This window comes from Erythranthe guttata, chromosome 10, assembly GCF_056151865.1.
Source record: "Erythranthe guttata isolate IM_541 chromosome 10, IM_541, whole genome shotgun sequence".
Taxonomy (NCBI): domain Eukaryota; kingdom Viridiplantae; phylum Streptophyta; class Magnoliopsida; order Lamiales; family Phrymaceae; genus Erythranthe; species Erythranthe guttata.
Window position 1 is genome coordinate 13824959 of NC_142542.1, and position 72089 is coordinate 13897047.

Sequence of the window (72089 nt, forward strand, 5' to 3'; positions counted from 1 at the left end):
AGTCGGATTTACTATCCAACTTGTCTCCCACTAATCGGTTCACATAAGCGGGACAACCCCATATCCTAATATTTTTGAAGTTGAGTTTTCGGGAATGCCAAAGTTCATAAGGTGTGGATTTAACTGCTTTGGTGTTAACTCTATTCAGCAAATACGCGGCAGTGCGAAGTGCATGACCCCACAAGTATGCCGGTAAGTTGGTGAACCCCATCATAGATTGAACCATATCTAATAAGGTTCTATTCCGACGTTCGAAAACTCCATTAAGTTGAGGAGTTCCAGGTGGAGTCCATTGAGATTGTATTCCATTCTCTTTTAGATAGTCAATGAACTCGATGCTCAAGTATCCTCCACCACGATCGGATCGTAGTTTCTTAATACTTCGCCCGAGTTGCTTCTCTACTTCGAGTCTAAAATCTTTGAACTTTTCAAATGTTTCGGACTTGTACTTCATCAAGTACACGTACCCATATCTAGAGTAATCGTCGGTAAAGGTAGCGAACTAGTTGTATCCACCCTTTGCACTAACACTTAGTGGACCACATACGTCTGTATGGATCAAATCCAAAAGACCTTCGGCCCGCTCCATTTTCCCTTTGTAGGGTGACTTGGTCATTTTCCCTTTAAGGCAAGATTCACAAGTTTATAGGGATTTCACGTCGTCCAAAGTGAACAATCCTACACTAACAAAATCGTTCATCCTTGTTAAAGAGACATGACTTAATCTAGCGTGCCAAAGTTGTGCGGGGTTTTGCTCTATCTCCTTACGTTTTGCTGATATAACATTAATAGGTATTTCACTTGGATTTAGTGCATACAAGTTGTTTAATAGTCGTCCCTTGCAAATCAAATTTTCATCCTTTTGTATAATGCAAATCGAATTTCCAAAAACAAAAGTAAAACCTTCAATATCTAATACAGGAATAGAAATAAGGTTTCTAATGAGAGAAGGAACAAATAAACAATCGTTCAAAATAATAAAAAAACTAGAATCCAAAACATTTAAGTAAATTGTGCCAATGGCTTCAGCAGCAACTCTTGCTCCATTCCCCATCCTTATGTAGGTCTCACCCATTCTAAGCTTTCTAGTTCTTGTCATTAGCTGCAAATCATTACATAAGTGTGAGCCACAGCCCGTATCCAATACCCAAGAAGAAGAATTGACAGACAAATTTACGTCAATGAAATACGTACCCTTTTCTGAACGTTTTTGCTTTAGGTAAGCCTTGCAGTTGCGGCGCCAATGTCCTTTCTTTCCACAATGATGGCAAGCATCATCAACTTGCTTGCTGACCTTTGCCTTGGGGCCCCCACTACGTTCACCCACTTCGAACTTGCTGTTTGTGAATGGAACTCTTTCTTTTCTCTTCTTTTGGGAAGAACTTTTCTTTCCAGAAGTAGCAGCAATGAGAACAGACTTCTCTTTCTTAATGGTGGACTCGAAACTGACCAACATGTTCATTAACTCATCCAATGGAGGATCTAGTTTGTTCATGTTGAAGTTCACTATGAACGATTCATATGAACTAGGAAGAGACAACAGGATCAAATCCAACGAGAGCTCGGCAGGGAGGGTGACATCGAGATTCACTAGCTTTTCCAGGAGAGTGGTCATTTTGAGACAGTGCTCGTGGACCAAAGTCCCTTCGCGCAGTCTCGCAGTGATCAGCTCCTTTGTAGCAGCGTACCTCGATGCCCTAATATTCTCACTATACATGCTATCGAGATGAGCCTTGATATCGAAAGCATGTAAGTGAGACTCATATTTCCTTGCAAGCGCGGGCTCTATGGCTGCTATCATGTAGCACCTAGCATGAGTGTCATCTTTCTTCCATACTTCATAAGTTTCCTTTTCAGCATCGGTCGCAGTGTCGGGTATAGAGGCAGGAAGTCTCTCATTAAGGACATAGAGACGCCTCTCAATGGTAAGCAAAAGTTTAAGACCACGCAACCAATCTAGGTAATTAGGGCGATTGAGTTTATTGTCGAGGATTGACATTATGAGATTCTTAGACATGATTATCTGAGAGGTTTAAAGAAGAGGATTATTAGAGATTCGTATTAAATGATTGTTACAATTAAATGTTTGGACTTATGTTATTTAATTTCTCTCCCACTAATTTTATCGAGTTCCACTTCCCTCTAGTAGACAAACGAGAAAACTGATTTTTCTTTAATGGGGTTTAGGTCCAATAGACAAATATAACCCGTAGTTAATCTAGCCCGATTATATTTGCCCAAAGGTAGATCACAATCAATCATATCCATTATATGACCCTAAATTAATTTTCCTCACACTTGATAATGACCTAAGTTAATATCGCGAATTCAAAATCGTCTTGTGTCAAGTCTAACCTACCAATCAAAGATGCTCATAGAACTTAATTATGCCAAACTAATGCAGTCCCTAGTTAATCTAGCCGACCACGTTAATCGAGCATAACCCTTTTCTATGGCTACCTTCATCGTTATGTCAATTGAATTACAGCTTACTTTACCATAGCACTCCCCGCTAACACGACTTACTGCACTACAGTATAGGGCTACACATAATTCAATCGTTGGCAGAAGGAAAGAAAAATTCAACAAATTGGTTTTTCTTTATAGCTTGAAATAATTCTTCATTAGATTAAGAATGAGGGATTTTATAAAAAATATTTTATCTCATCAGAAGGTTCGGATTGGTCTATGTGATTCCTACATCTATGTTCTCGAAAGGTATATGGAAGCGCATATTGTCCTAAGAGGAACATACGACCTAACTATATAATTAATTACATTAGTTAATTATCGGGTTTTCAAAATAATTATAGGACCTCAACTAGCATAAATCAATCAAGTAATGTTGAGGTACTATTAATTAAGTTAAAGTATAATCAATATTATATGTGTGTTCTATTAATTAAAATTAATTTAACAATTTAAATTAATTAATTAATCTAACACCTATTTACTAAAATAAATGATTGTTGATTCGATTATCTAATTGGGATTAATTGAAAATATTTTTTTGAAAATTAAAATCAATTTGTTTTAAGTTTAATTTTAGAAATCTGAAATAATTTTTTTTTCTTCAGTGAACTGGTTTGGCCTGACTGGTCAAACCGGTTCGGACCGAAACGGTCCGGTTCTGGCCGATCCAGTTGACCCAAATCAATGGGTCGGTTAATTGGATCGCACACAACTATCGAACCGGCGGGTTCGACCGGTTCGATCCGAAGAAATTAAAAACCGACGTTTCAAAATAAATTCCAGATCCGATTTTCCAATTTTAAACAATTTTAAAGCTGGAAAAATTCTTAACAATATTTCAAAAATATTTTAAACTTTCGAAAACTCCCAATTACATAATACAACAATCGCTACTTTAATAAATCGAACATGCATCAAAATAATAGCATATTAAAATGGCAATTAATTGCGCAACGAGCTCTAATACCACTGTTGGGAATCAAACACGTGTACGCAGCGGAAAAAAAGTTTTTTATGCAATTATAAACAAATTTAAATCACATAATCACATGCCCGATAGTTATAAACAATTAATTGCGTACCTTTGCGCTTCCAGCGAAATTAAAAACAACATACATGCGAATTATTTAATCGATATTAAATCAATTAGCATGCTCGCATTAAATCAATTAACGTGCTCGCAATAAATCATGAATTTCATGTAATAATATAAAACATACAAATTCATAAAGCATACTACGAAAACGATCATGCATAATTTAATCTAATTAAATTAATTTCGAACGAATACCGGATTCGAGAATTTACCTCTTCAAGCGTGAGGTAGGCGCACGAAATGAAGCAAGATTGCCACGGAAACCAATCCGTGCAATCCGGAAGCGGCGACGGCGAGATCAATGGCAGCGCGTGAGGATCACGCGCTGACTTCGGGCGGCGCGTGGGAGCGCGTGCGTCGTTGGCTCGGGGGTTGCTCCTCGATTCTACGATTCTTCGATCTTCCTCCTCTTGGATTTCACCTCGTATACTTCGATCTACTAAAACATGGCACTAGACACGCAATAGTTAGAGTAAACGGAAAGAATAAAAGGAAGAATAGAACTACCACGATTGATCGGCCAAGAGAGGCCGATTCCGGCGGTGGTTCGGCGGCGAGGGCGGCGGCCGTGAGCTGGTATGGCCGAGAGAGATAGAGGGCGAGCGGCTAGGGTTTCGTGAGATGTGTTATCTTATGTGCTAGGCCTATAAATCAAGTATTTATAGTGTCTTGCATAAAAGCCCTAACGGACTTAAGTTGGACCGAGCCCAACTGCTTAAGTTCGTTAGATCTTTACTCGCTCGTTTCTCTCAATTCAATGATCGGAAAATTGTAACGATTATATTTTCGGAATCATTACAATGTCCTCGTCATTATGAGTGCCAATTGTCGATTTCCAACTTTCTAAAAGTGGAAACCCTAATTCAGTGCACCTTCTAAATTTGGAAACTTCCCGATTTAGAAAGTTCACTAAGATGTTCGCCTATTATTTTCCTTTTCTTATTCTCATTCATAATTCCAAGTTACGAATGTTGGACCCAATCATATTGACTTCCAATCATGCAAAGATAAAACATTTTCATCTCTGACCGTTTATTCAAGGATCTCATGTGCACGAGCAGTGTGACCCTCGATGGTTCAGGTGTAAGCTAGCCGTGGGTCCACAACCCTTTGTGGTCAAAACTCGTCCCTTAGAGTTACGATTAAGGTGAAGCTCGTTTCACCTTAATCACCCAACAAATCAAGATTGGCATCTAGCAACTACGCGTCATGATTCCCTAGATACAAATGAAGTGCCTGCAAGAACCTTTTGATATAGTTAGCGTATAGTACAATCCCTTCGATTCCTATGTCCCGATTGAACCAGAGGAATTGGTTCATCGAGACCTCCGTAGTAGTTCAATGACTGTGCGATCGTTCTAAGTGTTGTAATCGTTACGTGCATGACCCTGGATTACACATTGACCCCGGATGACTTCCCTAATATTACACATTGACCCCGGATTTAAACAAATATATCACATTAACCCCCAAAACTTTTTTTTTCAGAAAATAATTTTTTTTTCTGAAATATTTTTTATTCTTCTTGTTGCTGGTGTCTCACTTCCCTAGCCACTTGCCCCAGGTTTATCAGGCCATTTTTTTCGTATCCTTTTGATCTGAAGTTGTCATCTCCGTCTTCCAATCGGTCGATGTGAACTCGCATATCTCTCAATGGCCCCGACCTATGTTATTCTTGAGGAAGTGCTCGTCTTTCTTGCAGTCGCACTAGCTCCCATTTCATATCATCGATTTGCAATGCTTCTTTTCTCTATTTTTGTTCAAAAATCCGGATGATTCCCACTTGTTTTGCAATTTGGCCTGCTAGGTATGTCTCCTCATTCCGCGAGGCTTCCAGACCATCCCTTGCTTCGCGTCTCCTCTGTGCGCTTTCTTGCTCTTCGACTTGGCGAGTCTTGAATAATTCCTCGTTGATTCTTCTGGACTTCTTCTTCTGTAAAGCTGACTTCTTCTTCTCCATACCTAAGGCAATTGACGATCTATTAGTTCCAAGATCCCTTGAGTGGCGCCCGCAGAGAGCTCGGCAAGGGCAGTCTATGCATCCTCACTTGTCGTTGGTTCCAAAATCCGGATGATTTCCACTTGTTTCACAATTTGGCCTGCTAGGTATGCATCCTCATTCCGCGAGGCTTCCAGACCATCTCTAGCTCTGCGTCTCCTCTGTGCACTTTCTTGCTTTTCGACTTGGTGAGTCTTGAATAATTCCTCCTTGATTCTTCTGGCCTCCTCCTTCTATAAAGTCGCCTTCTTCTGCTCCACACCTAAGGCGATTGACCATCTATTAATTACAAGATTCCTTGGGTGGCGCCTACAAAGAGCTTGGCAAGGGCAGTCTATGCATCCTCTCTTGTCGCTGGTTCCAAAATCCGGATGATTTCCACTTGTTTCGCAATTTGTCCTGCTAGGTATGCCTCCTCATTCGGCGAGGCTTCCAGACCATCCCTTACTTCGCGTCTCCTATATGCGCTTTCTTTCTCTTAGACTTGGTGAGTCTTGAATAATATGCGAATCTAATTATTTATATATGGAATAAAATAATAGGGGGTGTTGGGTGTGGAGATAATGATCATGTGGGGGTGTTCATGTGTTGTCCTCGTAGGATATGACATTTTTCGGTGCATTTTCTTTTTCTTTTTTCTTTTTTCTTTTTTTGTTTTTTGTTAGGATGATTTAAGAATGACTAATCAATGGTTTAGGTTAAATCATACAACATTTGTTTATGAAATTTAATGTTTGATTTAAGGTACAAATTGGGACCCATTTTAACTAACAAATGCTCAACTATTATTGGACTTTAATCGATGTATAACAAATTACCGTGGAGTTCTGATCATTAGTGGACCTAGAATTTTTAATCCTCGGATGAATGTAGTAAAAATTTTATGAGAGGGGCTCATAATGCTATTATCATGACTTTTTTTTAACTTTCTTTATATAAAGGGATTATATGACAAACACCCCTCGTTCAATTTTGACTTCTTGATAAATCGATTTTTTTTAATTGATATTTGTTATAAATTCAAATGTGTGGAATTATCCAAAATGCCCCCAATTATCTCCCTGTCACCCATTTCGGTTTAAGGATGTTTTATAAATACTAAAAATTACCATATTATATTATTTTAAAAATCCATTATTTTTTGATAGTTATGAAAATCCCCCTATTTTCTCCCCACACAATCCCCCATTATCTCCATGTCACGCCATTTCGCTTTATTTTTTTTTAAATATTTTTTTTATCAATTTAAAACAAAAAATTGGTTTTTTTTTTAATATCACTTTTTAAAATGGTTCATATTTAAAAATAAAATTGAAATCCACTACATACACACCGAAAACCACTAAATTTATCGAAAACCACTATGAAATTAAAGTAAAAATTACTATAAAATAAGCATAATCCACATTAATATTAACGTAATCCACTCTGTAATTAATGAAAACCACTCTATAATTAACAAAAATCACTATGTAGTTAACAAATTCCATTACAAAAATTCACTAAAAACTTATCAATTAACAAAAATCACTTAATAATTAATGAAAACCACTCTGTAATTAACGAAAACCACTGTATAATTAACGAATTTCATTACGAAAATCCACACCGTAATTAATGAAAACCACTTTGTAATTACAATTTGACTTCTTGATAAATTGGGACTCATCATTAGTTGATTCTCAGGGGTTGCACAAAAACACGAGTTTGTTTGGTCTATAGATACATGTCGAATTCCATTCGTTTGTGAGAAGATTGGTTTATGTACTAATGACGTTTCCCTGAATAGTCCCGCATGGTACTGCCCCACGAATTTTAATCTCTGTTTTTTGACGCCACAACAATGGAGAAACTTGTGCTTTTGAATTGTGTATTTAAATCTCTCTATTTTATTAATTGTGTATTTGAATATCTCTCTATTTTATCAATTGTGTATGTGAATCTCTGTTTTTTTTCTTTTTCAACCCCACAACAATGAAGAAACTTGTGAAATAAGGGCTATTGTGTGTGTGTGTGCGCCTGTGTTGTGTTGTGTGTGTGTGTGTGTGTGCGCGTGTGTGCAAGAGAGATAGAGATACGTATATAATATATGTAAAATATATTATATATCTTTTAATTATAATTTAAATATAGATTATTTCTTAGTTAGGGGTACAATGGTGATAATTAAGTGTTGTTAATTAATAAAAGTTGTTTTGGATTTATCTTAAAAATGTAAAATAAAATTGGACTTATTGTAATGAGACTTGTGTAATGAGGGAGTTTTGTCAAGTTATCCCTTGTATAAAATACTTCATCCATTCCTAATTATCTATGGTTTTTGGTTTTGTACATCTATTAGGAATCTTAAATAAATGTATTTGATCTTAGGAAAAACACATTAAAAAGACTAAAATAACATTCATCATTTAATGATGTAATAAGAGAGAGTTAATACTTATAGTTGAATTAATAAGATTAAAACATAAAAAAAATACATTAATTTAATATTTGAAATATAAAGTGACAGATAATATAAAACAAAGAATTTTTTAAAGGGGTAGTGGCAAATAGACCCATAACAAGGGCACTTAATTAAAAGAGGGACATCCAACTTTTTTGTCTTTCAAATAAATCCAATCCATTCAAACTTATTTGCAAATAAGGAAAATCCTTTCATATATACCAAAATTAGCTCTAATTCATTGTAACGCAATTCAACTCCAACTTCATGATTTACACCCATTTAGCCAAATTTCACCAATTAACTATTTTTAACCATAATTTCAATTTTGACCCCAATTTTAACCCTTATTCTTATCAATTCCACCCATTATGCTCTAACTTCTCTAATATTACACATTGACCCCGGATTTAAACAAATATATCACATTAACCCCCAAAACTTTTTTTTTCAGAAAATATTTTTTTTTTTCTGAAATATTTTTTATTCTTCTTGTTGCTGGTGTCTCACTTCCCTAGCCACTTGCCCCAGGTTTATCAGGCCATTTTTTTCGTATCCTTTTGATCTGAAGTTGTCATCTCCGTCTTCCAATCGGTCGATGTGAACTCGCATATCTCTCAATGGCCCCGACCTATGTTATTCTTGAGGAAGTGCTCGTCTTTCTTGCAGTCGCACTAGCTCCCATTTCATATCATCGATTTGCAATGCTTATTTTCTCTATTTTTGTTCAAAAATCCGGATGATTCCCACTTGTTTTGCAATTTGGCCTGCTAGGTATGTCTCCTCATTCCGCGAGGCTTCTAGACCATCCCTTGCTTCGCGTCTCCTCTGTGCGCTTTCTTGCTCTTCGACTTGGCGAGGCTTGAATAATTCCTCGTTGATTCTTCTGGACTTCTCCTTCTGTAAAGCTGACTTCTTCTGCTTCATACCTAAGGCAATTGACGATCTATTAGTTCCAAGATCCCTTGAGTGGCGCCCGCAGAGAGCTCGGCAAGGGCAGTCTATGCATCCTCACTTGTCGTTGGTTCCAAAATCCGGATGATTTCCACTTGTTTCGCAATTTGGCCTGCTAGGTATGCATCCTCATTCCGCGAGGCTTCCAGACCATCTCTAGCTCTGCGTCTCCTCTGTGCACTTTCTTGCTTTTCGACTTGGTGAGTCTTGAATAATTCCTCCTTGATTCTTCTGGCCTCCTCCTTCTATAAAGCCGCCTTCTTCTGCTCCACACCTAAGGCGATTGACCATCTATTAATTACAAGATTCCTTGGGTGGCGCCTACAAAGAGCTTGGCAAGGGCAGTCTATGCATCCTCTCTTGTCGCTGATTCCAAAATCCGGATGATTTCCACTTGTTTCGCAATTTGTCCTGCTAGGTATGCCTCCTCATTCGGCGAGGCTTCTAGACCATCCCTTACTTCGCGTCTCCTATATGCGCTTTCTTTCTCTTAGACTTGGTGAGTCTTGAATAATTCCTCCTAGATTCTTCTGGACTCCTCATTCTGTTAAGCCGACTTCTTCTGCTCCACATCCAAGGCGATTGACGATCTATTAGTTCCAAGATTCCTTGGATCGCGCCCGCAGAGAGCTCGGCAAGGGAAGTCTATGCATCCTCTCTTGTCGCTGGTTCTTGTCCTCCCCCCTGAGACTGGGGTGTTCCTGGGTGGCATCTCTCCCTCCGCCACGTCCACCACTTCCTTAGGATCTTTAGGAGGTAGTGTCTTGGTCCCCAGTTTTTGCTCCAAATTATTGGTTTTACGTCATTTGTCATGATGTTCCCTCAACGCCTTAACTTTGGTCTTCCCGAAAATTCCCACATACGGCGCCACTTAATGGTGCCGAACTTTGCACCCTAGGCCTGATTAAGGATTGGCGAGTAAGAAACAATTGACGGAATGTAAAAGTAAAAGAAGAGTTCAGGAGAAGACGAATATTCTTTATATAAAAGTTAATCCTAATTGGGGTTGTTACATGTGTTTATATAGGCGACCTAATCTTCACATATCCATGTCTCTAAGGAATACTTATGTTAATTGAACTCCTATTTCCTTCCCTTCCGGCTCATCAAGGGATAGCTCGCTTATTTATACCCAGCTTCTAAGATGCCCTCTTGAGCTCGCTCCAACACGCGAACTCCTTGCATCCTCTTCATGATCTCTTTAGGCCCGCCCATACATAAAAGGACCTTACTAGCCCAACTCATCCTACTCAGGCTAGCCTTATATTTTTTGGGCCATCCCATTCTTGCTAGAATAGCCCCAATTAGTCCTATATAGCATTTGTAGGTTTTTCTGATGTATAATGATACTGATGATTATTTTTGTTGAAAAAATTAATGTAATTATGTGTGAATATATTGTGGTTGTGGACTGAAGTTGTTTTATATTCGTTTATTATACATAATTGGTGATAATACGAATATTACTATTTTTTGGATTGAAAATTAAAAAAAAAACAGTAAAAATTAAACAAGAAACGTGACTAGAGATAACTATTGTCAAAAATAGTCATATTCGACGATAGTTCATTTTCGACAGCAGTCATATTCAACGTAGTAAAACTATTAAAAAAATCAGAGAATTTTTTTTTTAAATATTTTTATAAAAATGTACAAATAAAAAAAATCAAAAATAATAAATGCAGTCCAAATAATATTAATCTTTACTTATGTAAGTGAAGGGTATTATTAAAATAAATAGTGCTAATAAGATATCACAAATAAAGAGGGTTAATTGCAAATACCACCCCTGTGAAATCTCTAATTGTCAAATACCCCCCTATCAAAAAAAAATTCACACATACCCCCTTGTGTAACATATTTTAAAGCACACTGCACCCATTGTCATTTTAATCTTTGACCAAGCGTAAGAAGACGAGAATGCCCCGGGGGCTTTATTGCAATTAGTAAATCTTATTAGTTTTTTAACATGTTTTTAATAGTTTTTCAATAATAATAATAATAATAATAATAATAAATAAATAAAAAAAATAAAAAAATAAAAAAGAAGAAAACATATTCAGTACCCAACAACAACCCACCACCCACGCACATCCCCAACCATCCTACACCACCACCAGGCTCACCAGTCCTCACCACCACCACCACCACCACCACCACCACCACCACATTTTCCACAGATCCGCAACACAAACTCCAAGCAAAAAATTTCAACAATGGACACAATACATCTAAAATTCACATGTTGAATACATTTAATCCACTCATCTTACTGGCTTGATGCAAAAATAAAATTGGACCTAAAATTAGGTTATATTAACATTATTTTCTCTCGATTTCTTCATCTAAATCTACTAAGATCTTCTACAAAAAATGGAGGATTGGACGATCTTCTCACAATTGAGGTCGCCACCATGCCGCGGCGGTTGGTGGTGAGACCGGTGCGACGGCAACGGTCATTCTTGGAGTTGCAGAGGCGAGAAAGCAATTATGTGAGTGGTTTCTACAGATTTTTCGGGCTATGGGTTCTACAGGAAGATTTTTTAAACAGGTTTGACAGGGGTGGGTTTGAGGAAGATGAAGAAAGAAGGAGATACATGTTTTGACAGGGGTGGGTTTGATGGGTTTGAGGAAGAAGGAAGGAGAGGAAAGAAAAAGAAGGGGAAAAAAAAGAAAAAGAAAAAGAAAAAAGAGGCTTGGGGGTGTTTCTGACATTTCCCACGGAAAAAGGGAGAAAAATTCGCATTATCAGCGCGTGAGGGACACGATTTTCTCCGAGGGGTCTCGATGCCTTGACTTTTGTTACACAGGGGGGTATGGGCGAATATTTTTTTGACAGGGGGGTATTTGACAATTAGAGATTTCACAGGGGTGGTATTTGCAATTAACTCCAAATAAAGATCTAAGAGATGAACATATCACCATTTTTTAACTATAAGAAGGGTTTATTGCTAGTTACCCGTTCACTTACATGGGTTAAAATGTGTTGATAAAATACCGCAATAAAATTAAAATTACGATCTAACTATTGGAGGTAGCTCTTAGAGAGATTCGCTTTTTCTTTTTTTTTTAGATGTTCTTCTACAGCGACAGAGTCTTCGAGGTTAAGAGTTTAATTAGTCCGCATTTTGGGACTTTGACCCCTAAATTTGTGGTCCATTTCACTACAAACTTAAGAATATACTATATACTTTTCGTGGGTCTAATTAAAGCTTGATATATGATTTATTGCAATAATAATTACGATCATTCTGATTTCTGAGTTATATAATTTGCTTGGGAAAATTGTCTTAGTGACATCAAGAATTGAAATCTCCTTGGAATTTGGACTGCCCATTTTAAATTGAATTTACTTCATAGTTACGCAATTCTAATATTTAATTACTATATACAAACAAATTGTCCAACTCAAAAAAATTTGGGTTTCCCGGTCACCGGAGTAAAAAAATCCCCTTCGGTACTAGAACCCCATTCGGTCGCGATGACGTGTCACCGGCGAGTGATTTTAGCAACCGAATAAGTTTTAAGATTTGGCCATGGCGGACAGGCGGCTGGGGCGGGGGCGGAACTCACCGCGGCGGCGCTGGTTATGGGAGGAAGGGCGAATCAACGCCGCGAGAGCTCTCGTCACCAAGTCACCCTCCACCGTACCGATTCGAACCAGAGAATTTTTCATGGCGGACCGCCTCATATTCAGCCTGCTCGAGCTCCCACACGACGCCGTTCTCGAAGCGGTGGGTTTGTTGGCTTTGTGTAAGCTGCATCGGAAGGAACCGGGGTGGTTTGTAGGGGAGCACATGCACGTTCGCTTCTGCGGAGCGGCGGCGGGTTTATCCGACCGGGTGGTGAAGGATATGGACCGGTTCGGCGAACCGGGCCGGTCCATGGAAAACCTGAGTGAAGGAGACGAGTAGCTGTAGAGGGTGGGGGAGGCAGCAGGTCTGTGGAGGGAGCCAGCGGCGGAGGAGGAATGGGACGGCGTGGACTGGTGGGTGGTGGAGTAGTGGCGGTTGAAACTAGAGGAAGGGGAGATGGACCGGATGACCGGTCCACTGGATCTACGAGCTGCTAAAGCCGCCATTTTCGCTGATGATTGATTGGTGATATTTTCTTTGTATTGGGAGAAGAGGGGATTTGGGTGTTCAATTTGGCAAACCGATTTCTACTCGACCTATCTATTTATACTGTGTCAAAGTTTTGTTTTTGGGGGGTGGGGGTGGGGGGGTGGGTTAGGGGGTAGGGTAGGGGTGTGATGCTTTGTTTACTTTCTATTTTTTTTTTGTATGGCGGTCTTGGCCTTTCATTAATTGCACTTGTGGCCCCCTCATTCTAGAAAATGCGATTTAAAGACTCGTGATTTGGTGCAAATTGTTTCATATTACAGTTAAATGATAAATCTCTATAAATTAATATAGTTGGGACTGACAAATTTTATTAATTTATCGAATATTAAATTATTGAGCTAATAATTTAGTACGTTCTTACTTAGTCGTGATCGTAAAAGTTATTATTTAAACAATATTTTGTATTTATCGAGTATTAATTTATCGATACTTTACTCTTATTGCTAAGCATCAAGATTAATTAGTCTAGTTGAATTGGCATCAATAGTATGCCAGTCCTAGTTACGCGCTTAAACCTTGGCCTAGCTTTGAAGCGTGATGCAAATCATTGACTTGAAAATTGAAATATCTTTCTTTCTTTCTTTCTTTCTTTTTTTTTTTTTTTTTTTTTATGAGCATTATGAGTTGCTTTACAGAAATTTGGTTACATTTAATATGCTATAGGTTTTAATCTATTATTATGAACTCCAAGAACCTCGATAAAAGAAATTGATGAGGCACGCTGAAATAATTGGTTGTAAGAAAATTTAGTTGAAAAAAAATATAAATGTATCATCCCTAAAATATAGGGCTGAACGTTGGAACGTAATTTTTAGTTTTAGTCGAGAACACTTTCTTTTAAAGTTTCAGTTTCATTTTTTTCTAAATATTTTGGAATTCTTATTGAAAATGTATATCAAAGTCGAAGTTGAGAGGTGAAAATGAAAAATCAGAAAAAATCAGAAGATGATTTTGATCAAATCCACCAATTTTTGTTTGATTGATTTTATTTAAAAATAAATTTCACACCAATAGGCAATAACTCTAATTTGAAGCAATTATTTTATGGAGCTACTTTGATGGCTTTGATTTATACTTCCAAGTTCCAAACTCAAAGAAATAAGGTACTTTTGTCTAATTAAAATGTCAGTGATCAAAATGCAAAACTTATTTTAGTAGGGGCCCCTAAATGAAATTATGACAAAATATGATGTGCAAGTGGTACATTAAACAACTAGAGTAAAACTTTGACCAAGTCTTTGAACTTCGTAACCAAGAAAGAAAATTAAACCATAGTTTACAAATATCAGGGAGCGCAAACCATGGGCTTGCCCGCCCTGCCCATACTATAGCAAAACGACAACGTACTGAGTCGTTTGATTAACTACCTATTCTGTGGGGTGGGGGTGGGGCCCAGAATAGAGTAAGTGGGGATGCATGCCACGTACACGATCTACTTTGGTGACACTCTCCCTTATAGATTCCACGTATTGTGTTTCTACTATTTTAAATTTTTAATACTTATTTAATGTTTAATTAATTAATTAAATTAATTAATATGCGAATCTAATTATTTATTTATGGAATAATAATAATAGGGGGTGTTGGGTGTGGAGATAATGATCACGTGGGGTGTTCATGTGTTGTCCTCGTAGGATATGACATTTTTCGGTGCTTTTTTTTTTCTTTTTTCTTTTTTTTTTTCTTTTTTGTTTTTTTCCTTTTTTTTTTTATGATTATTTAAGAATGACTAATCAATCGTTTAGGTTAAATCATACAACATTTGTTTATGAAATTTAATGTTTGATTTAAGGTACTAATTGGGACCCATTTTAACTAACAAATGCTCAACAATTATTGGACTTCAATCGGTGTATAACAAATTACCGTGGAGTTCTGATTATCAGTGGAGCCAGAATTTTTAATCCTGGAATGAATGTAGTAAAAATTTTATGAGAGGGGCTCATAATGCTATTATCATGACTTTTTTTAACTTTCTTTATAGAAAATACTTCATCCATTCCTGATTATCTATCGTTTTTGGTTTTGTACAGCTATTAGAGCATCTTCCACCCTAATCACCATTTTTTCACCAAATCCTATTTTTTGTGGTGAAAAAATGGGTTTATCTCCCACCATTAGCACACAATTCTATAATTTCACTACTTTTGGTGAAAAAATAGTGCATTTGGTCTCACACCAATTTCAACAAATTTTACACTAAACAATAAAATAATAATATTTCACCATTTTCCTATTTATAGAGAATAGCATTTGGTTTGGTCTCCCATAGTATTACATAAAATATATCAAAAAATTATAATTTAATGTTAATCATAATTTTAATCTATTTCATTTATATATTTTGTCTTATAATTTATTATGTTACGTTGTAATGTTATGTTTTTGTTGGTTTTTGATAATAAACATGTTTATTGTATAAACATATAACTTATTAGAGCCAAATGTATTTATTTAATAATAATAATAATAATAATAATAATAATAATAATAATAATAATAATAATAATAATAATAATAATAATAATAATAATAATAATAATAATAATAATAATAATAATAATAATAATAATAATAATAATAATAATAATTAATGTATTTATCTTTTGAACACTAATTGATTAATTAACACTAATATATTTTCTACAAATATGCTTATAAATTGGTAATCACATGAAATTAGTTAATATAATAATTTTATATACTAATTATAAAATGGTGTTAATTACACCAAATCCTATTTTAATTTCTATATTTGATATAAAAAATAGAATTTGGTGAAAAAAATTGGTAAAGTAGTGATAGGGTGGGAGTTGCAAATTTCTTCACCAAAAAATTTGGTGAAAATATAGGATTTGGTAATATGGTGATATGTGGGTTGACCACAATGGGAGACTAAAACTAAATCATCATAATTTTAGGTGTAATGTTGATTTAGTGATTTAAATTGGGAGGTTAAAAACACCAGAATTAGATAAAAAAAAATAGAAAATAGTGATGGGTGGAAGATGCCCTTAGGAATCTTAAATAAATGTATTTAATTGTAGGAAAAACACATCAGAAAGACTAAAATAACCTTGATCATTTAATGATGTGATAAGAGAGAGTTAATACTTACAGTTGAATTAATAAGATTAAAACAGAAAAAAATACATTAATTTAATATTTCAAGTATAAAGTGACTGATAATATAAAACAAAGTATTTTTTAAAATATGAAGTTATTATATAGCAGAGAAAATAATATTATAATAGGGATTTGAAAAATATTAGGAGACCCATGCCTCCGGCGGCCTTATAATGACTTTGCTAGTCCTGTATATATATAATCAAAGGCCAATTTGGAATATTTTAAATGGGAGGCGATTTATTTCTTACAATTAATAGTAAGCTACAAATTTCGGTGGTTAGGGTACTACGCATCCTTGTTTTGTTTAATAAGGGTTTTCACAAAAGAATTGCTAAAATAGTTAATATTTTTAGATTTTAATTAAAATAGTATATTTTTAATCATATTATTTTATTTTATACTAACAAATAGGAAAAAAAAATTGAACAGATTTACACAACCATGTGGAAACGAACAAACTGAATGTCTATTTTATTATTTGTTTAAATGTTCCAATTTTCAAGGATGATTCAGTAATTTTGTAGGCACCTTTAGCTATTTTTATTGTCATCGTTCAATATTGATATTTTAGCGGGTGCTAAGCGTCATATTATAATATTATAGAGGGACTAAATTGATATTTTGTAAAGATCCGGGGTATGCCCGAGAAATCTGTATACCCGACAATAAGCTTATCTCTTTAATATATATATTATAAATAAAGAAAAAATTAATGTGTATGACAAAATTACCTCAAACTTTTTACACCCGATTTTTAATTGTAACCCCAGTTTAATTAATTTTGACCATAAAAATTTAATTTTGATTATTTCGGGTCTGTTTTTTCCACCGTTGACTTTTTTTTGTGATTTTATTTCTTCTAAACGATGCTAAACGTTGACCGTAATTGTACTGTCATTAACAACAATTATGCTGTCACTGACAGTACATTAACGTAATTATACTGTCGTTGACAGTACATTAACGTAATTGTACTGTTACTGACAGTACATTTATGTAATTGTACTGTCGTTGACAATACAATTAGAGTCAATGACAATATTATTATTTTTTTGGTCTTTTTTTTAATTATTTTAATTTTGTTTGATTTGTTGACAAATCAACGTAATTATATTACCGTAAACACAATAAATTACTGTCAACTACATGAATATTATTATTTTTTTCGAAATTTTTGTTTTGTTTGAGTTGTTGACGGAGTAAGGTAATAATATTACTATCTACTTTTGTAATTTACTGTAAACACAATAATATTACTGTGGTTGACAGTAATATTATTGTTGTTACAGTAATATTACTGTCAACCACATCAATATTAATTTTTTTGGCTTTTTATTATGTTTACATTTGTTGAACGGTCTACATATTAATATTACTCTATTACAAAATAATAATGACTTTTGTTTGTTAATATTAATGTGCTAGAGATTAATATAACAATATTACTGTGTTAAACTGTAGTATAGCTAATATTACTATGTTTAACAGTAATATAGTTAATAATACTGTCAACCACAACAATATTGTTGTTGAAACGGGGGCAAAAAGATGTTAAAGAAAAAAAAATTCAAAAAAAATAAAATAAATCGAAAAAGTCAACGCTGGAAACCGGCGGAAAAATCAGAAGGAAGAAGAAAAAAATTATCGAAAAAGTCAACACCGAAAACCAGCAGAAAAATCAGGAAGAAAGAAGAAAAAAAAAGAATTCAACGGCAGCGATGGAAGAAATTGTCTATACAATTGTGTTTTTGATCAAAATTGAATAATTTGTGAAATTTGGGGTCAAATTGAGTTAGATTAAATTAAATGATGTAATTGTAGCATATTAAAATGTGAGGGGCTATTTTAGTCTTTTACAAACCTCTGGACAATGTGTTGACTTTTTTTATGAAATATATTTTTTGTGTGAACCTCTTCATAAATAAATACTCATTAATGAGCTTATTTGTGATGTAAAGAGAAGCTATTTTTTCGATTCGAAACGATTTTGGAAGCGAAGCCGAGAATCAAACCAAACACGTGCATTCTCACGGGTTGTGGCAGTGTTTGGTATTTCAAGCATAACTCTCTCATAAGACCTCCGATTGAGCTGATTCAAGTTGATTTAGAAAGCCAACTTCAAGGTCTACAACTATTGTCAAATGCAAAATTGTCAAAATCGAGCTAAAAAAGGGTCAACACAGAGCTTTAAGTTCAGACAGTCACCATATCGCGATATGCCATCCTGTATCGCGATATGGGAAGAAACGAAACAGAGAGCTTGTGTTTTGGCCATATCGCGCGATATGCCATCTTGTATCGCAATATGGGGAGAAACGAAACAGAGAGTTTGAATTTTTGCCATATCGCCCGTTACTGATTCCCATATCGCGATATGGCCTCGGGATGTGTAAAAAGTATCTAAAAAGGCAAAGCTTACTATAAATAGAACAAGCCTCACTCTTCAACGGAGATGGAGTGACTCTTCGACTTCTTCTTCGGTTTTCTCTTCGGTTCTCGCCAGTTCTTCGCAGGAAGCTTCGACGAGGGTTTCGACTTGGGTTTTTCATAAGCTTTTTCTTTACGTTTAGTATATAATTTCTCGTGTTCTTTGTTTGGATGCTATGTTTGTAATGAACTAAGAAATTTCTTTTAGGGGAAATGAAACCTTGTATATATTGATTTTGATTTCTAGATCTGTGATCTATTTGTCGTTCTTTGATTCTGTTTATGTTTTCCTGTATTAAATGATTTCGACTGTTTGGCCAACAGTTGAATTGATTATAAATGGAATGAACTCGAGAGAGGATTTCTCGTTTGATTTTAGGAAAACATAGCTCGGGTTGTGGAAATGGAGACGTGATGCACCTCGGGTAGCCCTTAAGAACTTGACCTAAATGCTCTCTTAATATCAGGTTCTGAATGGAGACGTCAGACCTGTGGGTAGACTCTAACTACACTGGAGACGGGGGTTAGGGTATTTTAGTGTTTGGTTTAGCGAATATAAAATTGACATTAGATTCAGATTTGTAGATCTTTATCAATAGTACACTGTTGGATTTTACCCTAGAAGCCATCACATGTCGGAATTCCTTGCTTGTCCTGGCGGACCGTTGTTTTTTATTTATTGTTTCTTTTTAGTCTCATTTCTCCCATCCATTCTTGATCGTCTAGATAAAGTTTATGATAGTATAATTACGGTACTTGGTAAATTTAGGAACTTAATTCCCTGTGGATCGATATCTGGAATTCACTATTTTACAAAACGCGATACTGTACACTTGCGGTTTTTCATACGTAGGTTTTACGCGTAGCACTCTCTCTTAGCAAATCACGACATTTAGACGATGATCCAACACATTTTACACTCTTGTAGTAAAATAAAAAAAAGTAAAGAAATATGATTGTGTTTCCCTACAACCGCTAAGGCGAAACTGATGAGCAAAACAATGAATATAATATGCGGAAGGGCTCTCATTCAAGATAACTGTTTTTTGGCTATTAAATTTACCTCTCATGTTACCAGTTCCATCATAACATTGACCTCCTAATTTCGAGATACTCAGTCCATATCTAAATTTTTGTTTATCAATGGTTGCTTTAAGAGTCAACGCACTAGTATTGGTAACATGTTCCACTCCTCTAAAATGCTCAATCACACCACCACATTTATCGACGTATCTTATCACCAAAGTCATTTGCTCCTTCATTGATATATCACGTGCTTCATCGAACATAAGACTAAACGGCAAATCACCAAGATCACTTATAATTACTCTCATAATTTCCATTGCAAATAACGACGATTCCGATCCCTAGAAATATTTTTCCTTCTTTCAAGGCAATTGCGTCCTTTCCATTTGGAAGCTCCACTAGAATTGGTGATATCTCAGTATCGTACGACAATTCTATGTTTCTCGTCATACGATGAGAATCTCCCGAGTCTATGACTCGTTCATCAAAAGTTCTCTTACCAGAGAGTTACTCCATGCCACTACTATTTGCATAAATCATCTCAAGTAAAATCGTCCGTTGATCTCTAGTGAGCGGTGAATGTGCGGGGATCTGACTAAGAATAAGGTATCCTTGGCTAGACACAGTTTTATGTGAACTTGGCTATTTGGACTCCACCAAATTTCTCATCTCACTCCACTATTGACTTAATGGTGGCAATTTGGATCCGTTTCCATGGATCCAATCGGATTCGGTTTGATTCGCATGAATTCAATTTAAATTAAATCTAATTAGAACGAAACTGGACCGAAACTAGTTGAAAACTTTCATTAACTGAATTCATGTAGATCCACTTTGAATTCACTTTGGATCTAATCAAATGCTAAAAGTCTAAAAAAGTGAAAAAGAAAAAATGGGTCAAAACTAGAGGTGGAAATCGAAATGGAATTTCTGAATACCGCCAATTCCGATTCCAAAAATATCCGAATTTGGAACCGTATTTTCATTCCCATTTTCGAAATTCCGATTTACGATTCTTTCGAATTTATTTGGAACGAAATTGGAATGGTACACGAAAATTCCGATTTCTGATCCGATTTTATTTTTCCGAATATTTTTATGGTTTTTCAAAATAGATAATATAATTTGATGATATATTTTGTAATTCCATGATATAACTTATGTTATATTTTATATGAAAAATATAAATATTGAAGGAACAAGTAATTTAAAACTTAGAAAAATTAATTGGTATCAGAAACTTTATTGCATTTTTTCTTATAAGAAAACCTATGTCTATGTTTCAATTTGTGTTTCCATCATGTATTTTTTTTATTCCGTCTTGTCAAACTCTATTTTGAATTTTCTTGCATTTTCATGCAAAATTTTAAAAAGAGAAAAAGAAACTGTGAATTTTTTTATTATATCCGAATTTAGAAAAAAATATAAATTAATGTAATTTTCAAAATCTCCGAAATTCGAAGACATTCCGAAATTGGAATGCATTTTTGGAGAAAAAAAAAAAGAATTTGAGAAATTCAATTTAATTTTAATTTTGAGTTTGGAGTGTTTTGAGTCCAAACACTCAAAATCAAAATTAAATTGAATTTCTCAAATTCCAGCCCTAATATTTTCCAACCCGTTGAACCTCCGCCACAGCGCGCCGCCGCTCGCCGCACGCCGCCCCACCGCCATCAACTGACGACAGGTGAGTCTTGTAGTCTTCACTAATATTCTGATTTTTCGATTGATCCTGCTATCTTGAGATTTGGTATTCAATTTATCAAAGAATCGATTCATTTGCAATGCCTTTCAGGATTTTTCGGGATTTATGAAAACATTTGCTATTAGATATTACTCTCTTCGTTTTTTTTTTTTTCATTTTTTTTATGTATATTTTAGGAACACAGTTTAACAACTCTTCTTCTTCACCGCTGATGTTTTTTTTTTGGTATGGAATTTTTGTATCTGAAGGGTATAATTGGGAACATGTAAAAATGGTGGAGTGGTATGAGAAATTTGGTGGAGTATAAATAGGCAACCCATTTTTATGATTTCATCATTTATTAGGGTGACCTAGTCCACTTGTTCTTGAATGTACGATAGTAAATATAGGTAGTGTGATTTGCATCTGCAGATTTTTCCTAGTTATTATATATCAAATGGAATTAAAGGGGACGACGCCTCGTGAACACGGATACTACATGCCCGCCGAATGGGTACCCCACTCCCACTGCTGGATGGGCTGGCCTGTGAGTCTCATCTCTTTCGATTCTCGATTCGCCTTTCGTTCCATATGTGTTTCTTTTTTTTTTTAAGACGATTTCATCGTTAGTGAGCTCTACCACTGATTTTGCTTCGAGATTTCAATTTGATCAAACAATCGTGTTTTTAGTCTATGCAACAGTGCATAGGAATTTTAATAAATAAGTCCTGTTCGGTTTTTATTTTAATGCATCGGAATTTTAATATACATCTTTTTAAATCATGTTTGTTGCACAACCAGTGGCGAGTCCAGGAATTTGTTACAGGGTGGGTTTAAATATTCGGATCCGAAATTTTCTTGAGGAATTTTTTGTGACAAAATCAAAAAATAGGAAAAGAAAAAAAGAAATGAATTTTTTTAGAGCTTTTCTTGCATTAATTTGGATTTTGGGTAGGCTAATTAATAAAAATTGGTGTTTTTTTTTTTTTTGCGTAATTTGGATTTTGGGTGGGCTAATGAATACAAATTGGAGTTTTTTTTTGCATTAATTTGGATTTTGGGTGGACTTATTGATAAAATTTGGGTGGGCTAAATAGATATATGTGTATAATTTAAAGGAGAAATTATCAATTGAGGGTGGACTGGCCCCTGAGCACAAATGATGTTCTTGAAAAAAATTTACTTATGTTGATTTTTTAATTGGCTCAGTAAGCTGAAATATGTTCTAAAAATCAACAGAGCCAATTACAAAATCATTTGCATCATTCACATATTTCGTCTTCTAGTTCCTTGTTAGTATTAGCTAGAATTAAAAAAAAAACAAGCTATTAACGATTAGTCATATTCATGCTTCGCCCGATCATAGGAACGGCCAGACAATTGGCGCGATAATGGAGCGCATGGTCAACGTGCGTTTTCGAATATTGCCTCTGCAATTTCAAGATTCGAACCTGTTACCGTGTGCGCCAGTTCTGCGCAGGTTGGAATTCTTGTAGCTGTTTTGAACTAATTAATCTTTTTATACGTTTGTTTCTCGTTTAAATTTAAATAAATATTTCACGTGCAGTGGAATAATGCGCGCAGTCAGTTGCCCGAACATATTAGGGTGGTTGAGATGAGCACGAACGATACATGGTTTCGTGACACCGGTCCAACTGTGAGAGCCTCTTAAATTATTTTATTTTATTTTATTTAACTTTTCCTCCGGAAATATGTTTTCTAGATTACAATTGTTTTCGGCAGTTTGTTATCAGAAAAAGCGTATCGGGTGAAGAGAAATCGCGCAGCATGATTGCTGGAATCGATTGGAACTTCAATAGCTATGGCGGTAAGGCTGCCTACTATTTTCGAAAATATTTCTGCAAAGTCCAATTTTAATTTGTTTCTCTGCAGCAATAAGAACTTCTTTTGGATATTTCTCGTTTATTTAGGATGGAATTTTTGATTTTATCAGGTGTGGAGGAAGGTTGTTACGAAGATTGGAGTCTCGACCTACTTATTGCAAGAAAGGTTGGTCGAGTTCTAACGGGCACGTTGAAAACGAATGTGCAGAAGCTTTATTTGCTCGAACATGAACTTACCACTTTTTTCAATGTTTGCTTCTTAAATCTAGATTCTGGAAATCGAAAAGGTTCCGAGGTTTCCCCATTCCATGATTCTCGAGGGCGGAAGCATTCATGTCGACGGGGAAGGTTAATAAATTTCTTTTCCGGTTGAAATTTCGTATTTATCTGTTTTTGGTGAAATCCACTATTTCATATTTTGTAGAAAGATTTATCTCGTTCCTCGAAAATTCAATTAATTGAGTAAAGTAACAATTAGTTAAATCGGTTTTTTTTCTTCTTCAGGGACTTGCCTTACAACCGAAGAGTGCCTCCTGAATAAAAACCGAAACCCCGGTTTAACGAAAGCACAAATTGAAGATGAACTCAAAGCGTATCTCGGAGTCGAAACGATCATCTGGCTGCCTCGTGGGTTGTTTGGTATTCTTCTTGAATCCTTCTTATATGGTCACACAGTCTCCGTTTAGTTGTGAAAGATTCTTTTATTTTGACCAGATTTCGATACCGTTGACTTTCTGTTGTGTTCTCTTTAAAGACCAACGAAACAGCAATTTATCCGCTGACCGTGTAAATTACAGGTGATGACGACACTAACGGTCACATTGATAACATGTGCTGTTTTGTGAGGCCCGGTGTTGTTTTATTGTCGTGGACCGACGATGAATCGGACCCTCAATACGAGAGATCTATCGAAGCCCTTTCTGTTCTTAACAGTGCGACCGATGCCAAAGGTCGAAAATTACAAGTTATCAAACTCCATGTCCCGGGCCCACTTTATATGACTGACGAGGAAGCTGCTGGATTACAACAGGTTTTCGATTTTTCTTATTTTCATTGCCCCCAATCGGAAAATCCGACACTCCAAAGAATACTGCGCGTTGCTTTTATCAGATAGTTTTATATTTTTATTTTATATTTTTGGGCGTAATTGAAACAACAGGATGGAGATGCTAAGACAAGGATTCCTGGTACGAGGATTGCTGCTTCGTACGTAAACTTCTACCATGCAAACGGAGCAATTATTACACCCCAATTTGGTGACGAGAAGTGGGACGCTGAAGCTGTTCGCGTCTTGGCTTTGGCATTTCCAGATTATGAGGTGAGCAACGTTCTCGTTTATTATTTTGAATTTTTTTTGCCCCAATATATATGAATATTTAATTTATCGGAAAAAAAATATGATTTGGTTGCAGATTGTGAAAGTTGAAGGCGCTCGTGAGGTTGCGCTTGGTGGAGGAAATATACATTGCATCACACAACAACAACCGGCCTGTCCGTAACAACCTTCCGTGTTTTAATGCTTTAGCAGAGTAATTAATATATGAAATACGTCGAAAAGACAAGCTTGTTTTCTTCCCTCAACATTCGAACTATAAACTTGCAACACTGTTTTTTTCTATTTAAATCTATTATCCAGTAAATTTGTAAACATTCCCAACTTTTAAAAATAAGTACTTAAAACCAACTTAACCTACAATCCATAACTTCTATTTTTAAATAAACTTTTGCAAACACCGAAAAATAGAAAGTCAATTAGTGAACGCATAATATTCAGCCCTTGCATTCAAGTGTCCATTTTGACTACATTAGAATGATTCTCAAAGGTCACATTCTGACTCAAGACTGAGTCAATTGGGTCACATTTGATTTGAGTCAAACCGGAGAATGATTCTAGTGGAAAAGTCTCAGCAACTGAACTAACAACTGAAGCTTCATAAATGCCTTTAGCTATGTCGTTTGACCTGTAAGCTTTGTCTGTTCGTAGTCGTCCTAAATAAACTGCATCAAATAAAGTACTGTAGTGATCGAATCATGTTAAAATATATTGGAAAAATGTATTGCTGAAGAAGAATTTGAAAAATAAAGTGATGTTTGTTTATTGTTTAATCAAAACGTTTTCTTTTACTAGCAGTCAAATCATGTTTGGAGGAGGGAGAAATTTTTGAAATCGCTGTGAGAATTTTTTTTGAAAAGCTAAACAAACACAAATTTGTGAGAAAGAATTAAAGTGACATGGAAATGCAACCAAACATCATATTTCGCCAATGCAACATCGTTTAGACTTTCAAAATATTTTAAGAAAGTATAAGAAACCTAACGTCAAATCATTCAAATTAGGATTCTATAAATTGGGGTTTTCCTAACATTACAAATTCTAATAGAATTGGTCTTTTAACTGGTTTTTGACTTTTCTTTTTCAGTTCTTTTTAAATTTAATTAGGTTTTTGAATTGTATTAGAACTTTATTACTTTTCAACATTATAAATATGTTGTATTTGACCAACCATTTTTATTATTTTAGGTTCTGCCGTTCAGGGGTTATATATTTTTCGCCAATAAACTTATTCATTTAATATGTGTTATAAATAGAGGAAAAATTAATCTATATGACAAAATTACTCCCAATTCTTTACACCTAATTTTTAATTGTAAGCCCAATTTAATTAATTTTGACCATAAAATCCAATTTTGACTTTTTTTTAAACTTTTTTTTCAGAAATTTTTTTTTTGCCGCCGAGCTCCGGCGTTGATTTTTTTTAATGGTTTTTTTTTTGTTTTTTTTGTTTTTTACGTCCGCCGCTAAACGTTGACCGCAATTGCGCTGTCATTAACATTAGTTATACTGTCACTGGCAGTAAATTAACGTAATTCTACTGTCACTGACAGTACATTAACGTAATTGTAATGCCGTTGACACTACATTTATGTAATTGTACTGCCGTTGACAGTACAATTAGAGTTAACGACAATATTATTATTTTTTTTTGGTTTTTTTCTTTTAATTTTATTTGATTTGTTGACAAGTCGACGTAATTATATTACTTGACAGTAAAATAACCGTAAACACAATAATATTACCGTCAACCACATCAATATTGTTTTTTTGGATTTTTTGTATTGTTTGAGTTATTGACGGAGTAACGTAATAATATCATTGTCTATTATTGTAATATTACTGTGGTTGACGGTAATATTACTGTTGTTACAGTAATATTATTGTATACACAGTAATATTAATTTTTTTGGCTTTTTATTATGTTTACCTTTGTTGAACGGTCAACATATTAATATTACTCAATTACACAATAATAATGACTTTTGTCGTGTTAATATTACTGTGCTAGAGATTAATATAACAATATTACTGTGTTAAACTGTAGTATAATTAATTTTACTGTGTTTAACAGCAGTATTGTTAATATTACTGTCAACCATAGCAATATTGATGTTTAAACGGGGGCAAAAAGATGTAAAAGAAAAAAAAAATCGAAAAAGTCAACGCCGGAAACCGGTGGCGGAAAAATCAGGAAGAAAAAAAAAGTCAAGGCCGGAGACCAGCGATCATCGGCGGCGGTGACGGACGAAATTGTCCATAAAATTGTGTTGTGGGTCAAATTTGAATAATTTGTTATTCGGATTTTATTATCATTTTATAATTTATTATTCGAATTTAGTATCTAGAGTTAGTGGGCGGTTGTTGTTAGCTTAGTGGGCAGTTATCTTAAGCACATGCTTAATTTATCCACTAACCCATTATCCCACTAACTTTCTATATTCTCTTAATGTGTTATTTTCGTGCAGGACATGATGTTCCTGAACTCTATAAATAGGAGAAGATCCAAGTTTATTTATACCCATTTCTGAAGAGAATCAAGAGCGAAGAGCTCAGAATGTTAGAACAACGTCTACAACACCTTGTATTCCTTATAGATTTCTCATTACAGAATTGAGTCTGTTTTGTATTCAATCTCATTAAATACTAATTTGAATTCCTAGTATATCATTAAGTATTTTTGTACTAGATACTAGGAATTTGGTTTATGTAGAAATCATTTTGTGACTTCTTCTTAGAAGAGAAGAACTTGGCTTCTCATTTGTATTATTTTGAATACTGGTTTTAGCCTGTAACACCATCCACAAGTTGTATTCTTGTGGATAATGATTTAAAACTTGTGATATTTATATTTCACTGCAAAATCTTTACTACTACAAGTTTTTGTTTGTCTTGTAAAGATCTCTGATTTTATACAAGTTGTAACTAAATTACACGAATTCCCAGGCATTGAATTTTTTTCAGGAATAACAGTAGAGAGAAAATGTGTTTTTGAAGAGTGAATATGACGTATCGTGGTGACAATTTTGTACGTCAAGGTGAGGTGGATTCAGGCCCAATTGCCCTATTAAATAAAAAGTTAATAGGCCCAATTGCCCTATTAAACAAGGCCTTGGTACTTGCAGACAAATAGCCCGGGGAGGTTACATCACCCCAAGGTGAGGGTATGGCCAAAAGTGAGAGAGGACTCATTTTGAAAAGAAAAAAAAACAATTTTTTTTAGAAGAAGAAACTAATTCCAGTGTCGTTCCAAAAAATCAGAAAAATCGAAAATCTAAAATTTCTGAAATTGGATCGATAAAAAATATTCTAAAATCGGATTTATTTGAACGGAATCAACAGAGTTCTGAAATTCTAGTTTTCAGGTGTACCTATAATATAAAGTACATAATATTATAAGTGTAATTTTCGGAAAAGTAGTTGTAATTTCGAAAGCTAAAATCGGATTGGAAAATCGAATCTAATACATATTCCAATTATCTTTAAAAAAGGAAAAAAAATTAGACATTAAAACTTTCATAGTCGCAATGAAAACAAAATGTTACAAAATGGGAAAATTTCGAATTAGAATTGGCAGAATTCGAAGTTTTTCTTCCAATTTCTACCTCTAGTTACACCCAATAGATAAAGGAAAAAAAGAAAAAGAATAAAAAGAAGCAAAATCTTAGAGAACAATTCTAATGTGACAAAGAAACAAGGGCAAAATGACAAAAAGGCCCATCACATGGGTTTTAAATGCATTTTGGTCCACAAAAAAAAAAAAAAACAGTCTCTCAATTAAGCTATACCAAAATGACTTCAGTTATACGACATCTTTATCCACTTTCTTGTCCACTCAAAAAATATTGTTCAATTCAAACTCCCAAATCTTAGGTGGTGTTTGCAAATGCTTTTTGAAAGTGATTATGCGGTTTTTTTTGCTCATAATCTGTTTTTAGGTGTTTGCAAAATCAACTTTTGCTTTTGCTTCTCTTAAAATAATCTGCTTTAAGCTATTTTTTTAAAAGCACCCATAACCCTGCTTTTTCAATTTTAGTTCATTTTCCGAAATATTTGCAAACACCCCCAACTTTTAGAAATAAGCACTTAAAACTAACTTAAATCACAATCACTAACTTCTGCTTTTAAATAATCATTTGCAAACACCACCTTACTCCGAATTCCATTTTTCTTCCTCTGAATTCTTTCATTCCAAACAGTCCCTAAGGCAAGTTTCTGTTTCTGTGTCATTCAATCCATCCGGGAACTTAGACCTCTCTCTCTACGACCAAGACCAAGGTTTCTTTACTATAAATTATTTTTATTCATTTTTGTAGCAGCTGCATATGTTGAGTTCTATAATCACTTGTTGTCTTAGTATATATGGTAATTTTATGACAATGTTTAAAGGTTTAAATTAAATGAGTAGAGTTTTTTTTAATGAACTACCAACAGATGCAGGGAAACCAGCTCCACCAATGCCTCCAAAGGAATGCCGTTACGAAGTAGTTATCGACAACGACATCATTGCTCGTCTCGATTTATCCCCTTTTCATTCCGCCACCGGAATTACCGCCTCAAACTCGGGTATGAATTGTTCGCCGAATAAATTGAATTAGATTAAAGGGGCAATTACAGGGTACGTACTTCCCTGAAGCAAGACTAAATAACTTGCGTACAAACTCCTGTTAGTATTGGTAATTACAAATACTCGCGAAAGCTATTTCTTGGTCTTACAGCTACACTATGAGTAACGGAATCTTGAAAATTTCAAATAATATTCATTATGAATTTTCATAGTTACCCCTAGCTGGGTGTAATGTAACATGTAATATTATGTCTTACCTTTGTGCTACACGTAATTTACACAGAGTTTTTTTGTCTAGTAAAATGGTAATTTAGACAATTCATTCATTCTGCTAGGGTTTGTAAAAAGGGTTGTTAGTTTCAGGATTTTTGTAACTACCAATACCACGCAGGAGTTTACAAGTTATTTAGTCCTACCTCAGGGGTGCCCATAATTTACGCTAGATTAAATCACGGTTATAAATATAAATATAGCTATACAATTATTGAATTAACAATACTATTAATGGATTGCAGTGAAGCCAAAGGAGTTATTGGAGCGCACGATCGGATTTACGATAAATTACCGTAGAGAAGACGAGAACGATCCACGAGAACTATCAGAATATCCAGATATAAGGCTGTGGTTTGTTAGAGTGGATGCTATGTACCCATGGCTCCCTGTTGTGTTGGACTGGAGAGTAGGGGAGCTTGCACGTTATCTATACAGAGGCGGAATCAAAATCAAAATATTGGGGGGCTATCTAAAATTTCGAGGTTCAGAGCAGCGCCCCGAAAAAATTTATTAGTTCACAAGATATAGCAAAAATAAGTTTATATTGATAATTTTTTAATTCAAATAGCATATATACTATAGTTTTATCATATTTTAACCATGACAAAAAAATCTTAATGTATTGCACTTAAATATTTTGGAGATTAATGGCATCGTCTCATATTATTTTTAAGAGACACCGATAAAAAAATCCAAAATAAGTAAATATTCATAGAAATTATATAAAATAATACAAATTTAACCATTTTATTAAATATTTTTATATTAGATATGATGTATACAAGTATAATTTATATAAGATTGTGGAGAAGAAACAAAAAACTTAAGGTTAAGACACATATTTACAAAAAAATTAGGGGGTCAAAAGTAATATTCAAAAATTAAAATGCCAAAATACCTAATTTTTTTTTTAATATTGGGGGGGCAACAGCCTCCCCTGCCCCTTAAAAGATCCATCCTTGTATCTATATATATATATATATATATATATATATATATATCTACTTGATTCATAATTTTGTTCAATTAAAAACATATATCTAAAAGAGAAAAATAAAGTGGTTTTCGACATATGAGTATGCGAATGGGGGTTGTTTTCAACCCGGAGGCGCTGGAATTGTTTGTGGTGCAGAAAGTGTTTGTAGTGTACAAATGGTTGAAGGAGAACGATATTCCGATGCCTCGATTGAAGGCTAAAGACATGGCTCGGATGCTTGGATTTGGAATCGGAGACGACCTCCTCGATTTGATAGACAAATAACATAGTAACAAGCTTCTTCACTTGGTAATAATTAATCTATTCTTGAATTTGATTGTCCCTTCCACATAATATTTTGGAATAGAGTAAATTGAAATATCAATTTTGTTTTTTCTAGGATGATAGATGATGATTTATTAGGTCGTAAAAGCCAAATAGGGAGGAAGAGTCGAACCCCCCGTACATGCAAGATTCAGAAATTCGGAAGAGCATGAGCAAGATTTGCCCCTTTCCGTTGCCGCCCACGTACTCATCGGTAGTTTCCGCTGTCAACCGGTCTTGTGGCCACACCCCACCTTTTCCGACGAATATCTTACTGTGTTACCCACCTAGACTCGGCCCCTATTAAGTATTTGTTATTTATTAAACACTAACCACTTTATCCAGCTTATCATGAGATTTAATTTATAACATGGCCCAAATGTTGCTCAATTAATTTATGAAACCATTAAGTAACAACCTGATTCGACAAGATTTAGCAGGACCCAAGAAAGCCCAACAGAGTTGACCCATGTCCAAAAGAGGAAATAAGACCACATGGGATCTGGACTCATTTGCCCATTTCATTGGACTTTAATATACTACCCAAAACATTGAGATATGGTAAGCCCAAAAGTGTATACTTATGGTCCAAAAAATAGAAGACATTGTGAGTAGAGACGAGCTGGAGACCTAAGAGCTCTCTAACGACTTAGGAGACCTAAGAGCTCTATGACAAGGTAGGAGTTCTTCGACGAGCTAGCGACCTAAGAGCTCTCTGTTGAGTTAGGAGTTCTTGTTCTCCGACTAGCTGGAGACCTAAGAGCTCTCCGACGAATTGGAGACCTAAGAGGTCTTTGGCGGCCTAGGAGTTCTCTGACGACGAACTGAAGGTAGTAGACGAGTGACGAACTGAGGGTAACTAACGAGTAGGGAGTAGTTGAAGAGTGACGAGCTGAAAGTAGCTGACGAGTGACTAGCTCAAGGTAGCTAACGAGTAATCAGCTAAGAGTAGCTGACGAGTGACGAGCTGAGCTCACATGTGACGAATTGAGAGTAGCTGACAAGTGACGAGTTGAAGGTAGCTGACGAGTGACAAGTGATGAGCGGAGAGTAGCTGACAAGCCTCGAATGACGAGCTGAGCGTAGCAGATGCCACGTGATGATATAGGCACTAAGGCATAGAAAATATCTTAGTAACTTAAGCATTACGACTTGTGAAGTGTCATGGATTTAACATGACTCAATAAACCGAATTGGATAAAAGCAATGGCATCCGAAAGAATTCTTCTGTAAAAAGAGGCTTAATAACACTCAAGGTAGGATATATCTTTATTTCGTCTTTTGAGGTGTTCTAACTTATGCCTCAGAGTACTAATGCTGAGAGCACCTCTTGTGGCCCGTTTTACAGGTCCACGATGATTGTGCCCAAAATAAAATATGCTCATAGATTCGAGATTTCTTGAAGTGACTTTTGAGCCGCATCACAACTGTTTTATTAAATTAAAAAAAATCCAAAAAATAATATTATCGTTGACTCTAATCATACTGTCAACGAAAGTACAATTACATAAATATACAGTCAACGACAGTACAATTACGTTAATGTATTGTCAACGACAGTATAATTACGTTAATGTACTGCCAGTGACAGTATAATTACTGTTAATGACAGTACAATTACGGTCAATACTTAGCGGCGGGCGTAAAAAAACGAATAAAAAATTTATGAGGAGAAAAAAATAAAAAAAGTCAACGCCGGAGACCGACAGTCAACTCCAGAATCCGACGACAGAAAAAAAATTTTGAAAAGTCAACACCAGAGCTAGCGGCAAAAAAAATTTGTTTGAAAAAAAAAGTCAAAATTGGATTTTTGTGGTCAAAATTGATTAAATTGTGGTTACAATTAAGAATTGTGTGTAAAGGGTTGGGGTAATTTTTTCATATACATTAATGTTTCCTTTATTTATAATAAATATTTAACGGATGTGCTTATTGACGAAAGAGATATAGCCCCTAAACCTATAATAATAAAATGGTTGATCAGGGACTTATGCACAAAAATCCAAAAATTTATTCGATATGGTTATTACAAACTATTTGAGAACATTATGAATTATATGCACAAAAATATTAATCCATCATTTTTTTAAAATAAATATCAGAAGATTTTTTACTATATTTTTAGGGTTAATATGCCATGAACCCCTCAAAGGAAACCTAATTTGAACTAAATGACAAACCCAAATTCAATCTTTTAATTAAATCCTTAGATTGAAATAATATATGAGCCACATCCCTAATTTTTTTAATCCCTATTTTGCCCTTATACCGTAAATCCTATAAACCTAGACATTCACGTTCAATTAAAATTAATTTTTCTTCTTTTTGTTTTTTCTCTCTCACACGTTCTCTCTCCATGTTTCTTTCTCACACATTTTCTCCATCTCTCACAATTTCTCTCTATCTCCCTTGCTCTCATTTTTTTTCTTTCATCTCCATCTTTCTCTTGTTTTCAGTAGTTGCACGAAGGCAGAAGCAGGGGCGGTGGATCGAGAGAGTGTGGTGGAGGCGGCGGCGGCGGGTGAACGCGGCGGCGGCCGGTGGAGGCGGCGGTGGCCGGTGGAGGGGGCGACGGCGGGTGGCGGTTGCGGCGGCGGGTGGGGCTGTGCGGGCGGGGCTGTGAATATGGTTGAGATGTTATAGAAAGTATATTTTGGACTAATCAATTGGATCTGATTTCCTTGTATTTTGAAAGATTTTTGATTGATTTGGGTTCAAATACCAGATCTAGATTTTTCCAAAGTTGGTAGGTGACTACAATCGCGGCGACTGCGAGCGTTGCTAGGGTTGGCAGCGGCTACGTTGGCTGCTAGGGTTTGCGACGACTAGGAGTTTTTGGTGGCCAGGGTTTGGTAGTAAAGCATAGTACAACGTAGTGTACTATACTACACCGTAGTATACCATAGTACACCACTACGCTATAGTATACTATAGTACATCGTAATATACCATAGTATACTACGGAAAAATGGAAAATATGTAAATTGAAATAAAAAAATAGCATGCCTTTTTTTTTCTTTTTTTTTTAATTCTCAATACTGTATCATGTAGAAAAAAAGGAAAAAAATAAAGAAATTTTTATAATAGTGTATAAAATGTTAAAACGAATAAAGAAAAAAGGAAGACAAATGGATATTGTGAAGAAAAAAAATATTAGATTGAAATATGAAAATATTAAATGCATAATAAATAAAATGATAAATGCAGTATGTAATTTACTTAATGAATATTTCGAATTTGTGAGTAGAGGGGCATTTTTGGAATGAATTTTATAAAGGATGTGAAGCAAATGTTTAGTTAGACTTGTCATTTAATTCAAATAAGTTTTGTCACCAGGGACCTATATCCTAATACCAATGTTTTGAAAACCGGACCGGATCGGCCGGTCCAACCGGTTCGACCGCGAACCGCCTGCCTATCCGGTTCGGTTGGTTACCAAAACTCGAAAACCCAAAAGCCCGGGTCAAAGGGCGAAAATCCGGTCCGACCGCTAAGAACCGGTAAAACTGGAAACCGGAGAAAAATCCAGTTTTAGCTCAATAATGATTATTCCCGTCGGAATTTCGTGGTGGTTGGTCGGATATTGTCGAGGGTGGTCGGATCTGAATCGGGAGTGGCCGGATCTGAGTTGCGATGAGTTGTGGCTGGCCGGATCCATGGCTGAAGAAAAAGGACGAAAGGATATATGTTACTTCAAGATGGAGTGAAGGTAGAAAAAAAGAAAATAACAGTGAAGGCAGTGATCGGATGAAAGAGAAAGAAAATGAGGGATTGACGGGGAAGATGAAGAAATGAGAGAGGAGAGAGAAACTAAAAAACTAAAAAATTAAACTAGCAAGACAAATTACTCTTTTTCCTTTGTCCAGGTTTTTCCCATTGGGTTTTACTGGAAAAGTTTTTAACGAGGCAAATTACTCTATAAAGATGGACATCCAAGGGGGAGTGTTGTAAATGCATTGAGAATGGCATTAAGTGGATGTCCAATTAATGAAGAGTTACTAACCATTAAATGTCTTTAATTGAAGTGCACTCTTGTAACTCTTAGGATCTTAATCTTCCTTGTAGTATAAATAGCTTACTTTGTAATAGACAAACTCACACTTGACACACTTGAATATACAAGAAAGAATAAGAAGAAAAGGTTCTATTATCCTTACATTTGATCTCTCATATTCTTGTTTTACTTGATTTTGTTTAATATATTTATAACACGTTATCAACACGAGCTTGCTCCCGTTTTTCATTGAAGTTGGTAAGGAATTTGTGATTATTTTAATATCCTGAAAAAAATTATTCATGTTTTCGATAAGTGGCTTGTAAAACATGATTTCAATATTTTGATATACATATATGATTAAGAATTAGATTAAGATTATAGATAAAAACCATTCGTACAAATCAAATTCTAGAATTTTATTAACTATGTGATACTTTAATTTTTATTAGTTTATGTATTATATTTGTTTAGTTAACTCCATATACAATTATTATCTCTTTTATGCATTAACAATGATATCATGTGTTTCTATATATAAGAGATATTAATTTAATTACTTTATAATCTATAATCATTATTGTCAATTAAAATGCTATATTTAAATTATTATTTATTTGCTTTATTGTTCTGCAAATTATTAAGAACCTGAAGTTCTTTAAAGAAAATATAGGCCCGAAGTCCATATTGAATATCAAAGCCTGAAACTTGAATATATTGAATAAATTAGACTCAAACCTGAAGTTTTGAGTATACATATAATCTAAAGCACTATTAATTTTATGACACAGTGCTATACTGCTATGGCAAACATCACCAAGCTTGAGTTCGCTGCTCTAGATATTTCCGAAAGAAATTATCTAACTTGGATCCTTGATGCTGAGATCCATTTGAATGCCATGAACCTCGGAAATACCATTAAGGATGGTAATGAGGAAAGTGAACAAGATAAGGCAAAATCAATGATTTTTATTCGCCATCATCTCCATGAGGGATTAAAATCCGAGTATCTTGGGGTAAAGGACCCTGCTACTCTATGGAATAATTGAAAGGAAAGATATGATCACCAGAAGAGTGTCATATTTCCTAAAGCTCGATATGAATGGATGCACTTGCGTTTGCAAGATTTTAAATCGGTAAATGAGTATAATTCCGCCATGTTTAAAATTGTTTCTCGATTGAGATTATGCGGAGACGATGTCACAAAACATGACATGTTAGAAAAGACATTTACCACTTTTCATGCCTCTAATATGCTCCTGCAGCAGCAATATCGTGAAAGAGGTTTCATAAAATACTCTCAATTGATTTCTTGCCTCCTCGTTGCTGAACAGAACAACGAGCTCTTGATGAAAAATCATAACTCCCACCCAACAGGATCACAAGCATTTCCAGAAGTAAATGCAAATGTTTCTTTCTCTGAAGTGAATGCAAACAACTATAATCGTGGTCGGGGTCGTGGCCGTGGGCGTGGGTATCGCCGTGGTCATGGTCGACATCAAGATGGTCCTAGAGTTGCACCATACCACCCGAAGTGGAATAAAAATGGTGAAAAACAAGACAAGGGCAAGACTATAAAATTTGGCCATCATAATAATCAAAATGAGAGTTGCCACAGGTGTGGAGTGAAAGGGCACTGGTCACGTGCTTGTCGTACCCCAAGGCACCTTGTTGATTTATATCAAGCATCCATCAAGGGAAAAAGGAAAAAGGAAAGAAATCAATTTTACAACACCGAGAATGACCATATTGATCCAATGGACTTTACCCATTTGGATGTTGCAGATTTCTTTCCCGCGGCAAGTGGAGAAATTGATGAAATCAAATTTCATGGTGATGATAACAATGATGGCAACAAATAGATCAATCAGGATTGATCAAATATTACATTTATGTTGAATTTGAGTTAAATAATATTTATCTTTCCATTCCCTAAATGAGTTCGAAATAATTTTATGCGTGGTTGGTGGTTTGATTGATATAAGAAAATGAATTTTATTATATCTTCTTATATTACTTATTTTATTCCCAGAAAAATGGAATATAATGAGTCCGTGAGCAACATGAACGATGGAGACATTTGTTTGGTTGACAGTGGAACAACACACACAATTCTTCGAGATCAAAAATATTTCTCGAGTTTGAAATTGGCAAAGGCAAGTGTTAGTACAATTTATGGTACTACCAAACTAATTGATGGCTCCGGAAGAACTAATATTGTTTTGCCTGGTGGAACGAATATTTTGGTCAAACAGGCTTTGTACTCTAATAAATCCAAAAGAAACTTACTGAGTTTCAAGGACATACGTCTCAATGGATTTCATATCGAGACTATGAATGAGGGGAATATGGAATTTCTTTGTATTACAACCAATATTTCATGCCAGAAGCATGTTAAAGAGAAACTCCCAGTTTTCTCATCCGGGTTGTATTATGCGACTATAAGCGCAATAGAAACAAATATTGTGATGGACCAGAAGTCCAATGATCCGAAACTTTTCTCTCTTTGGCACGATCGACGTGGTCACCCAGGATCGACCATGATGCGTCGAATAATAAATAATTCATATGGGCATACTTTAAAGAACCAGAAGATTCTTTTGCCCAGTGAATGTGTGTGCACTGCATGCTCACAAGGGAAATTGATTATAAGACCATCTCAAATGAAAATTAGTAGCGAGGCCCCAACAGTTTTACAAAGAATTCAAGGGGATATTTGTGGACCTATAGATCCACCTTGTGGACCATTTCGCTATTTTATGGTTCTATTGGATGCATCATCTAGATGGTCACATGTAAGTCTATTGTCAACACGTACTGTTGCTTTTGCTAGACTTCTTGCTCAAATCATAAGATTACGAGCTCAATTTCCCGATTATCCTATCAAGACTATTCGTCTTGATAATGCCGGTGAATTTTCATCTCAAGCATTTAACGATTATTGCACGTCAATTGGTATAGATATTGAACATTCAGTTGCCCATGTACATACTCAAAATGGACTTGCATAGTCCTTTATTAAGAGATTGCAACTGATTGCTAGACATTTGCTTTTACGGTCTAATTTACCCACTTCTATTTGGGGACATGCAATATTACATGCTGCTTCATTCGTCAGGATTAGACCAAGTTCATTTCAGCAGTATTCACCGTTGCAACTTGTTTCTGGCCAGCAGCCAGACATTTCTCACTTAAAAATATTTGGTTGTGCTATTTATATTCCAATTTCTCCACCACAGAGAACAAAAATGGGTCCACAAAGACGACTTGGAATTTATGTTGGTTTTGATTCCTCGTCTATAATTAGATACATTGAACCCTTGATGGGTGATTTGTTTAAGGCAAGATTTGCTGATTGCCATTTTGATGAGACAATTTTCCCGCCGTTAGGGGGAGAGACATCGTCGGTTCAGGTTGAACGGCGTGAAATTACATGGAATGTACCGTCTTTGTCTCATCTTGACCCACACAGAAATCAATGTGAGAAAGAAGTAAAAAGGATAATCTATTTGCAAAATACTGGTAATCAATTGCCGGATGCTTTTACCGATATGAAAACGGTAAAAAAATCTCATATACCCGCTATAAACACCCCAGCACGGATTGATGTCCCTGAAGGACAACATGAAAAGACAATGAAACCTCGCATGAAGCGTGGGCGCCCTATTGGCGCAAAAGATAAGAACCCTAGAAGGAAAAGAGTAATAGAAGTAAATCCACCTTAAGAGAATATTATCTGTGAACAAGAAAGTGCTATGAAAAATGTGACTGATCAGTCTAAAGTACATGATGCCCCTGGAGAGGATCATGAGAAAGAACTTATACCCGAAGAGATATCTTTAAACTATTTGAATACCAGAAAAAACTGGGATAGAAATAAAGTTGTTATTGATAATGTTTTTGCCTATGGGGTTGTAATTGATATTGCAAATGAGGACCCCGAACCAAAATCTGTCGAAGAATGTCGACATAGAAATGATTGGCCAAAATGGGAAAATGTTATTCAAGCTGAATTAAATTCCCTTGAAAATCGTAAAGTATTTGGACCAGCAGTCCAAACACCGGATGGTGTAAAACCCGTTGGATATAAATGGGTATTCGTACGAAAACGAAATGAGAAAAATGAAATCGTGAGATATAAAGCACGACTAGTTGTATAAGGTTTCTCACAGAGACCCGGGATTGATTATGATGAAACATATTCCCCCGTTATCGATGCAATCACATTGAGATATTTGATCAGTTTAGCAGTCACAAAGAGGCTTGATATGCGCCTTATGGATGTTGTTACTGCATATCTATATGGATCATTAGATAGTGATATTTATATGAAAATCCCTGAAAGATTTAAAATGCCTGAAGCATTTAAACGAAGGTCTCGTGAGTTATACTCAATTAAGTTGCAATGATCCTTGTACGGTTTAAAACAATCTGAAAGAATGTGGTATAACCGTCTAAGAGTACCTTGTTAAAGAAGGGTATATAAATAATCCAATTTGTCCTTGTGTTTTCATCAAAAGATCTAATAGTGAATTCGCTATTATTGCGGTTTACGTGGATGATCTAAATCTTGTGGAAACTCTTGAAGAGCTCACAAAGACCGCAAACTATTTGATGAAAGAATTTGAGATGAAAAATCTCGGAAGGACAAAATTTTGTCTCGGCCTGCAGATCGAGCATTTGTCCAATGGAATCTTCATCCATCAATCAACAGATACAGAAAAGATTCTAAAACGATTTTACATGGATAAATCTCATCCTTTAAGTAGTCCAATGGTTGTTCGATCGTTGGATATAAAGAAAGATCCATTCCGTCATCGAGAAGAGAATGAAGAATTACTTGTTCCAGAAGTACCGTATCTTAGTGCCATTGGAGCACTAATGTATCTTGCAAATAACACTAGACCTGATATTGCTTTCTCGGTCAACTTATTAGCAAGATATAGCTCTGCGCCTACTAAAAGACATTAGAATGGCATTAAAATTGTATTGCGCTATCTTCGTGGAAGTAGTGGGTTATGAAGATGCTGGCTACCTTTCTGATCCACATAAAGACAGATCTCAGAGTGGTTACGTTTTTACTTGTGGTGGTGCTGCAATTTCATGGCGTTCAGTGAAACAGACATTGGCAGCTACTTCTTCAAATCACTCAGAAATTCTGGCATTGCATGAAACCATTCGCGAGTGTATATGGTTGAGATCAATGATTCAACATATTCGAGAAAATTGTGGGCTGACTTCAATACAAGATACACCCACAATACTTTACGAGGATAATGCCGCTTGTATTGCACAAATCAGAAACGACTACATTAAAGGTGATAGAACAAAACATACATCACCCAAGTTTTTCTACACTCACGAGCTACAAAAGAAAGGTGATATTGACGTTCATCAGATACAATCATGCAACAACTTGGCAGATTTATTCACTAAAGCACTGCCAACTACAACGTTCAGGAAGATGGTCCATGGTATTGGAATGCGTCGACTCAAAGATCTCTTGCCGACATCAGGGGGAGCGTGATCATTAACTCTCACAGACTGTACTATTTTTCCTTCGTCCAAGTTTTTATCCCACTGAGTTTTTCTTGGCAAGGTTTTAACGAGGCAGTGTCTTACGATCGCAAGCTTCACCTGGATGTGTACTCTTTTTCCTTTGTCCAGGTTTTTCCCATTTGGTTTTACTGGAAAAGTTTTTAACGAGGCATATTACTCTATAAACATGGACATCCAAGGGGGAGTGTTGTAAATGCATTGGAAATGGCATTAAGTGGATGTCCAATTAATGAAGAGTTACTAACCATTAAATGTCTTTAATTGAAGTGCACTCTTGTAACTCTTAGGATCTTAATCTTCCTTGTAGTATAAATAGCTTACTTTGTAATAGACAAACTCACACTTGACACACTTGAATATACAAGAAAGAATAAGAAGAAAATGTTCTATTATCCTTACATTTGATCTCCCATATTCTTGTTTTACTTAATTTTCTTTAATATATTTATAACAATATATATATATATATATATATATATATATATATATATATATATATATATATATATATATATATATATATATATATATATATATATATATATATATATATATAAGTGTGGAGTGAAATAGGATAAGTAAAAAAAAAGTAAAAAAGAATTTGCTCAAAATATAAAATATATATAATAGTGTAATTTTAAATTATTAAAATTAATAAAAAATAAAAAAGCCAAAAACCCGGTTGAACCTCAGTTGGACTGGTCAAACCGTGACTCAGTCATCTGTCCCGTTCGATGTCGGTCCGGTTTTCAAAACATTGCCTAATACCCCATATTTTTATCATTTAAGCTAATTCTTGCGTTGTTTCAAACTAGTACTACACCCGTGCGATGCACGGGGTAGCATTTACAAAGGTGAAAAGGAAAAATATTTACATACGTCGTGAATAAAAATAGTAATAAAACAATATATAATAAAATTTATTAGTAAAATTAAATTGACAAAGTGTTATATGAACTTAAATCGCCATATTATGAATTAATCGTTTAGAAATGAAGTATATTGAACATAGTAAAAATTAATAAACGTGTCATACATGTATTTTAGAACTCCAGCAATTGATAACTCCATTATTTAGTTCTTTAACAAAACTAATTAAAAATACGTATATAAATACTGAAAAATTTATTTCATTTAAATACATTTTGCAGTAACATAAAATTACCTAAATACGAATCCATAAATCAATGTATATAGTTGTATACCCGTAGTCGTAATCATAAGATACAACAATTATAAATTACCATTGTTGTGATCGTACTAAAAAAAATTCAGTAATCGTAAGAAAAATTATACTATCATGTCCTTCCATTTGTAAGTGTTTCAAATTCGAGCACTGATGCTTCGCCTCTGGAGTCGCTTGATGAAGTTAAAATTTGAATACTTGTTGCCCCTTGCTACTTTTCCTCTTGGCAAATGCATCTACAACAAAATCAAGATTCACATCTAGGGAAGCCCAGGCAAAGTGTTCAACGGGTGAGTTAGGTTTTTTAAGTTTATGAGGATTCTAAGTCATAATAAAATTTACTGTACGACTTGAACCACACTAAATAGAAACTAAAATATTCTAATGCAGTTACTTGCTCAACCTTAAAGAATACTAAAATAACAAATTGCTCAACCTAACATTTGAAAAAACATAATTAAAACCAAACCCATCTTTGTGAAAATCTTAATTAATTACCAAAATTTGGTTTTAATGTATATCATATAACCAAAAATACTAATATGAACTTTGAACTGTGCAGTGGGATTCAAAGTTGTAATTCGCTTTATCGAAAATATGAAAATAAACTTTGTAAATTTAAAAAAATACAAATTGTGGACAAGTTTTCAAACTCCGATTCCAATACGATGAGCACCAAAATACCATTACCTCTGAGAGAGTGACTCTACACACTATGCGGTAAAGAAAATGAATGTGAGAATCATACTGGGTGCCATTTTGAGTTTTCGTCATCTGCCGATAGGAAGTTGACGAAGCTTGTAATCAACGGTGAACTGATGTAGGAAGCAGTCGTGTTGATTCCTGGAAAAATCATAGAAAAAAGAATTTATTACATATATATTTTGGATAAGATGCTCGATCACATTTATAGCATGTATGAAAAGTCGTAGCCCTTGAGCGAATCCTGATTCACTTTTTTGGAGAAGACCTTATTTGCTGAGATGGAGACCGGAATAGGGTTCAACATACAACATTTTGTTAAATTTAAAATTATTAAAAAGACAGACTCATGAGAAATGCCTATGCGGTTGAGAAATTATATATACCATGTCGTACAATCATTCTTCCTAGCAGTCCATGATGAAAGAACAAATTTACAACGAAATAAATAAAAAGAAAAAGAAATCAATACAAATTACGCAACCAAAAACATATTATGTCCAAACTCATGAACATCATCAATTCGAACATTAATCTCTAACTACTACTAATATAAAACTTAGATATCATTTCTAAAACTTAACTATTATTTGATGTTACAAACTTCCCCGACAATCAAAACACAAACACAAACAAACTTATACTAATGCAATTTACTTCTAAAAACAATGTCATCTAAATTGTGAAAATAAGGTTATAAAACTATAAGGGCATATTAATATAAAAGAATTTTTTTGCTTTCCCATTAAGGTGCATCGTTATATTTCTTTATGCACGTATATAGAATAAGATTCAATACATACCTTATCGAAAAATAAATAAATTAAACACCAAATATATGTAAAATAATATTGAAATATACTTCCTTAATAGTAGAGAATATGTGGTCGAGCCTCATGGTAGATCTTAATATGTACGATATGAATTTGAAGCAATAATAATTAGACTAACCCATATATTGCACCTGAAAAAAAAAATACACAATAATATAATTGCAGTGTTGTTGTGGGAAAAAAAATTAGTGTGGACATAAATGAACCAAAAAGTATATGTATTTCGATTTAACATATGTATCATTTACCTGGGAAAAAAAACCTATGTATCATTTCCATTCATCTTTTTCTCCTTCATTTTCTACTAATAATCATGTGGGTCATATTTGTGAGAGATTAATGTGATGCATTCATCTCATATTATATAATATAACACACACACACACACACACACACACACACATATATATATATATATATATATATAAATTGAACAATAAAAAAAAAGATTAAAACAGGAGATGTTTGGTATAAATTTTGGATCTTACTTGGAAACAGGGTTGTTGGTAATAATACGTGAACATTAATTTCTGAATAACATTTCAACGAAATCTGGAGAAATCGCTAACCCCAATTAAAAAATAAAATAAATAAACAGCGAATTAAGAAATCCTCAAATTATAAGCAAACAAATTAAAATTGCGTGCCTGGAGACGAAATCCTACTTCATTACCAAACAAATTAAAACACTAAGAACCTTATCAAAAAACCCAATAAATTTGAGCATAAAATCCGACTATCACTAACCTCTTGAGGATTTGGATGCACGAAAACGACAGTTTCGAACATTCTTGTGCCCGGACGAATTCAATAGTAAGATTTATGGTGGCGCTTCAATAATTTTTGAAAGATTTATTTATGCTATTCATTCAAGCGAAAGGAATTTTAAATTAATTCCAATTGGTATAAAGATGTGATATGCAATTTGAATTGAGAAGTTATAAGAAAGAAGTTTCGAGAAACCGATGAAAAGAAGTTTTACATGAAAAGAAGTTTCGTGAGAGGTTATACATGCAGTTGGGGGAGGAGAACTTGTTTTATTTGTTGCAAAATAGTCCTAGAACTATCAAAAAATTATAAGAACTGCCCTAGGGTTTTGAAACCCTAAAGCGCCACGTGTCAACATATTATGCCAAGGATTGTCTTTTTATATATATATAGATGGTTTATCATTTCCTTTTTAACTAATCATAGGTAATGTAGACAGTACTAGGCAATGTTTTGAAAACCGGACCGGACCGGCCGGTTCGACCGGTTTAACCGCGAACCGGTAGTTAGTCCGGTCCGATTCAACCCCAAAACCCGGAAACGTCAAAAAACCGGGTCAGTCGACTATGAACCGGAATTTTTCCGGTCGAACCGGTTAAAACCGGTGAAAACCGGGCCCAAAAAACCGGGTTTGGGCCCCAAAATAAAAAAAAAAAAATAAGAGGGGAAGAGAGTGGAAGAAAGAAGTTGAAAATCTCCACGATTCTCTTCATAGTTTGGGTCGATGAAGGATCTTCTAGAGAAGATTAAATGTAGATCTTGGTGGTGAGGAGTAGAAGAAGAAAGAAGAGAAAAAAAAAAAAAAATGAAAGGAATTTTTTGGAGAGCAGCACAAACCGAAGAAGAAGAGGCAAAAATGGGCGGCGGAAGGGAAGGTAATGATGAGATATTCACAATTTAGGGTTTGCAGTTATATTTAATAATTTATATTTTCTTATTTTAATATTTAGTTTTATTTATTTACTTAATTGTATTACATCTAATATTGCTATCTCAAAGGCGATATATGAGATGGAATTATTAATTTACTGATTGGGATTTTTGTATGTATTACTTTGAAACAAACATATTATTTTTTTTCTTTGTATTTCAATTTTATTGCGATTGATTAATGAATTAAAATAGATTGTTCAGCGTGATATTTATGATGAATATAGTGTTTGAATGTATATTGTATAATAATTAGTTTTAAATTAAGATATAAATATTTAAAAAATAAAATTATGCAAAAACCCGGTTGAACCCCGGTTGAACCGGTTCAACCGTGACCCAGCTGGTTGCCCGGTTCAATATCCGGTCCGGTTTTAAAAACATTGGTACTAGGTCCAACTTTAAATTCCAAATATTAAGATGTATAGTTTTTAGAAACTTCTTAAAAATATTTCTATTATATTTACCTTTTAGAATATATCTTATATATGTAGGATTAAATTAATGTACATCATTCATTAGGAAGTGAAGTACTATAAATAAAAGTATTCTTATTATGTACTATTTCATAGTAAATTGATTCCATTTTATGTAATGGAATAATAGAAAATATTTTAAAAACATGCCAGTTTTTTTTGGTCTTTTGTTTTGTTAATTACAAATAATCGATAGAATACTATTCTCTATATTTTGTCCATCAGCTCTGTTCTATTAGCATTTATCCATGAATGTTGTAGGTTAAATTCGTATTTAACTTTTTTCTTTTCATTATGTCCCACCAAATTAAAGATGTACCAATTGCTTAAATATTGTGATCATCACAATTATCCAAGGCAAATGTAGTAGACTATCTCTGGCCAGATATAGGTTCTTGCATATAGAAGTTGAGTTGCGTGGCTCACAGTTTATCTAAATAAGGCTACTGTCGGTGGCTAAATACACCATTTGTAAGACTTTTAGAGATCCAACTCGTATATCGGCAAAAAATTCAAAAACAAGCAAGATGTGGTGTTGAACTAAACGCTAGATTAGTTAACTACACACTAGTGTTGGCACCCAAAAATAATTCTCTGTAAATAGAGGTCTCCTAATCAAGCAAGATGTTTCTTGCTGACATTTGACTGAAAATACGAAGAATCAATAGAGTGGTGTTGAATAAGACTTGTGGTTGACGTATGAGGACTCCTACCCATCATTTCGACTGAGAGGGACCAAAAGAAAATAGATTAAAAAAAAACCAATGAGAAAGAGAACAAGTTTACATAAATAATTTTCCATAGTTTTATTGTTAATTTTTTCTAAATGATATTTCTTTTTACACTACATTTTATGTTTCCACGTGTCACTCGTAGTAGTGCAAACGGAGGATCTATATAATATATAAAAGTTGAATTCCATAGCTAATTGATTGACATTTGGCAATTTTAATTGATGACATATTCTCAATTTCATCCCAAATGGCGAATTGATTGGTGGAAATAAATTATCAAAAAACATGTCATCATTTTCCAAAATTAAAGGGAATTAAATATATTTAATTATTTTATTAATCTATTTATATCCTACCATTTATAAAATACTCTAAATATATCAACTTTCTTGGAAACCTAAATAAATTTATTTTTGAATTTAATTTTATAATTAATTTAATTTCAATTTAGTTAAATTCAATTTCAAAACTTCCCTTATTATAATTGCATGATTGGAGGTATTACGAATTTTTTTAATTTTAATTCATAAAATTGGATTTATATTAAAAAAACATATTGCAGAATAAATTATTTGATATTATACATTTTACATGAACATGACTAGAGCATATGTATTTTTTTACTAATTAAATATTATATATTAATATTATCTGTAAAAAAGAAAGATACATGTTTGAATTTACTATCTTACGAAAATTGACTATTGTTATGCCATGTGTAGAGTAATGTACTCCCAATTATTTAACATATTGAAAATTATACTACATGAATTTCATATTATTATTTAAATAATTATTTTTTCTTCACTGAATTCAGTGACAATAAATTTTACGATTGATTTAACTTTTTAAATTATATACTAATTAAAATAAAAAAAAATTCATGATTATACTAATAAATTGAATAACCTAAGTTCAGTTTAATCAATTCATAAAAAAACGAATTGATTTTATATATTTCAAAATATAATAATTCTAAATTTTTGGAATTAAATTCGTTTATGCACTTTATTTAATGGCTAACATTAAGAATGCCAATTGTTTTGTTTAAAATGTATAATGATCGTATATACTATATATATTGTATTCCACTAATAAGTATTTTCTAATAACTCTAATAAATATAATGAAGTAAATACCTACATCAACTCCAACCCAAAAGTAACAAAATGAGTTTATGTGCTATTTAATATTTTATTTTGATAGTTATCTAAATGTATTTACTTCAACCATAGGTATTAAATAGTTGTTAATTAAATATATCAAATTGCCACATGTTATTTTCTGAATGGACATTGAGGTGGTTAAATTCATAACTCATGTTTGATATTTTATCCTGCATGATTGCATAATATATTTTTGAATTCTGAAAGATGAAATATCAAAATACCTCATTTCATAACCCTATTAAAATTAAAAATTACTATTTTGGAGTATAAAAAATGGTGGTTAAATATTTTGATAGCTCATTTAATAATCCCACTCGAAGTGCTCTTGCCGTAAATAGTTTATATTAATAATTTCTCTAATGTTTGTTTCCGTTTTACATCGACCCCCTTATGGTATGATTTTTCAAGGATTTTTTTGGAATATTCCAATAATGCTTATTATATCATGCACACACGACATTTCTTTATGGTACTTTTTAAAGACAAAAATTACCCTCAGGTGAACTTTACACGAAATCTTTATTCTTCTTAAATAACACATTCACAAATTTTTATTATCACCATGACAACCCTGAGGGTATTTTTTTAGTTTAAAAAGTACGATAAAAGAAATGTCACGTCTGCAAGGGTAGACTCCATATTTTTTGGGACATTACATGAAATAAAAAAAATTCCATGAAAAAATCACACCATAAGGGGTTGTGTAAGACATAAACAAACATTAGGGGGGTTTTGGTATAATCATCGATAAGTGGGGGTGTTTTTTGTAATTTAGCCTAAGTTCAGGAGGATTTTCATAGTTTATCTTATTAACAATGATTATTGTTCTTTTACGTCTTAATGTTTGCTTATACCCTTATAATATTTTAAATAATTTTAATGTCAGTTTGATAATATAATTAAATATTAATTTCTAATATATTAAATATGTGTTTTTTTATGGTTGAGCTACACACATAAGAAATTTGATATAAAGGTTGGGGATTGAATATAATTATTCTTTTTTTATACTAAATAATAGATCATTGCAAAAAAAAAAAAATTGTTGCAAAACCAGAATTTGTGATTGATATTAGTATTAGAACTATAATTATAATTAAGATTCTTTGAATTAGTATTAGTATTAATACTAGAAATAGGATTCAAATTGTAATTAGGATTAATATAATATTAGGATTATGAATAATATTAGTATTAGAATTATAATTAAGATTATAATTATGCTTAGTACGATAATTAGTGATATGCATTAGTATTAGGATTATGATTAACATTAGGATTGGGATTAGAATTATAATTAAGATTAGAATTAGAATTAGCATTAGCATTAGCATTAGCATTATTAGTATTAAAATTATTAGGCTTATGATTAGTGTTAGGAATAGGATTATGGTTAGGATTATGATTAGAACTATTATTAGTGTTATGAATAGAATTAGGAATACGATAAGGATTTGAATAATATTAGAATTACAATCATAATTAGCATTAGCATAATAATTAGCTTATCTAGATTTGCATTAGCATCAAAATTAGTATTAGCATTAAAATTAACAACATTAACATATTAGTATTAGTAATAGTATTAATAGTAGTATTAGTATTGATATTAGTATTAGTATTAGTATTAGTATTAGTATTAGTATTAGTATTAGTATTAGTATTAGTATTAGTATTAGTATTAGTATTAGTATTAGTATTAGTATTAGTATTAGTATTAGTACTAATATTAGTATTAGTACAAATATTAGTATTAACACAAGTATAAGTATCCGTATCAATATTATTCTCGGTATCAGTATCAGTACCACAATATGTATATGTACTAATATTAGTACCAATATCAGTATCATTAGTAGTATCGGTATCAGTATCAGTATCAATATCAATATCAGTATCAGTATCAGTATCAGTATCAGTATCAGTATCGATATCAGTATCGATATCAGTATCAGTATATGTATATGTATCATTAGCATTAAATTAGTTTTAGCATTTATATTAGTATTAGTAATAGTATTAGTATCAATATTAGTATTAATATTACTATTAATAATAATATTAGTATTAGTACTAATATTAATATTAATATCAGTATAAGTATCCGTATCAGTATTAGTATCGATATCAGTACCAATATCAGTATAAGTATCAGTTTCGGTATCACTATCAGTATCAGTATATGTATCAGTATCGGTATCAGTTTCAGTATATTTATCAGTGTCGGTATCAGTATCAGTTTCAGTATCAAAATTAGTATGAGTATCAATATTAGTATCATATTCAGTATCAATATCAGTATCAATATTAATATTAGTATCAGTATTATTAGCATAATATTAGTATTAGTATTAGTATTTTTATCAGCATTAGTATCAGTGTGAGTAACAATATTAGTATCAGTATTAGTATGATGAGTAACAATATTAGTATCAGTATTAGTATGATTATTAGTATTAGTATGATGAGTAAAAATATTAGTATCAGTATTAGTATGATTATTAGTATTAGTAATAGTATTAGTATTAATATTAATATTAATATTACTATTTGTAGCAAAATGACTATCAACATCAATATCAGTATAAATATCAGTATCAGTGTCATAGTATTAATATTAATATTAATATTACTATTTGTAGCAAAATGACTATCAACATCAATATCAGTATAAATATCAGTATCAGTGTCAGTGTCAGTATCAGTATCAATATCAGTATCAGTATCAGTATCAGTATTTGTATCAATATCAATAAGTATTAGTATTAGTATTAGTATTAGTATTAATATTAGTATTAATTAGTATTAGTATTAGTATTAGTATTAATATTAGTATTAGTATTAGCATTAGTATTAGTATTAGTATTAGTATTAGTATTAGTATTAGTATTAGTATTAGTATTAGTATTAGTATTAGTATCAGTATTAGTATTAGTATCAATATTGATATCAATATTGGTATTATTATTGGTATTGACGTATACATCTTATCTCTTTTGCAATATGAATAAGTTGTGTTGTTGTTTGAGTAATGTGCATCACTAATTGAATGTTGTTAGTGATAAACTTACAGGTCATTTTAATATCTATTGTGTTACCTCTATGCTACTGTGTTTGTTGTTAAGTTGGTTATTTTGCAGAGGATTCACATGGTGTAGTAGATTGCATCCCACGAAATAAAGTTATACCATATGTTTTAAATTATTTCACTTCTCTTTATATTGTGCTTTGCGCCATTAGCGTATTTTTTTTTTTGTAATATTTAATTGAATTTCATATGTTATAACTCTGAGTTAAGAGAGATTTTTTTTTTATTTCCTTCCATTTTGTTTTACTTAAATTGGTATTATTATAAAGAGATAATCATTTAAATATTACTATTTTTTTCTCATTTTGAAACTCATATATGTGCAACGCACGGGTGAAGTACTAGTAAAAATTAAAACTCACAACACATTTATTGTACATCAACAAAACATACAATAATCAAATACAACTGGCACGAGGAGCACAAGTACATATATTTATCTCCTATGTAAAAACATAATAATAAGGGGTATTTACAAATAAACCCATCAATGGGTACTTATTTATAAAGAGATCTAGACAAAAAACTTCTTTACCAATAAGTCCACATATGGTCCAAAATTTTGTAAAGGACAAAAATAACCCCTCATCCTTAACTTTATTTAACCCCAAATTTCACAATTATTCAATTTTGACCCAAAACTTTTTTTTTTCAAAATTTTTTTTTTTCAAAAACTTTTTTTTCTCGCCGGATTCCGGCGCTGACTTTCAATTTTTTTTCTTTTCTTTCTTTCAATTACTTTTTTGTTTTGTTTAAACAACAGTATTGCTGTGATTGACAGTAATATTAACTATATTACTGTTAAACACAGTAAAATTAACTAAACTACAGTTTAACACAGTAATATTGCTATATTAATCTCTAGCACAGTAATATTAACACAACAAAACTCATTATTATTGTGTAATAGAGTAATATTACTATGTTGACCGTTCAACAAATGTAAACATAATAAAAAACCAAAAGAATTAATATTACTGTGAGTGACAGTAATATTACTATAACAACAGTAATATTACCGTCAACCACAGTAATATTACAATAATAGACAGTAATATTATTACGTTACTCCGTGAATAACTCAAACAAACAAAAAATCCGAACAAAATAATAATATTGATGTGGTTGACAACAATATTACTATAACAACAGTAATATTACCGTCAACCACAGTAATATTATTGTGTTTACAGTAATATTACAATAATAGACAGTAATATTATTACGTTACTCCGTGAATAACTCAAACAAAACAAAAAACCCAAAAAAAATAATAATATTGATGTTGTTGACAGTAATATTATTGTGTTTACAGTTATTTTACTATCAACGACAGTAATATAATTACGTTGACTTGTCAACAGATCAAACAAAATAAAAAATAAAACAACAAAAAATAAAAAATAATAATATTACATTAATTTACTGTCAACGGCAGCACAATTACATAAATGTATTGTCAACGACAGTACAATTACGTTAATTTACTGTCAGTGACAGCACAATTACGGTCAATGTTTCGCGGCGGACGTAAAAAGAAAATAAAAAACCAAAAAAAAAAAAAAACTTAAAAAAGCACTAAAAAAAGTAAAAGCCGGAGACCGCCGGATACCAGCGAAAAATTCCCGAAGAAAATAAAAGAAAAAAGAAAAAAAGAAAAAGTCAACGCCGGAGCTGGTCGACGCGGAAACCGGCGAAAAAATCCGAAAGAAAAAAAATTTGGGTCAAAATTGAATAATTTGTAAAATTTATGGTCAAATTGAGATTAAATTAAGTTAAATGATGAAATTGGAGCATATTAAAGTATGCTAAAAAAAAAGTCAAAATTGATTTTTTTTGGTCAAAATTGGATTTTTGTGGACAAAATTGATTAAATTGAAGTTACAATTAAGAATTGACTATAAATGGTTGAGGGTAATATTGGAATATACATGAATGTTTCATTTATTTATAATAAATATTAAAGGGATGAGCTTATTGGTGAAAGAGATATAGGCATATAGCCCCTCAACCTAGAATAATAAACAAGCATATTGGTGAAAGAGATATAACTCCTAAACCTAGAATAATAAACATACTTGGTTGAGAACTTATACACAAAGACCCCTATTAATAAAGACTCAAAACAACTCCCCAACTAATCTCACACTCTTCTTCTTTATTTTTGAACCAATGCATACTGCAACCATAGACCAAACAGAAAGCCTGCAACAAAAGCAGCAGCACAACAATCACCATCGAAAAAACCGTAAGAAACTTCCACGAACCGTAAACGTATTTCTTCATCAATCTATACGCCTTAACCTTCGGCACATTACCGTACTCCACATTCACTTTCTCCACAGCCTTGTCAATATCGGTCGTCTTTGTCTCCTTATTCCCCGTCGATCTCTTTATCCCGTTAAAAATAGGAGCAATCTCCTCATCGGTAAGATCGCTCACAATAACTTTCTCCTTCCTCAGAATCTCCACATCTCTCGGAGTGTCGATAATGCCACACATCAAATCCACAAACTCCGCCAGTTCTAGAACATCGGGTCCACCGGGTTTCGCGGCCGCTTCGTACGCCAACAAGTTCCTCAAAACGACCTCGGAATTCGACTTGATCTTGATTTTCGGGAGATAGAATTTCTTCTCCTCCACGTCGTACTTGAATTCCCCTATTCCTCCAGGAACGACCAAAAACCGAATCCCCGCAAGATCGACAAGCTGCGAAACGCAAGGGATATCAATCTCCTCGACTAATAATGAAGGGCTTTTTCCGTCGGGGTCACCTTTCTTGAAAAGAGCTAAGACAGAGTCCCACGGCACCTTCTCCGCCAGCGACACGAGCTGCTGGACGATCGCCGCCCCCGGAACACCTACCCCCGCCGCAGCATCGACACCCCTCTTCAAATTTTCGGCCAGAATAAAGCCTGGATTGTCAACATGTGCCCTAAAAATCGGGGAATCGAAACGAAGAACCGTGCAGTTCACAATCAAATTAATGATACATCAATTTTAGCAGGTGCCCTTCTATCATGGCCTCGGCGACCGCCCCCGGTCCTACTCCTATCAGCGGCACCGGGAGCGGCGACGCATCCCAGCACAAATCACGGAATCTTTCTAGCTGCAACAGGCGCCGCACCTCGTCGTCTCCGGGTGCAACTAAATTGTAGAAGATTCCGGCAATTATAAGGGAAGGGATTTGGTTCTCGAGCATCAAAACATCGCCTGCTAATTTTTCCCTTCGGCCTTATTATTACTATTCTCCGCCCCAAAATAATTGTTAAGAAAATTTACCAAGTAAAAGTCATCAACTGCGAAGATCCAAGCCAGGGTTTGCGTATCGAAGTCGAGATACTCGTCGTAGCATTGCCGGATAAAAGGCCCCCATTTAGCGATACCCTCGGAGATGGCGCGTAAATTGATCCGTGGGTGCAACTTAGCTACGACTGCTAGTTTTCTCCATTGGGCGGTGTAGAGATCGGGGCGGAGATGGTGGTACGGGCCAAGGCCGACGAGCCGGGGTACGTACGCTTCGGTCTTTGTTTCGACGAAGCTTGTCGGAACCCTAAACACACATGGAGGGATGTTGAGGTTTATGTCCACACCTTCTTCTTCTGCTCGAAAAGACAAAAACATTTCTGTTGTCCATCTTTTCTCGCTGCTGACTAAACTGAGCATTGAGTTGGGAGAAGGCATTTATTTTATATATATATTTTAGGGGATTTTTTTTTTGTGTGTGTGTTTTATCATTTATGGATATAGAGTTGGAAAGATACTTTGCTTTTGAGAAATAGGGTATAATTAATAGTGTTACTGTTGGGTGCTAAATACCAACACGCAAGTGTACGTATCGCAAACAAGTAGTAAAGTAGACTCGTGAGAGTCGGATGTCGATCCCACAGGGAATACGCAAATTATTTAATCCTAAGTACCAAATTCTCACAATTGTTATTTTTATCCAGCCTACGCAGGGTTGTCAATTTAATTAACTAAATAAATTAAACTAATTAAGAAAGCAAGTAATTACGAGAAAATATCAATAAAAAACGGATCTAGGATTTTATCTTCCCCCTATGCGATAATTCTTCACCCAATTAATCTCCTATCATGCAAGTTACGATTCCCGATTATTAACCCAAGACACGAAATTACTCATAACCAGCTGTCGCTGCGTTATAAGCCTATTATTCATAAAAGATTCACTATATGTCTATGCAAACCTAGTACAAATAAAGCATTAAATAACAAGTCTCGCAAACGGCTACCTAAGGTATTATCTGTATGTCTACGATAATACATGCAATCAACACACGCATTCGGTGAAAAACTACTCGAAGGCTCTTCTATCCCTGTTCTAATTATTAAAACGATCTGTCAATCAATTCTAACAATAACACATAGCAACATAAATTAGCTACGTTCATGCGCTAAATAAGACCAAGATAGAAGAAATAATCGAAGAACTAAACTTGCATAAAAGTAGAAAAAGAGGTTCGAATTACCACATAGGGTTCCAATAAAATCCTAGAATAAAAACTTAGGTACTCATGTTCGTTACGAAAAGCATAATAAAAATACGAAAAATCATAAAAACTATAAATAAAAATAAAAGAGGAGAACTAGGATGAAGATTCGTCAAGTCTTCGTCTGCGTTCTTGTGCTCCTTGATCGCGTGTAGAAAGATGAAAGATAAAAACTAAAAATAAAGATAAAAGGTAAAAGATCCAAGATAAATCTAATTGTGTGCTCATGGCCTTTAAATAGGGTGCAAAAATATAATAGGGCGGGTTTCCTTGTGTAATTAAACTTCCTTCACTGCGCCCCTACGCCCATCCGGACGGCCGTGTGAGATTAAGCTTTAAAATTCGGACGGCCGTCCGGTCCTTAATTCTCCAGAATTCTGGTTTTTTCACTTTTGGCCCACTTTTTCTCCGAATTTGCAGTTTTCACCCCAAAAGTTGCCAATTCTTCAATTTGCACCTAAAATACAAATAACAACCATTTTAAGCACCAATTATCATTAAAACACACCAAAAGCTCCAATTAAAAGGTACAATTAAGTGTATAAATATACACTTAACACACCCCCAAACTTGAACTTTTGCTTGTCCTCAAGTAAAATCAATTAATGATCACAAAAACGACAATACATCTCATTACATAGATCGATTGGTCAACTTCGCGTTTTCAGAACTTGCAATTATGATGATAATTCCTAGGTATTCGCAAGCTTAACATTCAACGGTACTTAGTCACTCACTATTACCAAAAACCACAAATCATACAATTGCTTCAAGTATCCAATATTTGCAAGTTAAAAATAGAGAGAATTTATACTTACATGCATATATTTGACTCCAAATACTCACCAAATTATTCTACTCAACTAATATTGAACAATAAGCTATTGGGATCATTGGGACTTTGTGGCTTTCAATTGTTAGGCTCTTTGGTCCGAGGTAGGTAATATGGGTGTGTGTGGCTAATTTCTTGAATTGAGGTGATTACGCCAAAATTTGAAAGATAGGCGTTTGAAACAATGACTTCACCTTTAAGGACTTTAATAAACTCGATTTTTAAGAGTTCAAAAGTCTCCACTTTTGCTCTTAAGAGAATGGATCGAGCTTTCAAAACAATTTAACAACTAGTCCTTATTTCTCCCTTCTAATCTCTTCTTCTTCTCTTTTTTTTTTTTTTTTTATATATTTTTTTTTCTTTTTTTTTTTCGAATATATATATATATATATATATATATATATATATATATATATATATATATATATATATATATATATATATATATATATAAAGATGCACATATATATATATATATATATTTTTTTTTTTTTTTTCGAAGAAGAAGAAAGATCTTATAAAACATTTCGACCGAACTTCAAGGGATAATTATTCAAAGATCTCCACTTTTCTACCTTCTACATATTGGCTAAAAGAAAGAACACCTTTTTTCTCCGAGGCTCAAATCAAGGTTCTAAGGATAATTTGACAAAAGGATAGGCTTGAAAGGCTCAAACGGTTCAAAGAAGGCCCAAATCATATCCCAAATCACTCACTACCCAATACTTCGTTTCATAAATGTCCTAAGGTGAGATTTAAAACCGAACAAAGCATGATTTAGCACAAATAAATTCCAAATTTAAAATACAAAACGTTCAACCAAAGCAATGCATAAAGCGTGATTCCTAGCAATAATTTACTTCTACGTTCCGTTGAATCGAAAGCTAAATGAATATCTACTCCTTATCAACATAAAACAAGTAATCTCATCATCAAACATTGACCATCTCCCATCATCATAGTTCATCGATGCATCGAAAAATATTTTTTTTGTTTTTTTTTTCGAAGCAAATAATAAAACGGAAATAATAAAACGCAAATAAAGCATGCAAACTAAAAAAAAAATAAAACATAAATAAAGCGCACATAAATGAAAACAAGTAATCAACCACCCCCAAACTTAAAATTCACATTGCCCTCAATGTGATTCGCCCGGAGTTTAAGGATAGAAAACACCTGTATAAGCGTCGGGACCATCGTCGGGTTGCTCACCAACTCCACCATGTGCATGAGCATCATCCTCCTCGTCATCCTCCAATAGCTCGGGTACCGGCTCAAGAATCGGTGCGGGAAAATCGTCGAACACCTTGTGGGCGTTGTTGGTGGATTGGGTTTTTTTCGAGAAAATTGCACCGTTCTTGAATCTCCCTGCGCAAATCAACAACAAACCACCTTGATTACGTTGTATATGTGTGTAGTTGGTAAAATTTCGGTGAAATTTGTCAAAGAAAAGGGAAAATTTCGAAAAAGGAAGGCGAGGGTTCGAATTGGGGGAGAGAGGGGATTTGAGAATTATGGAAATTGTTTTTTTTTTGTTTTTTTTTTTTTTTGTTTTTTCCGCACGGCCGTGCGAAATTTAGGTGAAAAATCCGCACGGCCGTGCCCTTTTCCAATTTTGGGCAGTAGCCTCTTCAAATTTCGCACGGCCGTGCGAGATTTAGGTGTAAAATCCGCACGGCCGTGCCCTTTTCCTATTTTGGGCAGTAGCTTCCCCGAAATCTCACACGGCCGTGTGAGATTCCTGCCCTTTTCTTGCACGGCCGTGTGAATAATTGCAATTAGGTCCCTGCAAAATAAAAACTTCCTATTAGTGCCCCAAAACCTTTTTTTTTTTTTTTTTTTTTTTTTGAAAAATAAAATAAAATAAAAGCCAAACTAAAAATTTAAAATAACATAAAATACAAAAAAACGAAAGCTCGGGTTGCCTCCCGAGAAGCGCTAAGTTTACAGTCTTCAGCCGGACTTTGTCTGCTTCTTTGTTCAAGCTAACGTGACCGAAGTCACTTGGCAATTGAATTCCTCTCCCCGATGACGCTCGTTTGATTTTTTAGGTGGCCACATCCTCCTTGCACGTTCATCACCGTTAGCACTCCAACTCTTTTGACTATCTCTCGGAGGAGTTGAAATTGAGTCCGCACGATATACTTGCTCCTTTCGACTGCCGTTTCCGCCGCCATCTCCTGCACTCAAAGATGCTTTCCCATGGTCTAAGATCAAAACGTCAAAATCTTCATGATTTGTAAAATCCACAAGATCAATAGCATAACAATCTTTATTATCACATGGATTTTTATTAGCGCTAAAAACGTTAAATTTGATCGTTTGATCGTGCACCGTCATTGTAAGATCACCACTAGCACAATCTATTAGAGTTTTTGACGTGGCTAAAAATGGTCTCCCTAAAATAAGAGGTATTTCCCTATCTTCATCAATATCGAGTACAACAAAATCAACCGGGAAGATAAATTTGTTCACCTTTACTAGCACATTCTCTAAAATACCTTTTGGGTAAACCAAAGACCTATCGGCTAATTGAAGAGTTATAGCCGTAGGTTCAATCTCACCTAACCCAAGATTTTTATAAGTGGAATAAGGCATGAGATTAATGCTAGCACCTAAATCAAGGAGCGATCTAAAATTTTTACCTCCTATAGTACAAGGGATAGTGAACTTACCTCATCGCCGAGTTTTTGTGGAAGGGGTCGTGTAAGAATTGCACTACATTGTTCCGTGAGTTGGATCATCTCGTTTCCTTGCAATTTCTTTCTCTTTGTCACGAGATCCTTGAGGAACTTCACCCACTTTGGCATCTTTTGAAGGGCTTCAATAAACGGAATATTTATTTGAATTTCCTTCAACTTGTCCAGAAATCTTTGATAATCGGCATCGAGCTTCTTCTTTATAAGCTTTTGAGGATATGGAATTGGAGGGGCTCGTGATTTCACTGGAGATGATAGTGGTTCTTCGTGAGTTGCTTCTTTTTCCCCCATCACGCTCGGCTCCTCGATTACCGTGTTTTGCTTCTCCTTTCGTGGGGCTTCCTCCAATTGCCTCCCATTCCTTAAACTCACAGCGTTGCACTGCTCGACGTTGTTCTTCCGAGGATCTTCAGTATTTGACGGCAGTGCTCCCGATGGCCTCGCGGTTAGCTGCGTTGCAAGTTGACCCATTTGTGTTTCCAAATTCCGGATGGAGGCTTGGGTGGTTGTCATGAATTGCGCCAAGATATTTGCGAGATCTCCACCTTGAGGTTGAGCTTGAGGCGGATTTTGGAATCCGGGAGCTGGTCGTGAATAATTAGGCGGTTGACCTTGAGGTGGTGCTTGCCTTTGTCCTTGCTGATTTCCTCCCCACCCAAAGTTAGGGTGATCCTTCCATCCCGGATTATACGTGTTGGAGTACGGGTTCCTCTGTTGTCGATTGGTGTCATGCACATAATTTAGAGACTCCGTTTCTTCTACGCGCTGGTCGGGAACTTGGACTGCGTGGACTTGCTGAGTCTGCAAAGCCGCTACTTGCTTCGATAGCTTCTCCAATTGGGCCGTGATTGCAGTGACTCCGTCTAACTCCAAAATTCCTCCCGTCTTGACTGCTCCGCTATTCGACCGGTCCGATGCCCGCATGTACTTATTTCTAGCAATTCGCTCCAAGAGTTCGTATGCTTCGTCATAGGTCAAACTCATGAACATACCTCCAGCTGCAGAGTCGAGCACTGTCCTTGAGTTGTCTTGCAGTCCATCATAAAATATTTGCAGTTGGCGCCACTCTTGTAGTCCGTGATTCGGGCACCTCCTCACTAACTGTTTGAACCGCTCCCACGTCTCGAATAATGCTTCACCGGCTTCTTGTATGAAGTTTTGAATTTCTCGCCGGATTCTCTCAGTTTTTGTTGGGGAGTTGTATGTGTTCATGAAAAGTTGAGCTAGTTGGGCCCAAGACGAGATGGAGTGCGGTGCGCGAGTTTGTAACCATTCCCGGGCTGCTCCTTGTAGGGAGTGCTTGAACAGGCGGAGTTGCAATGCTTCGGGTGTTACTCCGTTCATCTTGTGCGAGTCACACGTTTCGAGAAAGTTGACCAAGTGAAGATGTGGATCTTGATGAGCTAATCCGCTGAATAGACCATTGTTTTGGAGCATCGTGAGGAGTCCCGCTCGAATTTCGAAATTGTTGGCTTCAATGGGGGGCTGCTGGATGCTTGATTGAAACCCATTTAGTGTCGGAACGGTGTACTCATGCAAGGCTCGTTGACGAGGTGGTGGATTAATTAGCTGGCGTTGGTTTTGCTCGTTGACGATTTCTCCTGCCGCATTCGGTGGGCGCCTTTGGTCACCTTCCCCACGGTTAATCTCTTCTTCCATTGTTGCGGGAGCGTTTTGAGCTAACCTTTGATTTCTCCTGGCTTGCCTAAACGTTCGCTCAATTTCGGGATCGAGAGGTAGCAAGCTCGTATCGTGTCCTCTTCGCATAAAAAGTACCTACAAAATAAAAATAAAATAATTAAATAAATAAATAAATAAAAAAATGGCTGAAGTAAGAAAAATTGCTCAAATTTAATATTAGGATAAATAAATAATTTAGCCGTATTCCCCGGCAACGGCGCCAAAAACTTGTTGGGTGCTAAATACCAACACGCAAGTGTACGTATCGCAAACAAGTAGTAAAGTAGACTCGTGAGAGTCGGATGTCGATCCCACAGGGAATACGCAAATTATTTAATCCTAAGTACCAAATTCTCACAATTGTTATTTTTATCCAGCCTACGCAGGGTTGTCAATTTAATTAACTAAATAAATTAAACTAATTAAGAAAGCAAGTAATTACGAGAAAATATCAATAAAAAACGGATCTAGGATTTTATCTTCCCCCTATGCGATAATTCTTCACCCAATTAATCTCCTATCATGCAAGTTACGATTCCCGATTATTAACCCAAGACACGAAATTACTCATAACCAGCTGTCGCTGCGTTATAAGCCTATTATTCATAAAAGATTCACTATATGTCTATGCAAACCTAGTACAAATAAAGCATTAAATAACAAGTCTCGCAAACGGCTACCTAAGGTATTATCTGTATGTCTACGATAATACATGCAATCAACACACGCATTCGGTGAAAAACTACTCGAAGGCTCTTCTATCCCTGTTCTAATTATTAAAACGATCTGTCAATCAATTTTAACAATAACACATAGCAACATAAATTAGCTACGTTCATGCGCTAAATAAGACCAAGATAGAAGAAATAATCGAAGAACTAAACTTGCATAAAAGTAGAAAAAGAGGTTCGAATTACCACATAGGGTTCCAATAAAATCCTAGAATAAAAACTTAGCTACTCATGTTCGTTACGAAAAGCATAATAAAAATACGAAAAATCATAAAAACTATAAATAAAAATAAAAGAGGAGAACTAGGATGAAGATTCGTCAAGTCTTCGTCTGCGTTCTTGTGCTCCTTGATCGCGTGTAGAAAGATGAAAGATAAAAACTAAAAATAAAGATAAAAGGTAAAAGATCCAAGATAAATCTAATTGTGTGCTCATGGCCTTTAAATAGGGTGCAAAAATATAATAGGGCGGGTTTCCTTGTGTAATTAAACTTCCTTCACTGCGCCCCTACGCCCATCCGGACGGCCGTGTGAGATTAAGCTTTAAAATTCGGACGGCCGTCCGGTCCTTAATTCTCCAGAATTCTGGTTTTTTCACTTTTGGCCCACTTTTTCTCCGAATTTGCAGTTTTCACCCCAAAAGTTGCCAATTCTTCAATTTGCACCTAAAATACAAATAACAACCATTTTAAGCACCAATTATCATTAAAACACACCAAAAGCTCCAATTAAAAGGTACAATTAAGTGTATAAATATACACTTAACAGTTACTTCAACTATATGTGAAAGTAGTGGCTCTAGCTTTCTCATGCATGAGCTTTTTACTTTTCTTGTGAACAAATTATAGTATATTATGCCATGCATGTGAAGCATGCAATGATGCTTCTCTACTATATTTTTAGTACAATCACGAGTCATGACCTATATATAGCATTGAAGTCTAATTCAAGTTTAAACACATTAATTAATAAAATTCATGTATTTTATTAAAAGGGGTAGTATGAAGATATAGGTCATTGGTAAAAAAAAATATTAGAACTAAATGATAAGAAGCAACTAAACATTCTTTATAAAATTCATTCAAAAATGTGCTCCACATATACAACAAATGAAATCCACACCAAGTAATATTTAAACTACATTCATCATTTTTTTTATTCTGCATTTAACATTTTTATTTTTGTATCTAACAATTGTTTTATTATTTTTTTGTACTTAGTACACGATCTTTTTTTTTTTCATTTTCATTTTACTATTTTTTTTCAGTGTTATAATTTTTTTTCTACACAAATTATGAATTTTTTTTCCGGACGTATTCACTTACAGACACCGGTAGGAATACATGGTAATCGTAATCATTCGTACTCACAATTTGAAAATCCTAACTTTCCCTTTGAAACCCTAGCCACCATTCATGCACACACTCGAAGTAATCCATAGTCGTTCATAGTCATTCACGCTCATAAAAAAACGAAACCCTAGATCTGCAACCACAACCACCATAGCTGCGGCCCACCATAGCCATCGTCTTACAGACTTACCTATCTCCATAATCACCCCTACACCATAAGCGCGACCATTACCACCCTAACCGCCTCCATCACCACCTTCCATACCGACCGACTCCATAGCCGCGCTCCCACCATCGTCATAGCAACCGTGAGGTCCACCACCCACCATAGCCGTTTTCATAACCAAGCCCCACGCCCAAGATCCGCCTCAACGAGCCCCACCACATACCCTCCACCGCCACCTAATAGATCTGCCAAAAAAAGAAAAGAAAAATCGAGAAAAAGGGAGGGGTTCGGACACTACATAAATGAGAGAGAGAGAGAGAGTGGTGCGGTGGAACGAAGAGAGATTGGGGGGGGGGGGGGGGGGGGGGTGTGACTCAGGAGGAAAAAAAGTGAGAAGAGAAAGAGAGGAGTGAAAAGAAACGTGATTGTTTACTAGTTATAGGGTAAATTACTACCAACCCCTGATGTATGGTCATATTACGAAAAAATTCTCATGTTTGGATAATTATGACTATCCCTCAAATATGAATCTTCTTACACGTCCACCCTTATGGTGTTAAATTCAACATAATCTTCTAGATTTTGCGGAATATATATTCTTTAGTTTGTACTCGTTTTGTGCAAAAATGCAGTTCCTAATGCACCACAACCTGAATCTTCCTTGAAAATGTGGAGCTCGAATGGGATAAATCAGGTACAAAATTGAGAATATTCCATATAATCTAGAAGATTCCACTAAATTTGACACTGCAATGGTTGACGTGTAACAATATTTATGGTTGGGGGGGGGGGGGGGGGGGGGGGGGGGGGGGGTTTGTAATTACCCAAACATGAGGAATTTTTTCGTAATTTGATCATACATCAGCGAGGTGGTTGTAATTTACACCTAGTTATATAAGGATATTTTTGGGTTAAATAAAAATCAAAGGATCTGAGTCCAAATTTGTTTACAATTAACGATTTAGTTAAAATGTTCTATTTTAGGTTGTCCTTATTATATCTAATTATGTTTGATTTGAGGGATGTCAAGTATATTATCCCTTATTACAAATGGAAAAAATAGCAAGACCCCCATTATCTAGGAAACATAGTTAAGAAAAATTGTCCTCCCAAAAGTAATTAGAGAAAAATCCTTCCATTTTAATTTAACCCTCCTAATAAATCTAAATTGTCTAATATACTGTTGAAGAACCCTACTCTCATTTATCATTTATCTCTTCTTCTTTTCACGCCTCTCCTCTCTCTTCTTCTTTGCTATTATTTTCTCTTTTCAAATTACCACTCAAATCTCTGGTTTTTTTCTCTCTTGATCCGAACGCAAATAACAAGAGTCGTCGGTATCGCTAGAACGACGCTACTTCCCCATCTCTCTCTTGATGGGTGGTGGTTCTGCTTTGATTGGTAGTGCGGGTTGTGCTTTTCTTTATTTGTAATAAAAAAACTGTCAGGATATCGAAGTGGGAGTGGTTATGTTATGGTGTGGCGGCGGCGGTGTGTTGACGATGGGCAGGCAGATCTAGGCTTTTTTGGTGGATCGGGCGGAGGATGGTGCCGGTAGAGAAATTCGCGCAGGCTGGCCCCTTAATCGACTACGTATTTTGGTAGTCGATTAAGTTAATCGACTATGCTCTGGTAGTCAATTAAAGTGTTAATCAACTATTTTGGTAGTCAATTAAGGTTACTCGATTTCATTTTTTTTTATTCATTTTAGATTTTTGTGTATTGATTCCGATTTGTATAAATCAATTACAATTTTATGTATATTATGTGTCTTGTAAAAAAATGTTGATTTTCAATTTTATGTAGTTGTTTTTTTTTTTATAATTGTTAGTAGTCAGTTCCTTAATCGATCGACTACGCTTCATCATAATCGATTAATATGCTTCATAGTCGATCAATATACCCGATAGAGGAAAAATAGTTAAAAAAATGAAAAAATAAATAAAACTAATAATAATAATAATAATAATAATAATAATAATAATAATAATAATAATAATAATAATAATAATAATAATAATAATAATAATAATAATAATAATAATAATAATAATAATAATAATAACAACAATAATAAGAATAATAATAATAATAATAACAATAATAATAACAATAATAACAATAATAATAATAATAAGAATAATAATAATAATAATAATAATAATAATAATAATAATAATAATAATAATAATAATATTAAAAATAATACTAATAATAATAATAATAATAATAATAATAATAATAATAATAATAATAATAATAATACTAATAATAATAATAATAATAATAATAATAATAATAATAATAATAATAATAATAATAATAATAATAATAATAATAATAATAATAATAATAATAATAATAATAATAATAATAATAATAATAATAATAATAATAATAATAATAATAATGATGATGATGATAATAATAATAATAATAATAATAATAATAATAATAATAATAATAATAATAATAATAATAATAATAATAATAATAATAATAATAATAATAATAATAATGATGATGATGATGATAATAATGATGATGATAATCATAATAATAATAATAATAATAATAATAATAATAATAATAATAATAATAATAATAATAATAATAATAATAATAATAATAATAATAATAATAATAATAATAATAATAATAATAATAATAATAATAATACTAATAATAATAATAATAATAATAATAATAATAATAATAATAATAATAATAATAATAATAATAATAATAATAATAATAATAATAATAATAATAATAATAATAATAATAATAATAATAATAATAATAATAATAATAATAATAATAATAATAATAATAATAATAATAATAATAATAATAATAATAATAATAATAATAATAATAATAATAATAATAATAATAATAATAATAATAATAATAATAATAATAATAATAATAATAATAATAATAATAATAATAATAATAATAATAATAATAATAATAATAATAATAATAATAATAATAATAATAATAATAATAATAATAATAATAATAATAATAATAATAATAATAATAATAATAATAATAATAATAATAATAATAATAATAATAATAATAATAATAATAATAATAATTATTATTATTATTATTATTATTAAAAAAAACGGCTGATGAGGTATCCGCATAGTAGGTGATAATGCTGATGAGGTGGCAGGGGCATCATTGGAAAAATAACTGGCTAAAATTTGGAGTGTATTTTTTTCTCAAATTGTACAAAATGGTTTGGAGCTCTTCTAATTAAAACAAGTATTGCTTGGTGCAAGTATTGGAGGCTATATCAAAGAACTCCATTAAAAATACTAACATAAAACATACATTTCACTAACAATTTAAATGTTTAATTGAAGTGGTCACCTAGTTCTTAACTTGAATTTGCTTTCCGCGAGATGTGTTTTGGTTTTATTTAAATATTAAAATGTCCACTTAATATTAGTAATTTGAGATTTTTCATGAATTAAGATATACCATCATATTCAAATTGGTGGGAATTTATATGCTACACTCAGTTATTAACACCGGGTGATTGTTAACCATAGATTTAAACATACTCTCACACACATCTATGTGTATATGTGTTTAGTGAATAATTATTTCACCTTATCTTTAATTAACAAATTAAATACCCTGTGTAAATAACCTAGTATAGTATATAACTTCGGGGAAATGACAAATAGACCCATGACTATGGCACTTAATTAAAAGATGGACATCCAATTTTTTTGTCTTTCAAATCCAGCTCATTCAAACTTATTTGCAAATAAGGAAAATCATTTTATATAAACCAAATTACACCAAATTCATTGAAACCCAATTCAACTCCAATTTCATGATTTAAACCCCAATTTAGCCCAATTTCATCAATTAACTAATTTTAACCCTAATTTCAATTTTGACCAGCCACCACCGGAGACCGCCGGTCAACCGCCGTTGATCGCCGGTCTCTGGCGTTGACTTTTTTTTTTCTTTTTTCTTTTTTTTTGAAATTTTTTTCCGGTAGGTCAACCGCCGTTGACCGGGTCTCCGGCCTTGACTTTTTTTATATATATAATTTTGTTTTTTCTTAAAAAAATATGTTAATTAATATTACTGTCTGGGCTACTAAACTACTGTCTCCAACAGTTATTTAACTGTCGGAGACAGTACTTTAACTGTTAATTGACTTTTTTTTTTCTTCAAAAATATTTTAATTAATATTAATGTGTTAGCTGCTACATTACTGTCTCTAGTAGTTATTTAACTGTCGGAGACAGTAATTTAAGTGTTAATTGACTTTTTTTTTAATATTTTAATTAATATTACTGTATTCGTTGCTAAATTAGTGTCTCCAGCAGTTATTTAGCTGTCAGAGACAGTAATTTAACTGTTAATTGACTTTTTTTTTTCTTAAAAAAATATTTTGATTAATATTACTATCTTGAATGCTAAATTACTGTCTCCAGCAGTTATTTAACTGTCAGAGACAATAATTTAACTGTTAATTGAATTTATTTATTTTTTGAATTTTTTGTTTCTTAAAAAAAATTATTTTAATTAATATTACTGTCTTGGCTGCTAAATTACTGTCTCCAACAGTAATTTAACTGTGTCAGACAATAATATTAATAATATTACTGTTCGGGAAAATAATATTCGTAATATTACTGTCCCAAACAGTAATATTACTGTCTGAGACAGTAATTTAGTAGCCAAGATAGTAATATTAATTAAAATATTTTTTTCGAAGCAAAAAAAAAAATTTCGAAAAACAAAGTCAACGCCGGAGACCGGCGATCAACGGAGGTTGACCGGCCGGAAAAAAAAATTTCCAAAAAAAAAAAGAAAAAAAGTCAACGCCGGAATCTGGCGAGAAAAAAAAATTCAGAAAAAAAATAGTTTTTCGAAAAATTATTAAAATGGAGGGTAATGTGATATATTTGTTTAAATCCGGGGTCAATGTGTAATATTAAGAAAGTTAGGGCATAATGGATGGAATTGATAAAAATTATATTATGGAGGATATTTTAGACTAAAGACATGGGAATGAGTTTATTTGAAAGACTGTTTTTTTTTTACCAATGTGCATTTAAGTCCCTTATCATGGGCCTATTTGCCACTCGCCCCATAACTTTCTCGTACTAAATACAACCTTATCTTAGAATTAACTTATTTAGCTAACCAAATAAGCGCATGATCTATTACATGCATGATACATAACCAAAGTCAAATTCCCATAATATTAAATCACCTCACAAAACTCTAAAACCATAAAATAAAATAAAAATAAAAATAAATAGAGAAAGACAAAAGAAGATATTAGTTATCCACCTATTAAATTTAACAAAAGTTATTAAATTAAAGGAGTAAGTTCACGCTATGCATTTAGCCAAGAACCTAAGTCTTTTTTCAAATAAATTGCACGCGTGATATATACATATCAACCGGCCAGTTCTTTTTATTTTTCAATTTATTTCTTCTGGATCTTATTTTTGTTGCACTTGAGCTTGAGCCAACTCACACCGGTCGACGCCCCCTCCTTGACCTTTTTGACCCCCACCTTCGTTTTCTCCACCCCCGCGGATGCCACCTCCTTAGTTGCCTCCTTTGTCCGCTCGAACTTTTGGCTGACTCTCGTCGAAAGCTTCGGGGATGGCCCACCGAGCCTCTCAGCCTTGGGGGCCGACTTGGTGCTGGCCCCCCACGGGTTATCGATAATCGCCATTGTTTCTTAACCTAGTTTTTGCTGCTACCGTATCCTCTCAAGAAAAGACTGATTTTTCGTTGAGTCTTTCTTGAGAATATGTTATAAAAGATGGTTATGATGATGAAGATGTACAAATTAAGGATGTGTGCTTTTTAATATTTGAGGTTCATGGACGAGCTTTTTTTACGGGTTATTCTTACGGTAGTTCGAAGCAATGGTGCGTACGTAGGCAGAAAATTCCCTCTTTATATTTTTTCTTCTCCCAAAAATAGTATTACTTTTAATTAAATCTCCACTTGTTAGGACCTAACATCACTCTCCACCAATGTTATGATTCAACCCTATATGTATTCTAATCACAAGATCCTAATTATTATGCAATTAATACTATAAGTTTACTCAAACTATTCATATGCATGAATACAAACCCTAGATTCATGTAAACAAATGACATGATTTTCGATGAAAGAAAATTATGGAGGGAATGATTTACGTCGTTACGGTTATAACCAACCTATACCCACACATGGGAGATCGAGCTCACTTTATTCACGATCAACCAAAGTAACTACACAGTTATATTTACAAATCTACATAAATTTTCAAGTTTCTTCTGTCAAGGAAACAAACTTCTTCTATCGTATGTTTTCGATTATTTCTCTTGTCTGTTTTCGGGTTGGAACCATAAATTATAGACGATCACTACAAAAAAATGATCTCGAGCATAAGAAAACAATGGTTGATTAACTTTTCGCATCTAGTTTAAATACAACAAACAAGTTTTCCTGAGTTAGAACTAACAAGTAATGCATAAGAAAACTGAATCCAATACTCAACAATTAGGAAAAAAAATCCAGTATTATACAATGAACAAGCAAAACTTTGCAAAATTTTATTTCCACCAACATTCATGATGTTACAGGTATATCTGCATCATATGCCAACGTCTAAGAGTTGAGAAAAATCATTTTAAGACATATTCCATCAAATCCAATTCAGGATATCCAATGAGAAAGAAGAAAGGCGGCAGTTATGAGATCATAATTTGACTTTTTTGACAGTTAATAGGTTATAGAAATTAGGGTTTAGGGCAACACAACGAGGACGGACATTAGAGAAAAGAAAAAAAACTCTTAATATACTCAGTCCCAAATCAAGTAATATTTCTTGTCAAGATCAAAATAAGTAAAGTTATTTGATTTGGATCGAGTTCGTATGAGAGAAATATTCTCGAAATGGTGGACATTGCCAAAGCTGTGGCGAGATTCCTTCTTTTAATTTGATTTGTTTCCTTATTTGCAACTTTTTCCTTTCTTTTTGATTTTTTTTTTCCTTCATGGACACCTAATTCTCGTTTTTCACCTATAAAACACAAAATCAATCAATTAAAGCACAAATATAATTAAATCTAAACAAAAGATCCACGTAAAGTAAACGTATTGAGTCAACATCAAGATCAAAATTAAGTAAAGTTATTCACCTCGCTGACATTCATTTCCCGGAAAATATATTGATTAGATCCAGTTGTATTCTTTGCCAAAAGAAAGAATGCACTCTACTCATGGCAACTTGTGGTGTCTTCGCTAGATCTTTAATCACTCTCCTTTTGAACAACTCTCTTCCTGTATCAGAATCTCAACGGCTTCTTTATCTAGACAAGTAGCCAAATAATTTATAATTCAAGTTACTAACAAGAGTATATTTTTCTTTCATGAACTAAATATTTTTTTTTTAATTTAAAAAGATAAAACCTTCAAGAACCATGCTAAGACATGGCAAATCAAGACAACAAACTAAATATGTAACCACATAATAAATATTTCATGTGGGGAGCTAAACAAAAAATTTCATCCACAAGCACGAAAAATTCCATTATTATTTGGTTAACAGTGTTAAACAGTAGTTTGAACAAGAAACAAGCAAAATTCCGTAGAGCTTATCGCAATTAACATACAAGATGTAATAGGTACTAGTGATACTATGCGCTATATAAGATTCTAAATTAAAACCCAGGATTCGAGACATTAGAGAATGCCAAAAGTTTCCTAGTACACTCGGTCCTCAAAATAAGCTGTAGTAAGATAAAATTCGAAACCCTACAGAAAATTCGAGTGTAATAAAACTTAATTACAATTAATACTAACAAGATATATGAATTGATTGCAATAGCTTTTGAGGCAAAATAGTAGCATCGGCTAGAATTAGCTTTTGAGAAACAAGGTCCATCGATATAATGGAAGAAAAAAGAACAAGAAAAAAATAAAAAGAGGCATAGGGCTGTAGTGATGGTGAAATAGTTCGATTCTTTTAACCTTCAATATTATCCCTTCATTTTCTTAATTTATTTAAACTTATATATAATTATATTAAGCACGTTTAAATAAAATAAATAAAATGTAATATTCTAGTCTGAAAAAAATAATTAGTATTATTAAATTATGTTTGAAAATTCAAATTTATAGTCAATTTTTGAGTTGTAACGAGTTCAAACTTGATTTTTTTTTTCAAAGCTTTAATCCGAGATCGAGCTCAAGATCGAGTGATTAACTCGTGCTCCAACTCATCAAGTTTTTTTCTTCATGAGCTCGAGATAGAGTAATCGTATCAACTCTCGAGCTCACTGATTTTTTTTCCTTGAGCTCTTGATTTGGAGAATCATAAGCACGAGATCAAGGTCATTTCTTTATATAAGTTTTATTGATGTTTATTATATATATTATTTCTATTAAAATAAAAGAATTATAAATTAAAAAAATAACATGCAATTGAATATGTAAACGTAATATTTATTATTATTATTATTATTATTATTATTATTATTATTATTATTATTATTATTATTATTATTATTATTATTATTATTATTATTATTATTATTATTATTATTATTATTATTATTATTATTATTATTATTATTATTATTATTATTATTATTATTATTATTATTATTATTATTATTATTATTATTATTATTATTATTATTATTATTATTATTATTATTATTATTATTATTATTATTATTATTATTATTATTATTATTATTATTATTATTATTATTATTATTATTATTATTATTATTATTATTATTATTATTATTATTATTATTATTATTATTATTATTATTATTATTATTATTATTATGATTATTATTATTATTATGATTATGATTATTATTATTATTATTATGATTATGATTATGATTATTATTATTATTATTATGATTATTATTATTATTATTATGATTATTATTATTTTTATTATTATTATTATGATTATGATTATTATTATTATTATGATTATTATTATTTTTATTATTATTATGATTATTATGATTATTATTATGATTGTGATTATGATTATGATTATTATTATGATTATGATTATTATTATTCTTATTATTATTATTATTATTATTATTATTATTATTATTATTATTATTATTATTATTATTATTATTATTATTATTATTATTATTATTATTATTATTATTATTATTATTATTATTATTATTATTTTTATTTTTATTATTATTATTATTATTATTATTATTATTATTATTATTATTATTATTATTATTATTATTATTATTATTATTATTATTATTATTATTATTATTATTATTATTATTATTATTATTATTATTATTATTATAATTATTATTATTAGATATTATATATTATATATTATACTCTTACTTATAATAATAAAAAAAAAAAAAAAAAAATAGGAACAAGTTAAGCTAACAAGCTTGGTGGAGCTCATGAAATAGAAATGAGCTAATTTTCTTGTCGAATTAGCTCAACTCATCTACACCCTTAGTTATAATGTTGATTCAATATTCATGTAAAAAACCACCTTCTGAAACTTGATGGAACAACTTTGAGAATCAGGAATTCAACTTCTATCGCTGCCCTGTTATCCTGCGCAAGAATAAATCGGACTGACGCCGGAGTTATCCTTAGTATAACTAATAAAAAATTATTTTTTCATTGCCATTCACCTCTTTCTCCTCTCCCTTTTTTTTTTCCTGACGCCCCACCCCACCCCACCCTCTCTCTCTCTCTCTCTCTCTCTCTCTCTCTCTCTCTCTCTCTCTCTCTCTCTCTCTCTCTCTCATTTATCTGCAGCCTCCAACCTCTCATTTTTCTCGAGTTTTTTTTCTTCTTTTTGGCAAATCTATTAGGTGGTGGTGGAGGATATGGTGGGTTGGTTATATAGGCTGTTGTTAACCCCTAAGACGTAGGCATCGACTATAATTCGAGTGTGGCCGAGTTATAGTTGAAGTGGTGCCAA

The 72089-nt window shown here is 33.4% G+C and overlaps 3 protein-coding genes and 1 pseudogene across 3 annotated transcripts; 3 read left to right on the top strand and 1 right to left on the bottom strand.

The window, feature by feature from the left end:
- Positions 1-12270: 12270 nt before the first annotated feature.
- On the bottom strand, positions 12271-13126 carry LOC105971528 (uncharacterized). Its single transcript, XM_012996381.2, has one exon. It carries the CDS (start codon positions 13043-13045, stop codon positions 12488-12490), a length of 558 nt encoding a protein of 185 aa, XP_012851835.2. The 5' UTR covers positions 13046-13126; the 3' UTR covers positions 12271-12487.
- Positions 13127-21203: 8077 nt separating this feature from the next.
- On the top strand, positions 21204-24894 carry EMB1873 (porphyromonas-type peptidyl-arginine deiminase family protein). Its single transcript, XM_012996402.2, has 11 exons — positions 21204-21357; positions 21787-21901; positions 22721-22834; positions 22922-23011; positions 23098-23182; positions 23309-23364; positions 23468-23546; positions 23703-23837; positions 23996-24228; positions 24358-24516; positions 24611-24894. Exons 2-11 carry the CDS (start codon positions 21812-21814, stop codon positions 24695-24697), a joined length of 1128 nt encoding a protein of 375 aa, XP_012851856.1. The 5' UTR covers positions 21204-21357; positions 21787-21811; the 3' UTR covers positions 24698-24894.
- A 3419-nt stretch (positions 24895-28313) lies between these two features.
- On the top strand, positions 28314-30647 carry LOC105971571 (protein CHLORORESPIRATORY REDUCTION 6, chloroplastic-like). Its single transcript, XM_088823781.1, has 5 exons — positions 28314-28399; positions 28681-28809; positions 28966-29097; positions 29614-29811; positions 30436-30647. Exons 1-5 carry the CDS (start codon positions 28324-28326, stop codon positions 30630-30632), a joined length of 732 nt encoding a protein of 243 aa, XP_088679907.1. The 5' UTR covers positions 28314-28323; the 3' UTR covers positions 30633-30647.
- A 4821-nt stretch (positions 30648-35468) lies between these two features.
- LOC105971476 (uncharacterized) lies at positions 35469-36742 on the top strand (annotated as a pseudogene).
- The last annotated feature ends 35347 nt before the right edge of the window (positions 36743-72089 follow it).

Excerpts from the sequence above, each read along its gene's own strand:
- LOC105971528 (XM_012996381.2), bottom strand. The coding sequence starts at position 13,045 with ATGGCGGCTTTAGCAGCTCGTAGATCCAGTGGACCGGTCATCCGGTCC.
- EMB1873 (XM_012996402.2), top strand. The coding sequence starts at position 21,812 with ATGGAATTAAAGGGGACGACGCCTCGTGAACACGGATACTACATGCCC. Across the intron at positions 23,012-23,097 it reads TTCGTGACACCGGTCCAACT|TTTGTTATCAGAAAAAGCGT; the intron begins GTGAGAGCCTCT and ends TGTTTTCGGCAG. Across the intron at positions 23,365-23,467 it reads ACCTACTTATTGCAAGAAAG|ATTCTGGAAATCGAAAAGGT; the intron begins GTTGGTCGAGTT and ends TCTTAAATCTAG.
- LOC105971571 (XM_088823781.1), top strand. The coding sequence starts at position 28,324 with ATGACTTCAGTTATACGACATCTTTATCCACTTTCTTGTCCACTCAAA. Across the intron at positions 29,098-29,613 it reads AATTACCGCCTCAAACTCGG|TGAAGCCAAAGGAGTTATTG; the intron begins GTATGAATTGTT and ends AATGGATTGCAG. Across the intron at positions 29,812-30,435 it reads ACGTTATCTATACAGAGGCG|TTCGACATATGAGTATGCGA; the intron begins GAATCAAAATCA and ends AATAAAGTGGTT.